The sequence below is a fragment of the Hordeum vulgare genome, chromosome 3H (assembly GCF_904849725.1).
Source record: "Hordeum vulgare subsp. vulgare chromosome 3H, MorexV3_pseudomolecules_assembly, whole genome shotgun sequence".
In the NCBI taxonomy this organism is placed as follows: domain Eukaryota; kingdom Viridiplantae; phylum Streptophyta; class Magnoliopsida; order Poales; family Poaceae; genus Hordeum; species Hordeum vulgare.
Window position 1 is genome coordinate 42068544 of NC_058520.1, and position 71866 is coordinate 42140409.

General features: G+C 45.2%; 3 protein-coding genes across 7 annotated transcripts; 2 read left to right on the forward strand and 1 right to left on the reverse strand.

The window, feature by feature from the left end:
• Nucleotides 1-5399: 5399 nt before the first annotated feature.
• On the forward strand, nt 5400-12991 carry LOC123442886 (proline-rich receptor-like protein kinase PERK9). 4 transcript variants are annotated; one of them, XM_045119058.1, is made up of 16 exons: nt 5400-5927; nt 6669-6779; nt 6847-6939; nt 7010-7603; nt 7723-7788; nt 7860-7955; nt 8046-8165; nt 8247-8450; nt 8529-8612; nt 8719-8793; nt 8879-8983; nt 9097-9468; nt 9670-9939; nt 11098-11496; nt 11589-11832; nt 11905-12991. In XM_045119058.1, the coding sequence occupies exons 1-16, from the start codon at nt 5870-5872 to the stop codon at nt 12539-12541; spliced, it is 3528 nt and encodes a 1175-aa protein (XP_044974993.1). In that variant the 5' UTR covers nt 5400-5869; the 3' UTR covers nt 12542-12991. The 4 variants fall into 4 exon arrangements, with proteins under 4 accessions (XP_044974993.1, XP_044974994.1, XP_044974995.1 ...); XM_045119059.1 differs by having other exon boundaries at nt 7863-7955; XM_045119060.1 differs by having other exon boundaries at nt 7010-7585.
• Nucleotides 12992-14136: 1145 nt separating this feature from the next.
• On the forward strand, nt 14137-17981 carry LOC123442887 (pentatricopeptide repeat-containing protein At5g16860). The gene is made up of 2 exons (XM_045119063.1): nt 14137-14579; nt 15118-17981. The coding sequence occupies exon 2, from the start codon at nt 15159-15161 to the stop codon at nt 17817-17819; it is 2661 nt and encodes an 886-aa protein (XP_044974998.1). The 5' UTR covers nt 14137-14579; nt 15118-15158; the 3' UTR covers nt 17820-17981.
• A 2957-nt stretch (nt 17982-20938) lies between these two features.
• LOC123442888 (transcription factor IIIB 60 kDa subunit-like) lies at nt 20939-34518 on the reverse strand. Of its 2 annotated transcripts, XM_045119064.1 has the most exons (20): nt 34181-34518; nt 33193-33344; nt 32939-33020; nt 32777-32852; nt 32611-32696; nt 32445-32521; nt 31378-31434; nt 31193-31305; nt 26257-26336; nt 26097-26183; nt 25874-25954; nt 24556-24693; nt 24289-24477; nt 22594-22678; nt 22419-22477; nt 22219-22299; nt 21933-22007; nt 21759-21842; nt 21586-21633; nt 20939-21394 (listed from the first exon to the last, which is right to left on the reverse strand). In XM_045119064.1, the coding sequence occupies exons 2-20, from the start codon at nt 33255-33257 to the stop codon at nt 21209-21211; spliced, it is 1749 nt and encodes a 582-aa protein (XP_044974999.1). In that variant the 5' UTR covers nt 33258-33344; nt 34181-34518; the 3' UTR covers nt 20939-21208. The 2 variants fall into 2 exon arrangements, with proteins under 2 accessions (XP_044974999.1, XP_044975000.1); XM_045119065.1 differs by lacking the exon at nt 34181-34518 and having other exon boundaries at nt 32777-32847; nt 33193-33303.
• Nucleotides 34519-71866: the final 37348 nt, after the last annotated feature.

Consider the following 71866-nt stretch of genomic DNA (forward strand, 5'->3'; position numbering starts at 1 on the left):
TGTGAATAAGGAGTTAGTCACGAGATCTTGTACTACGGAACGAGTAAAGAGACTTCCCGGTAATGAGATTGAACTAAGTATGGAGATGCCGACGATCGAATCTCAGGCAAATAACATACCGAAGGACAAAGGGAACAACATACGGGATTAACTGAATCCTTGACATAGAGGTTCAATCGATAAATATCTTCGTAGAATATGTAGGATAAAATATGGGCATCTAGTCCCGCTATTGGTTATTGACCGGAGAGTGTCTCGGTCATGTCTACATAGTTCTCAAACCCGCAGGGTTTGCGCACTTAAGGTTCGGTGACATTTCAGTATTGTTGAGTTATGTATGTTGGTGACCGAAGGTTGTTCGGAGTCCCGGATGAGATCTCGGACGCCACGAGGAGCTCCGAAATGGTCCAGAGGTAAATATTGATATATAGGAAAGTGGTATTTGGATTTCGGAAAAGTTTTACGCATTTCCGGTAGTGTACCGGGAGTGACGAATGGGTTCCTGGGGTGCACCAGGTGGGCCCACCCACCCCAAAGGGTCTCATGGGCTGTGGGAGGACGTGGACCAACCCCTAGAGGGCTGTCCGAATCCCCCGCTAAGGCCCAATGCGACTAGGAGGTGGGAAGGAAAGAAACCCAAGTGGGGAAGAGAGGAATCCTACTAGGAGTAGGATTGGAGGTGGACTCTTCCACCTCCTCCCACTTCGGCCGAACCCTTGAGGGTTTGAGGCTGCCTCCTCCCCTATATATACTAGAGGATTTGAGGGCAGCCCTAACCCTAATAAGCCACGTGATCTCTCTCTAGGTCATTTTCTCCTCTAGATTAGTTGAGGAGAGCTTGGCAAAGCCCTGCTAGATTAGTTCACCACCACCACCACGCCGTCGAGATGGATAACTCATCTACCTCTCCGCCCCTCTTGATGGATCAAGAAGGCGGAGAACGTCATCAAGTTGTATGTGTGCTGAACACGGAGGTGTCGTCTGTTCGACACTAGATCAGGAAGGATCGTGATGAGATCACGGGACGGATCATGATGAGATCGCGACACGGATCGTGATGAGATCGTGGGATGGATCGTGATTGGATCACGAAGATGTATGACTACATCAACCGCGTTATATACGCTTCCACTTAGCGATCTACAAGGGTATGTAGATGCACTCTCCCCTCTCGTAGATGGTCATCACCATGAATAGAACTTGTGTGCGTGTAGGAAATTTTTTGTTTCCATACAACGTTCCCAACCATTTCCTCCCGTATCCGTCTGCGGACAAGGGAAGGGGGGCAGTCCGCGAATACAGATGCGGGAGGACGACATCCAACGCTAGCCGCATACATTTTGACAACAACTCGAACCAATCGGTTGAAATTCGTGCAAACATGACCGAATTTCGTGCAAACATGACGAATTTCATACAAACACAGCGGGTTTCATTACATTTCAAACATTTAGAACAAAAAAGGCCCGCCCCTAAACCTATCCTACGGCGGCGCCGCCCGACGTCCAAGCCCATGTCGTCCTTCGTGCGTCATCATCATGAGCACCAGCGAGAAGACTGATGAAGTGAAGGTGCAGTCTCCTGCAAGATAGAGTAGAACATGGGAGACGGACTGACCCATATGGGACACGAGGCCCTGCCGCCTCCCATGCCCTACTCATCCTCAAGGGAGTTCGCGTCCTGTCGGTCGCTAGTGGACGTGAGGTCCACGAGGTAAATGGTGACGCCTTGGTTGTCGTTGTCCCACCGGGTCACCTAATGGTTCATCGACGGCGCGTAGGAGGCACAGATGGCGTTCTTCGCCCCCACGATCGCATGCAACTGCGCCTCCATAGAGGCCGCTTCCTGGCGAGCAACAGCTTGAGCAGGGCCTCTTGGCTCGCGTTCTCGCCGTTGATCTGACCCAACGCGAGTCGATGTTGCTCCAGCGCCCGCTCTAACGACGATGTACGCGCTAGCGCAGGCTGCCCATCTGCCATGGCGGCGTTGTAGTGCGCCCGTGCCCTGGTGTATTATGGGTGCATATGAGGCACGGAAGCCGGGGCGGTCTCATCGAAGCCCGTCTCCATCGTGGTGTTGTCCTCCTCCTCGTGGGAGACCTTGGGCGAGCTGGCCGGCAAGCCGATCTCGATCTGCGTGGCACAACGACTCTACCAAGTGGCGGCAAGGGCGACCACCTCCTATTTCATCTCTCGGGAAAGGTTGTCCCACAACGCTTCACCACATGTAGTCATGGCGGATGTGGTGCAAGGGGGGATGTGGAGCGGATGTGTTGTGCTGTGGAGATGACTGGATGTGGCCGCCCTTAAATAGCGGATTCCGACGAGGCCAGGCGTCAATGCGGGACGCCACAGTGGGTTTCTCAGCCGACGAACCTGCTTAATGACGGCATACGAATGTACATGGCATTGAATGGGCATAGTAGATATTCGTCCCGTCCCGTTGAGTCACGCATCTCCGGCATTGAACTGGCGCGGCCACAGGAGAAGCGTCGCGGGCGGTGCCCTCATACGGCGAGCCGCTTGAATGCCGACGCCCGTCAGAGGTCACATTTGTTCTTTAATAAGGAGTGGCCGCTCTACAACGACATGAATGCAGTTAACTAACGCTGTGCGGGAAGCGCGCGCAGGAGGGGGAGGTTTTGGGTGGGCCAGGGTGATTATAATCATGCGAAGTAGCGTACGGACTACAACAAACATTCAAGATGTTTGTCTCCTATTTACGAAAGAAATCGCGTCCGGACCGCTCCGCAGACCGACGAAGAATTGCGTTGAATGGTTTTTACGGTCGAAACGGTTGCGGAAGATTTACGGGTCCGTTTTGGAGATGTATGGTTTTAGAGGACCGGATAGAGGTTCTCTAACCACATTTATCTTTCCCTAATAATAAAGCAGGGACTGCTTCTGCCGTATGTCGTCATCACTTTTACACAAAAGTCCCTCCGCTTCTGAGTATTCAACCCGCAATCCTGTTTTAAGTGGATGCTTTCAGAAAACGTTTCGTTCTTACACAAAACCCCCCTGCATTTTTTTCTATTCAACCCAATATCCCTTTTTACCTGAATCGGCTATTCTCCCGCAACAGGCTCGTCGGCGACCCGTCGCCGTTCCTGTTCGGCGTCACGAAGCCCGTCGCCAAGGTAGACCTGTCGTGGAACGAGCTCGAGTTCGACATGACCGGCGTCAGTTTCCCGCACCACCTCACGTTCCTGCACCTCAGCCATAACCGGATCAATGGGAGCGTGGCCAAGTCGCTGATGGACGTGAAGCTGGAGCACTTCGACGTCAGCTACAACAACCTCCGCGACGAGATCCCGGTGGGGGGGTTCATGTCGGCACACGGGGCGGAGAGCTACGATCAGAACAGGTGCCTGTGCGGCACGCCTCTGCCCCCTGCACCACGGGCATGCTAGGTCGGTAGTCTGTAGAGATAATCGAGGTTTGTGCATGGATGAGTGGGTGTGGCCTGTGGCTGTGGCAACAGACGACACTGATGAGCGGGCAGCACACATGTTTGTGGGTTAGTTCAAGTTATCGTCGGTAAATTGCACGCTCCACAAGCTATACGGGAAATTACGGGCAAGGACTAATTACAGGCTGAGTTGGCTTAACGGGATTGAAAACAAGCAGAGTGAGGCGGGACCATCCCGGTTGAAATCAGGGGGTGGGGCGAAGAGATTTAAGGAAAGAGTCCATAATTGTGTGTAAGGGTCCGTACGTCTAGAATTATTGCTCCCAGACAGAAAACCTGTGTTCGATCCCAAGTTCTCCCGATTTTTCTCCCTTTTCTCTTGATTGCATGCAAGCGCAAGATAGAACGGCCTCGTCCAAGTGCCATCTTATCCGTTGGGCTACACAATTTCCCAATATCGACCCAGCCATTTTATTCTTAAACCTTTTGGGCAGATTCAAGTATTTTAAAAAATATTCATATATTTCTAATTCTAACTTGAAATTCAGAAAGTTATGTATGAAAAGCACTGAAAGAATGCATACATATGATATTATCTTGTATGTTACACCCTTAATCAATACTTTTCTCCATATGGGGTATTTGAAAATACCTATTCATTATACATGTCCTTACAGATTGATTGTTTTCGATGAAGATATCTAACATGGTTGCAAGCAAATTAAGCCTTGACTTGGATTACAGTTGCAAACACACATATCAACAAAACAAAACTAATTCGCTTATGCACGTGCTACCATTGAATATTAAAGTGTAATTTTGCTATTTTATGCATTATTTAGTTTCTTTATGAGCAGCACATTATTTTTAGGTATCATTAAGAAGGAACACCACAAAGACGTGAATGGATACCAGTAACTAAGTAGATATTTATGTTGTCTAATAAACTCGATACAACTGTAGTTATTTAAAAAATCATCCCGCCTTTATATATGCGCATTGTGAAAGATTTCTTATGATTTCTTGGTGTCATCGAGTGTTTGTATGGTGGTTGATTTATTTTCTCCTTTTGTAACGCACGAGCATTTTTCCTAATCTCATTTAAAGAAAATACAGAAAGAAAAGGACAAGAAACCCAGAGGAGATGGCCAGCTATATATGGAGGCTGACACGCGAGATCGCCGCAGGTTTGGCGGTCTCCGTCGGCGACGGCGACTCCACAACGCCTCGATTCCCGAAAACGAACGGGCCAGCGTACCGACGTCGCGGCAGAGCAGCAAACAGCGACAAATCTCCGTGTCAGGATTAGGATTACCCCCATCAACCATGTAGTATGAACCTCCCGTTGCAGCATACGATACAGACATGCACGTGCCGATGTGTTGTCTGCCCTGGGCACGCCCGCAGCATCCGATGCCCCGCTCCTTCAGCCAGCCAGCACGCACTCCAGCCAGCGGCCGACATCAACATGGCCCCGTGATCGACCGACACAGCGTCCGCGTCCGTGGCACCGCGCGCGCGCGCACGGGCAGGCCGGGAGAGCCCGGCGAATTTCTCCGGGGGCTCGTGCTGCTCCCATCCAAACGCAAAGCCACGGCCGGGCACCACACATTGCACTACGTACGTACGCACAGGCACAGTGGTAAAGCGACAAGAGGTGGTCAGAGCCGGTAATCCCAGACCAGGCTGGCGGATGACAAAAGCCCCACAGTGAGACAGTACCTCGCCTCGCCTGCCCTGCCCTGCCCTGCCCTGCCCGGCTAGCTGGATTAACGAGAAGAGATTGCAGCGCCAAAGATTTGCAGTTGCATCTCGTGGCGGTACCGCTGCTAGTTCGTGGTACCAGCGTCCATGGCAGCGGTACATGGTTAAACTAAACCGGGCCAAGACCACGAGATTCTCTCGGCCTCGTGCGTGGGCGACGGCACCGGCAGGAAGCAACGAATGTTTTCTTCACCCGTCTCGTCCGTCGTTGGTTCCTCGAGCCGGTCATGGCATCCGCGTCCGTTTCTTGCTACCCGGATCACCACCACTACTCCAACTTTAGTTAATTGATTCTACTGCTAGGGTGGGTTCTCTTTTTAGGCTGTGTGATTTACTTGCAGCAGCTAGCTACTTGTACAAGTACTGGTACTATACTGTACTGGTACTAGTGGTGTTTGGTGCCTCGGCCTCCTCCTGGGCAGTGGGCAGTGGGCACCTTCCCCTCTTCCTCCATTCCTCCTCCCTCCCTCCCTCCCGCACTGCCCGCCCTTCACTGCTCCCTGCCCCTCCCCACACGGGCCCGCGATTGCTCATGGCGTGCTACCCAAATGGCGGTCAGGCTCCCTCCTTTTCTGGCGCTCTAGGGGCTTCTTGCGGGTGCGGGTGCAGCGCCGCGACGGAGCCGAGGTGGCTGTGATCCCCTTGCCTCTGCGTCTGCACTTGCTACGAGCTTGTGCGTTCGGGCGACGGCGAGATGCGGCGTCCTGCCTGCGCGGTGGTGCTGCTTCTCGCTTCCCTTCTTGGATCCACAGGTGACAAGTGTTTTAGCATTGCTCCAGCGTCGCTTCTTTCTTCTCCCCCTCTCTTCAGCTTTCATGGTCTAGTTAGTTTGGGTGGGAAATTGGGGATCAAATGGCGTGTACCTGCCGAACAATGCGAATGCTTGCTTGTTTCTCCATGATTTCCCCCCTCGGCTGAGCACTTTGATGGGGAAACTTGCGGGTTCAACAAATTTCTGCGAATGCGCAGGCTGGCTAGCTGATCTGTGGCTAGGAAAATGCAGTTCACTGTTTTTTTACTCACGATTTCAGCAAACCATACGAGAGTTTTCTCAAGCTAGACGGAATTAAGAGCATGTGCTCATTACTTCTGAATTTCCATCAAGAGGGACGGCGCAATGTCGGCGTCTTGGCATTTCCCTGTCTTTGGCTGTCACCGCAACTGCGAGCCACTTTAATTGCGTCACATGTGCTTGCTGCCTCATCTAGCTGTGTTTTTTGGCCGTAATCTTGCAAGAACAATTAAGAATTTTTGGCGGCATGCGTCGGATGATGCATCACTATGTGCCATTTTCATGTTGCATACTTTCAATAATTGCTCTTGCTTTGCAACTTTTGTGCTGAAAAGACACTGGAGATTTGCCCCCGATAGCAACCTGTAGATTGCCTGATACTCCACTAAAACTCTGAGCTTAGTTATTGCACAGTTACTAGTGTACACTGCACACTTTACTTGTCCCTCGATTGAATCTGTGTTCTTCACTCACACTCTAGGTACTGATCTGGCACCTGCTCCCGGGGTTGGTAGTTCGCCTGTCGATCAAGGACAAGCCCCTAGTCCTCCTGGACCTTCCTTCGCACTAGGTCCAGTAACTCTTTCATCAGGTAGCTCTGAATTTTCAAAGATCATCAGCGACATTGATGTGCAGGACCTTACATTGACCTGTTGCAGCACCCCCTGCTTCATCAGCAAGCCCTCCCCTCCAGAAGGGGGCTGCTAGCCCCGCAGTTCCGGCTGAACCGGCTCCGGTAGCCCCCCCTAAAGGTAGCTCACATTCAGTTATATATGGCATTTCCAGTCCTGATGTGTGCATCACTAACTGGATCTTATGTAGGTTCTAATGCGCCTCCTCCGGTCGAGTCTGTGCTGCCTCCAGTCGTGTCTGTGTCTCCTCCAGCTGAGTCCGCGCCTCCTTCGGCTGTGTCTGTGTCTCCTCCAGCTGAGTCCGCGCCTCCTCCGGCTGTGTCTGTGTCTCCTCCAGCTGAGTCTGCGCCTCCTCCGGCTGTGTCTGTGTCTCCTCCGGTTGAACCTGCTCCTCCTCCGGCTGTGTCTGTGTCTCCTCCGGTTGAACCTGCTCCTCCCCCTGCTGTTACTGAGGTGGTGCCCCCGGCAGCAGCTCCTCCGCCGCAAGCTACAGCTGGAAACCCCACACCAATACTTCCTGGGTCACCTGCATTGCTACCTTCAGTTCAGGCTCCTGCGCCATCTGTGGCTGTGAAGCCTAATCTGCCACTAGCACCTCCTGCTTCACTACCTTCAGCTCAGGCTCCAACTCCATCTGTGACTGTGAAGCCTAATGTGCCACTGGTGCCTCCTCCTTCACTATCTACAGTTCAGGCTCCTACTCCATCTGTGGCTGTGAAGCCTAATGTGCCACTAGCGCCTCCGCCTTCTGTGAACAATCAACCAGGTAGACCAATTGGATCAGGTATATATTCTGCTGGTAACTATTCATAAGCTTAGGTTCCCGAATTCTTGAAAAGTTCATTACAGTTGTGCAAATGTGTGCATTCGCTCATTATTAACCCCTGCTTTCTCCCTCTCTAGGTAATGATGTCCCTCCGTATCCGCCACCTGAAGGCATTTTCCCGGCAGTCCCTCCTTCCACTTCAGGTAAATTACTTACATGGGGTAGATCAAATTTGACAAGTTGCATATGTTTTACCATTTACCGTTCTTCTTAGTAGTTCCTGCGGAACATGTGAAACCTCCGATTTCACCACCTATTATCGCACATGCACCTCAACAAGCACAAGCTCCAAATGCCGAGCATAACAGTGGTGAGCATTAAAAAAAATCTGTTGCTATTTGTTTGACAATGTTCTTACATGTCATTTGTTCTTAGATATTGAACTCCATGTTTATTGTAGGAAACACGGTACCCCCAGCAAATACTTCCCCTCCTGCAAGTGCTAAGAACCATGACATTCAACGTGCACCTCCACCAAAGGAACCTAGTACTGCACCGGTTCACAAATCACCAACTAGAGGTAATCTCAAAAAAATAAATAAATTTGGCAGCTTGTTTGTGAAAGACAATGTATCTTGACTACTGAAATTCCTGATTTCAGGGTTTGCGCCTGCAGCTAGTCCTCTGCCCCACAACACAAATATGCCTACACTCCCGAGGAATGCATCAACGGTTCCGCATGCTCAACCCCCATCGTTAGGGGTAGCTCCTAAACCAGCACCCACTAGCAGATCTCATCCTCCGACACCAAGGAAAGGAGAACGCCCATCATTTTCCCCATCTTACCCACCACCCCATGTTCAAGGTTCAGCATAATGCCTCTTGAAAAACCTAGCTATTATCTATTGTGAGTGTTAAGATTCTCAAAAGTTCAGTGTTATAGGTCCCGAGGTCTCACGAGCTCAACCTCCACAGCAGGTTGGCGCTAAAAGGCAAAATCATCATGCACCTCCACCGATGATTCAAGGTAATGGTAGTTCTTCCTTCTATAAAACATTGGTTTCATTTTCTGAAGAAAAAAAACATTGGTTTCATTTTGTACTACTAAGACTTTCATTTTTTTTCCTGTCCAGGCCATCCAAACCTCCATGTGCATCCTCCATCTCCTCCACCAGTGTCACCAAAGGACCCCTCTAATGGCAGCAAAAGTACTTTCAAGCCTTCTTGCTTTGCCTTGTTTAGTATTTGTCTCCTGATTTCAGTACAGATCTTTGAAGCTTCAGTCATTTTCAGGACCTCGTGTTTCTCCTACTCTTCCACCAATTCCTCCTGAAACAGAACCCAAAGCACCATCAACTCATCCTATTTGGACATTGCCCCCACCACCACCTAATTTAGGTACATTTATCTTTATGTATTCTCGTACTTTTGTCCTTTCAAACTTTATATACTGGATCTGTGCATATTGGGTAATACTGATGATTCTTACATAGTGAAGCGTTAATATGCAGATTGCAAATCGTTAGTGTGCCCAGAGCCTCTAACAGATCCACCCGCAGGAGCTCCATGTGCTTGTGTTCTACCAATTAAAGTTGGAATCCGTTTAAGTGTGGACCTTTATTCATTCTTTCCGTTAGTTTCGGATTTTGCTGACGAAGTGGGATCTGGGGTAAACATGGCACGGCGGCAGGTTCGTGTTATGGGCGCAAATGTGGCTGGCGATCAACCTGACAAGACAGTAGTTCTTGTGCATCTGGTACCAATGCATGTGAATTTTGATAAAGCTACTGCCTTGTCGACATTTCAAAGCTTGTGGAGCAAAAAGATTTCTCTCAAACCGTCAGTTTTCGGGGACTATGAGATTCTCTATGTTGTCTATCCAGGTATGCATTCTTTGCTTGTGTCCTTGGGCTCTCTTATTTGGTTATTTGTAGTTGGCCAATGCTACCAGCTATTTTCAGTATACTGTGGTCATTTGATTGATCTCATAAACATCAGTGGATTCAGTACGTCATGCTCATCAACTGTTCAGCATTTTGAACTTCTGCACTAAGAGTTTCACAAAAGATTTGTATTTTGTTCAGGGCTTCCTCCTTCTCCGCCTTCAGCACCAAATGCTGGTGCATTCGGTAACAGCAGAAATGCAAGGGCAATGAAGCCCCTGGGGGTTGATGTAGGAGGACCCAAAAGAAAAGTGAATGGGAGCGTAATTGCTATTGCTGTTCTATCCACTGTTATAGCATTGATTATTTGCACTGTGGCTGCATGGTTGCTGATACTCAGATTCAGGGATTCAGATGACATGGCTCAAGGATATCCACATAGTGCAATTCCAAAGATTTCCAGGTCTTCCGGTATGTGTACATGTCCTTCTAATATTTATAATCATATTATATTGTGATGTTACTTGCCTTAGCTGTTCGATTGACAGCAGAACAATAGCTGGACATTTTCAGCCAAGTGTGTCCAGTTCCAACTGGCTATTGAATTCAATGTGTCCTATAGGCAAATATTTCCAGTAATGCCCTTTGGGAGGGAATACCGTATAATTGGCATATTTTATTGTGCCGCATGAGATACAGCCTTGGCCTTTGATGCAGCATATGCTTTCTAACATCCCATATAGGAAAATTGCATCCCATAATCATATTTTCAATATTTTTGTCCTGGTCGCATACACTGATTTGTACCTATAAAATAGACATGTAAAGCCACGACGATGTTATCCTCGTATAATCCTTTCACAGACCCCACCTGATGTGGCAACTTCTAGCACTGGGTCTGTCTATAGAAAATTGAAGCTTCATTATCCCCAGCCTCGGCACCATCCTTCATGTAATGTCTACCTTATTGAACTGGAAATCATTAATGTTGCGAGGATTAAATTAGCCACTGCCTCTAAATTTGGGCACTATTCTCAAGTGTTCACTTATGGGATCATTGCTAAATTTATAACGGAGCATCTTTCTCTCAGCTCACTGAGAAAGTGTTACTTCTAAGTGGATGATTTTGAAAGTTGATTCTTGATCTAACGGTTAATTCAGTAGCTGCAAATGTTAGAAATTAGGTTTAGAGATGTGCAGCTGGTCAGTAAAACATTTCTAGACCCAAAGTTGCACAAACGTTTTTGTGCTATCGTAGACTTGATGATTTGGAACTCGGTTGACCCAGAAATAAAAATTACTCTGGCGAGTGATAAATATCAAATCTGTATATGCCAAGCATATTTTTCAGATAATAATAGGGCAGAATGGAAAATCAATTTTATTGTTTTTTCTCGAAAAGATAAAAAAAAAGGATAACCCCGGCCTCCACATCATTGTGATGCACACAGCCAACTTTTTAGTAAAAAAGATAGTCCACATTTCAAATGCTAACGCACAGCGTTTATGGTAGCATTTCAGATGAGGCGTTTTCACTTCTGACCGTCCTGTATCATTTTGTTGTTAAAGTAATATCTGTCCATTTTTACCAGCAACAAGTTTCCATCCTGAGATACCTCATGATTGCAGGGACATGTAACACACTTTTAGCTGGTCGCCGTAGTACACAATCAGGCCCATCAAGTTCACTGGGGTCAAGTATGGCAGCATACGCAGGGCAAGCAAAGACATTCAAATTTGTTGAGATAGAAAAGGCTACAAATGGCTTTGATGATTCGTTGATACTTGGGGAAGGTGGCTTCGGATGTGTGTACCAAGGGACACTTGAAGATGGAACCACAGTTGCTGTAAAGGTTCTGAAAAGATTTGATGGCCAAGGTGAACGAGAGTTCTTGGCAGAGGTTGAGATGCTGGGACGCTTGCATCACCGAAATTTGGTCAAGTTGTTGGGCATATGCGTAGAGGAGAACGCGCGGTGTCTGGTATATGAACTTATTCCAAATGGAAGCGTTGAGTCACATTTGCATGGTAAGCATGTTATTGCAGATTTAACTCCGCCAGCATATAGAAGTGTGAGCAGTTGATTGAAACTAACCACTTAATGTGTTGGCTCATTGTAGGTGCCGATCGCGAGATAGCTCCACTTGATTGGAATGCACGTATGAAAATAGCCCTGGGGGCAGGGCGGGCACTAGCATATCTACATGAAGACTCAAGCCCTTGTGTGATTCATCGTGATTTCAAGTCAAGCAACATACTGCTAGAGCATGATTTCACACCAAAAGTATCTGACTTTGGACTGGCCAGGACTGCGAGGGGGGAGGGGAACCAGCACATCTCCACTCGTGTCATGGGAACATTCGGGTACGCACTATCTCCTCCTCACCGTCTTGATATAATTTTAAACATGATATGATATCCTGTCTTTCTTCTCAGCTATGTTGCACCGGAGTACGCCATGACGGGCCATCTTCTTGTCAAGAGTGATGTATACAGCTATGGTGTCGTATTACTTGAACTTCTCACAGGTAGGAAGCCTGTGGACATGTCTCAGCCCGCGGGCCAAGAAAGCCTAGTCGCATGGGCTCGCCCGTATCTAACAAATGTGGTGAGCTTACGTCAAGCTGTTGATCCGCTTCTTGGCCCTAATGTGCCACTGGACAATGTGGCAAAGGCAGCTGCTATCGCATCAATGTGTGTACAGCCTGAGGTTGCACACAGACCGAGCATGAGCGAAGTTGTGCAGGCCTTGAAACTTGTCTGCAGCGAGGGTGATGAAGGCCTTGGTTCGGGAAGTTTCAGCCAGGAATTGGCGGCCCGCACCACAGCGGCTTACGATGTAACTGGCATGGAGGCAGAGAGGGTGCTATTATCTGAGATGTTTGGCTCAACACCTGTCTTCACTCCAGCTGCTGATTCAGGTTCTTTCCGCATGCAGTCCAGCTCTGGTCCTCTGATGACAGGCACGAACAAGAAGTTCTGGCAGAGAATGCGAAACTTGTCGAGAGGTAGTATGAGCGAGCATGGTAACTCGCCAGATTTTGAGACGCAATCACAGTGTAGCAATAGGTGAGTTTTTGTTCTTCTGTCCAGCTTCCAGCCCCGACTAGGCGGGTATTCAGATGACTGGACATAAAGAGTTTGAAGACCTAGTTTGTGTACATTACACGTGTGGAGATAAAGGCTATATATAGTTCAGGATCATCACAGTAGCAGACCGGATCATGAGTTACGACGGATCACCAGAGGCTTGTATAAGATCTGCTCAGATTTGGTTATACATTTGGTTTGATTTAACGGGTACTGCCGTACTGCTATGTGGCCATACACAGATACGCCTGCCATTCGACTTGTACTGCTTCTCTTTTTTCGGCATGTCAGTTTGAGTTAGTTTGTTTCCCCCTTTTTGTATGGTTAGCTGTTCGGTAGGATTGGCAATGTATATATAGATTTGGAGTTTCGGACACATTTGTCCATGTGCATTTGCTTCAAAGAAGATGATAGCTTCTCAGTGTTGTGATTATTTGCTGCTTCACAACTTGTTTTACTAGTCAACCTCTTTTCTGAAGAAACTATGCAGTCTAACTCTGACAGGTCTTCTTTCTCTCCTCTAGTCAGAATACATCAGTTCTTAGCTACTTATTTGTTGCTGCGGAATAACTAGCTAAGAGCTGATGTATTTTGAATAGGAAACTTGGATCTGTGCATCTACAAAATACACTAAAGCAGAATACATGAATTTAGCTCTTAAGGGCATTTTATTTTCCTGAAAAGTTTAACTTCATTTTCTAGCAGTGGATCAAAGGTTTCAGCTTGACGAGCAAGTTTCCTAACACTTTTTGTTCATTTCCCATCACGGTTTTTTCTTCTTCTCCATTTTCCCTTTCCGCGTGGTGTGAAATTGATGCCATCACATTGTGACTACTGAAGCATAATACTCCCTCCGTTTCAAAATAAGTCTCTTAACTTTATACTAGCTCTAGTATAAAATTGTACTAAGCTTGAGACACTTATTTTGGGACAGAGGAAGTATTTATTTAGTCCTTGATTAATTTTTTGAATTATTGAATTCTCAGTCCTTGATTAATAAACAGACTAATATCACAGACTGTTAGAGCTGGCAAAACTAAAGCCTTGGGGATCAAAACCTGGATCACGAAAAGATAATCAGAAGCATTCAAGAAAGATACCCTACTCCGTCCAATACTTGTCGGAGAAATGGATGTATGTAGATATATTTTAATGCTAGATCATCCATTTTCTAATAAATACTTTCGGAGGGAGAGGGTACGTTTGAAGTGAGTATGCTTACCAGGAAAAGGATCCCACGGATTTTCTTTGCGGCTGTCAAGAATCCAAGATGCACGAGCTCACTGCTTACCTGGTACTAGTACGAGTAGTTTGTAGGAGTCTGTTGGACGGGGGCAAGAGGAATTGCCGGCGGTTGAAGCGTTGCAGAGTGCGGGAGGACCAGAAGGAGGGACGGCGGCGGCCGGCCGAATCGAAGCCGGCGACGGCGAGGGCGGAGGCGAGTCCGACGAGCCGGAGCTAGGCCCAGCCCACCACGAGTTTGCCTCCGCTCATCTAAAGCCCGGCCCAACCAAAGCCCAAGGCAGCGACGCAAATGAGTGCTGCTGGATTCCGTCAGGGCCCGCTCGCTCCAGCCGTCCAGCGCGCTCCCTGCTTCTTTCTTTGCGCCCCGCCCTAGCACGGCGCCGCACCAGCCCGCGCCGCTGGCACTCCGCCTGGTCCGGCGACCAGCTCCAACCAGCGCTCGAACCTCGACCGGCGACCAGCAGAGCTTCGCGCGGCGCCGCTCGGCCGTTCCTTCTCCGAGTCGAGCCCTCGCCGCCACCGCCAGGCCAAGGGGCGCCGCTGCGGCTGCGGCTGCGCTGGAACCTCAAGTCACCCCCCCTGCCGCTGGAGAACGCAACTTGTTGATAACCGGAGCAAAAATCAATCCTTTCCTCCTCCTCCAGCCGGCAGCGACCCAGCCGTGGCCGGTGGCCAAGTGGCGCAGCGGGGCTGGGCTAGTAGGCAGGGACGGGCGATCATCAAGCACCGGAAGCGGCGGCGTGCGCGTGATTCAGCGAGTCCCTCGCCCCCTGCTGGTAATCTCGTGTTTTCCTTGCTTCTTCCTGCCCAAGCCCAACTTGTGATGTCCATGTGTCAACGTTTGAGATGGATGTGTTCTCAATCTGAATTTAACTGGAGTATCTGAACTTAAGCACTAAATTCGCAGTCCGTTCTGATTTGCATTTGATGAGTAGCTTATTCAACTCAGGCATGTACGAGTAGTATATTTTGTAAGCAATGTGGACAAGAGAAACTCGACAAATTTCATTTCAAACTGAGCTCAGATACATTGTACAGCATGAATGCTAAACCCAGGACAGTCTAGACTAACAAGCTTCTGAACGAAAGAGATAACTAGATTGCCTGTGAGCTTTGTTTTACGCACGCAAAGACATGTTCTGATCCGGACTTTGCCCCTGCTGACATTATGGTGTAGCTCTGCCACAGTAAGGCTCGAGGGCGTGCGTGTGCATTTATTTTCTTGATCTTCTTTTCTGCTCCTTGCATCAATTTGTATTAATTGAAAGACTATTTGTATGACACCTCCTTCTCATTTTTTTTTATATTGTACAGTGATGCGATGGCTGCTTTGAGGGATTAGTCTGCATACTATTATGCTTTTCTACTTGCAAAAGGTCACAAAACCAATCAGGGTACGGTTCAGCTCAGTTGCAAATGCAGCAGGCTTTTGTCGAGATGTTTCGCCTGTTCATTTCGCTGCCCTGTTAAAGGAATGCAGGTCTGTGAATGCAGTCCATCAAGTTCACCAGCAGCTAATTTCTTCGGGTCTTCTTTCTTATCCAGCATCGTTGTTGGAAGTGTCGTTTCCACCATTGCCATCTCAACCATTTTTATCACCAAGATCTTTGGGTACTGGTGTTGTAGCTGCTTATCTTGCGTGTGGCTCCACACATGATGCTCTCTCAGTGTTGGAGCATGTTGTACCGTCTCCAGCCGTCTGGTGGAATCTACTCATCCGAGAACACATCAAAGAGGGTCACCTTGACCATGCCATTGCGGTATCTTGTCGGATGCTGCGTGCTGGAACCAGACCGGACCATTTTACTCTGCCGCATATACTAAAGGCCTGTGGAGGGCTACCCTCGTACCGCTGTGGTATCACATTCCATGGACTTATATGCTGCAATGGCTTTGAGTCAAACGTCTTTATATGCAATGCATTGGTGGCGATGTATGCCCGCTGTGGTTCACTGGAGGAAGCCAGCCTGGTGTTCGAGGAAATAGCTCAGAGGGGAATTGATGATGTCATATCATGGAATTCAATTGTTGCAGCCCATGTTAAACATAATAGTCCACGGACCGCGTTGGATATGTTTTCGAAAATGGCAATGATTGTCCATGAGAAGGCTACAAATGATAGATCTGACATCATTAGCATTGTGAACATTCTTCCTGCATGTGCTTCTCTGAAGGCACTACCTCGAACTAGAGAAATTCATGGAAATGCCATTCGGCATGGTACATTTCCAGATGTTTTTGTAGGCAATGCTCTGGTTGATACTTATGCAAAATGTGGTTCAATGAAGGATGCGGTAAAGGTTTTCAGTATGATGGAAATCAAAGATGTTGTCTCTTGGAATGCAATCGTGACTGGGTACTCCCAAAGTGGGAACTTTGAGGCAGCCTTTGAGACTTTTAAGAATATGCGCAACGAAAACATCTCATTAGATGTGGTGACCTGGACTGCTGTAATTGCCGGGTATGCTCAGAGAGGATGTGGCCAAGAGGCACTCAATGTTTTCCGACAAATGCTCTTTTCTGGGTCAGAGCCAAATTCTGTCACAATCATCTCTGTGCTGTCTGCTTGTGCTTCCTTGGGAGCACATTCTCAGGGTATGGAAACACATGCCTACTCTCTGAAGAATTGTCTTTTATCTTTGGATAATCATTTTGGTGGTACTGACGATGAGGAGGATCTCATGGTGCACAATGCATTAATAGATATGTACTCAAAGTGCAGAATCTTCAAAGCTGCACGTTCTATATTTGACTCTATACCCCGAAAGGAACGTAATATAGTGACTTGGACTGTGATGATAGGTGGATATGCACAATATGGGGACTCAAATGATGCGCTTGAGCTTTTCTCACAGATGCTCTCGAAACCACACGCAGTTGCCCCAAATGCATTTACAGTTTCCTGCATTCTGATGGCCTGTGCACATCTGTCAGCCCTGCGTGTGGGTAAGCAAATCCATGCTTATGTGGTTCGTCAACATCAATATGAAGCATCTACATATTTTGTGGCAAACTGTCTTATTGACATGTACTCGAAGTGTGGTGATGTGGATACAGCTAGGTATGTATTTGATGGCATGTCACAAAGGAATGACATTTCATGGACATCAATGATGGCAGGGTATGGGATGCATGGTCGTGGCAATGAGGCCCTGGAAATATTTGACAAGATGCAAATGGCAGGCTTTGTTCCTGATGATATATCATTCCTGGTTGTTCTATATGCTTGCAGCCATTCTAGAATGATTGATCGAGGCCTGGATTACTTTGACAGCATGAGCAGAGATTACGGTGTGGCTGCCAGTGCAGAGCATTATGCTTGTGTCATTGACTTGCTGGCCCGCTCCGGGCAGATAGATAGGGCATGGAATATTGTCAAGGACATGCCAATGGAGCCTACTGCAGTAGTCTGGGTTGCATTGCTTAGTGCCTGTAGAGTACATTCAAATGTAGAACTTGCTGAATATGCTCTTAACAAGCTAGTTGAGATGAATGCAGAGAATGATGGATCTTACACTCTCATCTCCAATATATATGCTAATGCAAGGCGTTGGAAGGATGTAGCCAGAATCCGAAACCTGATGAAGAACTCAGGGATTAAGAAGAGACCTGGTTGTAGTTGGGTCCAGGGTAAGAAAGGAACTGCGTCGTTCTTTGTTGGAGATAGATCGCATTCTCTATCCCCTCAGATCTATGCTCTTCTGGAGAGATTGATTGACCGCATTAAATCTATGGGTTATGTCCCTGAGACAAATTTTGCACTCCACGATGTTGATGAGGAGGAGAAAAATAACCTTCTTGCTGAGCACAGCGAGAAGCTTGCTCTCGCATATGGCCTCCTCACAACTTCCCCTGGTTGTCCAATAAGGATCACAAAGAACCTGCGCGTTTGTGGTGATTGCCACAGTGCTTTCACGTACATCTCAAAGATTGTTGATCATGAGATCATTGTGCGGGACTCCAGTCGCTTCCATCATTTTAAGAATGGCGTGTGCTCTTGTGGTGACTATTGGTGATGGCTTCTTAGGCTGAAGCATAAACTGAAAGTGCATTCCAATTGGTTTTTGTACACAGAATGTACTGATGTACCATTCTTTGTTACTGATTAGCCGCTGAAGAGTTTAATAGTTTCTCCTCGCGATTACTATTTCTTTACTAATATTTCACAGTTCTCTTAAGAGGCATCACCTGCAGAGTGTTTATATTTTCTCACATCTTCATTTGTTATGCTGATTTCATTAGAAAAGTATAATCAAAATCTATTATTTTCTTGAAAAATATGTTTTATCTGGGTATATTTCAGAACTTTACATTTGATCATTAAAAGGTAAATCAATTATTATTGGTCGGATGCTTGATTGTCATGCCTATCAAAATCATGAAAATAAGTTAGGTACTGTGTACCATTCCATTGGTCCTAATTCTCTGTTCCAGATGGATTTTGCTCATCATTGGAGGTGGTATAGTGTTCTGCTGGAGTTCTCATGATTCTCATTAAGTAACTGTTGTCAGCTGGGAAAGAACAATGTTATGTACTCCGCATAATTTTATCATGCTGAACTGCTGATAATATGAAATCTCAGGCCGCGGCACATGTACTATAGCAAAATCCATCTCACAATACCTGCTTTGTATATTTCTTCTGGTTATTCATGTTTCTCCTTGCCTGAGCTCGGTCGTCATTGAGCGGCCCGATGTGCTCCTGTTTGGTTCTGACCTCATCAAGTTTTTGCCCTAGCGTGCTGTGATTTCGTCTGTTGTGTTTTGAGCGGAGAGGTTTCTTAACAAATCAGGAAGCTCTGATAAAAGAATCTGAAACAGAAGATTGACACCATTTCAGAAGGGTCATCCTGCATTTCATTCAGGATTTTCATTCGCTTCCGATTCGATGAGAGCATCAGCTATGACTGTTTTTTTTTCTTTTCGTAAGACCAAAAACCAGGTTCCACCATTTCAGTGACAACGGAGCAGAGAGTTTCAGCATCCGTTATTCAACAAAAGAAACATATGCAACTAGCTACCACCTACTGGTAGTCTGGTAGCTTTTTTTTTTTTTTTTGCAATTATCCGTGTTGTGAATCAAAAAGGAACCAAACAAGTTTGTAAAAAGAAAGTATCCTGAATAAAACTGGTCAAATAGTATCGCGTTGCAAAACATGGGGGCATGGTGATGAGGTGGCCTCAACTGGTTGGGAAGAAACATCTACCTTTGTTCACAACAGAGCAAACAAGAGAGAAAAAACATGTATTCAAAACTCCTTTTGGATATTCAGGAAAGCCCTTATTATTCCCAATAAGATTGTCCGATAACAGTCCAGTCCAAAGCTCATTCTGTTGCACTATAGTCCGATTAGCCGCTCAGATGGAGAAAGTTGGACATCCCATTTTCGAAAACCAAGCACTTCTTATCATACTTGCATATTATAAGCTATATGTCTCAATTATAGATTTGTACCTTTGGGAACGATAAACCTTTAGATTACCAAAGAGAGATGACTTTGGCAGGATAACATTTCAAGTGAATCCCCTGCTTATTTGGTGGGATTGTTAAGGTATTACATATGACTAGCATAGTGCCCATGCGTTGCTACGGAGGCAACAGAAAATAACTTGATCATATGTTACTATATGAACAATAAAAAGTAAACATAATTTCTGAAATAATTTTAATTGTTTTGTACTATTAATCATTAGTTATGTGCAATGGCAACCTAGGCTACGACATAATTACTCGATGCAATAATATAGACAAGATAATGATATCAATTAAGGCTTGTTGAGCTCAGTTCGTGATTTCTTGTGCTTGATTGAAAAAATGTCCAAATGCTCCTATGATGATTTGCCATGCTAGTTGCTCAATGCCCGTAGATTTTTGCTCGTTCTAACATTGCAATGCATGACCGGTTCTACCAGTAATACAAATAGTAAATGTCACATCTATGTAATTGGCCTAATAAACCCGCGTCATCTGATGACACATGGCTTGACTTTTTCCGATGAAATTTGCCGAAGTTTTTGGCATAACATAGCGGTGCGAAATATCTTTGGTTTATCACTTCCATGCAACACTATTACAGATTTACAATAGTTCCAATGTTAATTATTATGTTCTACTGATTTAGTATTCCCTTTGTCTCAAAATAAGTGCCATTGATGTAGTATAAAGTTTGTATTAATTTAGTACAAATTTTACGACACTTATTTTGAAAAAGAGGGAGTACAATACAAGGACTTTTTCTGCTAATATAATTTTTTCATACTGTTTTTTCAGAAAAGCACGTGCATATAATTATTACGTACAATCAGACGCTATTTAAATAACTAGAATGTGTAAAATGCCAAGCTAGCCACCTAACGAAAACCGGTGGCGTGAGCTCTAGGGCACCGATGGCCGTAGGTCCGAGCGGCCAGCAGTGTGGCTAACGGCCGATGTTGAAGAGGGCAGCTGCGATCATGTGGAATGGTGCACGAGCTGCTCGCTCCAGGCAGAAGTGCGTGAACTTCCTAGCTTGATATTGAACAGTTTCATTAGTTTATTTATTAATGTATTGAACAATACATATGTGTGAACAGCATCATCATTATATGTACAGTATCATTTATCAGATGGTCCCGCGTCTAAATGAGCTGTCACAGCTTTTTTTATACATGTGTGCAGGGTCTAGATAGAAAAAAATAGGATCTACATGTTAAGTTCGGATCACATCAGGCACATATTTGTGTAGATGGAGGAGGGGGTGAGTGAACTCACCACCAACTCAAATCTTTAATAGGAGAGAAAAGATTAAACTCTTCACACTTATCGGTCGACATAGTTCTCTCAATCTCTCTTTCGATTTAAGAATCCAAGAAGTGTTTTCCTAGTCATCCCTACTTATTTATTTTTGTGAACTCAGAGCCCCCGTAGTTATATTTCTTTCAGTAATATGAACACCCAATATTAACAAATTCACCAGACCACAACACTAATCTTATAAAAAGAGCCAACTCAGACCACCCATAGTTATATTTCTTTCAGCAATATGAAGTTAGCGATATACTCCCTCCGTCCCAAAATAAATGTCTTCAACTTAGTACAACTTTGTACTAGAGCTAGTACAAAGTTGAGACAATTATTTTGGGACGGAGGGAGTACTTCACTGTGCAGTGCCTCGATATATCATTAATTGGAACTTCTTTGTTCTACAAAAGTAGCCTACAAAAACCTCTTATATTTTCGTATGGGGCCCTCCGGCCCATAATATAAGACGTTTTTGCAAGCTATGTACAAATAAACACCTTCCGGTTACAAATAATACATTGTACCAATAAACCCCTTCTGGTTTTCTTTTTTTGAGGAAATAACCCCTTCTGGTTGACCAAGACTGATTATGTTGAGCTGTTTTCTCACAATTTTAGCACTACATTAGTAATCAATCCCATCGTAATCCTCATAGGCTCCAGCATCACCACCATCAGCATAGCCATCGTTATTGTAATCAGCATAGTCATAGCCACCTTCTAATGTTTCACCATCACCAGTGTCATGTGCATGTTCCCCATCAAAGCCCATGTCTCCTTTTTCATTTACTTCACTAGCTTCATCTTTAGTCTGCTCGCAGTAAGCATTTGGGTTGCAGGAAACATAACAAATTAGACCAGGAAAAAAATCAAGATGAGTAGCAATTGTAATTTCATGTAAGTGATATGCCAAGTGTAACTTGTAAAATGAATAATCAATTAACCTCGCAGAACTAAAGAAAACCATAAATTCAGTAACATGAACACATAAAACATACATACATTATACAATCCACCAACTGCTTCGACGTTGATTTTTGATCCAAGTCCCTGCAAGAAACAATGTTACATATTAAACGCCACTTTGTTTGCATGCTTAGTTTAACATGTATTACAATGTTCACAGCACAAAAAAAAAATTTTGGGCGGCTATGGCTGAACAAAATGTTCAGCACCTTCCGTTTTAACATATTGTATGTTGCTTCCGCTGGTGTTTCAGCAGGTGTTGAGTTCTTCATGTCTTCGTTACGTCTCCGTTTCTACATGAAAAATGCATGGGCAATCATGAACCCAGTCGAAAATGTTAAACATACACAGGAGGTTTGTGTAACACTAGTAAGATTTCATACCTTCTGCTGTCCCTCTCCCACGCCCACACCTCTAGCTGCCAATTCAGCTGCTAAAGCTTCCTTTGCGGCTTGTTCCTGTCAAATAAAGCAGCAGACAGTTACACTTAGGGGGCGTTCGGACTCGCTCCGCGACTCCGCGCTGGAGCGGAGTGGCATCCAGTGTTAAATCACGGAGCTGCTAAAAGCCCGCTCCACGCGCTACGCTCCGCGGAGAGCCACCGAACAGGCGCTTACACTCCTTGTGAGAATAAGAACCGCCTAATGTTGCTGGAGTTACAATACCTACCTCAAGGTATTCTTTGTTCATTTCCTCCCAAATTATCTTTTTGTACTGTGTCTCTTCCTCATTGTGAAGATACCCGTCAACCTACCAAATTAATGGAGAAATTAGATATCAAAAATAACATATTTGGCCATCTTTCAGGCTCAAAGATCGCAACAAATCAGTCTGAAAAGTGTGCTGAACAGATGGATGGATAAAGGTACCTCCACATCATCAATATCAGAAAAACTTTCTGGATCAGCATCAGCTTTACCATTTTCACCTAAGGATGCCAAATAGCATTCAGAAGTTGATCAGCAACAATCAACTTGACAATATGAACCCAAAAGTGGCCTGGTACTGAACTGAAATTACTATTGCATGCTACAATTAACAAACCTCCCACTTCAGGATCTTTTGAAGCTACATAATCCTTTCCAATTTCCCCAGAACCAATAGTTGCAGATTTATCACCAACTGAATCCTGTTTCAAACAACGCAAACTGAATTTCCAAAAACAAGTACACATAGGGCACACAACACACATAGTGGATAATAAAAGAAAGAGCTACCGCAGATGCAATGAAGAGGTAACGTACATGGCATAGGCATACATCATAATGCAATAAAACTATAGTTCAGCAATGCAACTACATTTTGCAGTTCAAATATTCCATCAGAAGATATCACAGCATGATTGGTAGTCTGGTACCGTGCCCGACAGAATTAACGAGTATATTTTTGTCTTTCACGTCCTTCAAGTGCAACAGATGAGGCATCATGTAACTTTGTTGAAAAAATAAGAGAAGCTAAATTGGCACCACATGTCGGAAAACTTGTCAGAAAACAGTGTTGTTGCAAACTTGTGATACCAGATGCAAGGAAAAAACTGAGACTAATTTAACACCTCGCTGTGGACACCCAATCTGAAATGAGAAGTGTAGTATAAAAACTAGAATAATAAAATAAAGATGGAACTTGGAAGTTTTAAGAACCTTGGAAAACCATGCAGCAATGTTGCAAAATTGTTATAAAATAGATAGTATAACAATTTCATATGTAGTTAAGCATTACAGCTACACAATAGAAGTATTGGATAAATGGAATCAGTCCATTTTAAACCCCTGAATTATCACAGAAGTATAATTTTCACCCACAACTATACAACTGACTAACACAATCAACTTCAAAACCAATACAAATAACCTGTGTCCTAAAACTACCCTGGTTGCATAGTTGTTTTGCCATGTAGCAGCCACAAACCGATGTCAGCCTGATCCCAACAGCAGCAGCAGTTCTTAGATATGATCCTCACTGGGATAGTGGGAGCTCAGGGCTGCAGCGGGCATAGCTCCCTCTTGACTGGCAACATGGGTGACAAAAATGGTGGGGACAAAGCCACTACCAAAGTTTCTTATTTCCTCTGATTCGATATAAAACTACTGGCTACTTCTAGGCCGCATGTCATGTGTCTGTTCGGATAAGTAGACTATTTGCCCCTATCTTGTGAGCTTTATGTGGCAACCTTCCCCGGTTGGAATAAGGGCCCGGATGCAGCCTACTAGTGATGCATGCATGCATGAGCACATTTGGGAGAATAGTCCTACATTGCTTAGAGAACTAGAGTAACACTAACATGTAAGCCAAGGGTTCCAAGGCAAGCCATGGGTTAACCATTTTGCATGAGTTGAGTGATGAGGATATCATAATTGAGTTCGGAAAAATGGAAATGGTTAGTTGTCTCTAGTGTGTGGCCAGCCCAAATGGGGTTAGGTCTAAGCCAAACTAGTACCCAGGCTGTTTGGCAGGCAGAGTGGGCCAAAGAAGAAGCAGGGGAACAAGGAGAGGTCAACGCCACTACAGATCTTCCTCATCTTGCAAGAATCCAGTGTCAGTAAAGTTTTCTTCCACCCCACTAAGAAATAGCAACATCTTCTTCTCACCTAAAGTCCATCTCCCAAAGGACGGGCAGCCTCATCAGTGACGTCCCAGATGAGTAAAGGCAGAGAAGGTGCACTGTAGTAGCGCCTCTTGATTTGTTGAGTAGATAAGGTATGAAGCACGAGTTTGAGTAAGTTGAGGACAGATTATTACCTCTGTAGTGCTCATGATGTTATATTCAGCATCAGAATTCTGTATCTCACAAATTGACTCTCCTAACATTCCCTCCTTAATAGCAGCAGCTTCCTCAGCCTTCTTAGCAGCTTCCAGTCTTTGTTTTTCAGCTCGTTGGAAAGCTGGAGGGTCAGCACCACCCTCCAGTCCACCCGACAGTTTAGTAAACTGAACAATCAAGTCGTGTGTCAATGGTGAATGGAGTATCAAAACCAATGCATTATAAACATAGTAAATGTGTATTACTTTGTTGTAGCACTTCTCACAAAGTCCATGAGCAAAATGCTCAGCAGCTTTATCCTTGTGCTTGCAGAGGACTTCTCCAGGTATGGGTGAAAATATTGAAACAGGCTCTTCATCAGCCTTTGCCAAAAAATCTTCAATCTAGCAAAGGGGCATGAAGAAGTGCTTATGAATATGTTGTATGTAAAAAAAAGTGAGCAGTTCTTGTCCCAATCCTCAGGGGCCATTTTCATTTACAGTATAGCATACACAAATCATTTATCTTGGCATGATATCCAAGGTCAAGACAGATAATGATACATCTGTAGTAGATGTGGCAAGAGAAGGTAGCAACATGAAATGGCATGCCCCAATGCTCTAACAGATACTCCCTCCGTTTCAAAACATAACGTGTGCTGATATTTTGAAAAGTCAAACTTATCTATGTTTGGAGAAATTCATTGAGAAAAATATATCAATAACTCATCGCAAAAAAAGAGAGAAAAATATTGATACCTAGAATACCAAATCACTATCATTAGATTCATCGTCAAACAAATTTTCATAGTTTATCTATTTGGTATTGTAGATTTTGATATAGTTTTCTACAATCTTGGTCAAACAGAGAGATGTTTGACTTTTGGAAAACTAATGCACCTTATATTTTGGAACAGAGGGAGTAAAAATATTATCACCTATAATTTGCTGTCCGAAAGGCTAAAAAGTAAAGATGATATGCTTTAGTGATATCACACACAGTCCAATTCTTGCCCCACTCACTGCTGGATGATAATTACTCAGTATGCTTCAGAATGGACAGCTTAAGAACGACTTCCACAAGATGGTGATAATCAAACAATTTGCACCGACTGTTCGCTGACCATTCTAGTGTAGCAACATCAAATAAGAATTTTGCTAAATTTCACTTTTCAGTTGCCTAATTTTTGTTAATTTTCAGTTGCCTAATTTTTGTTAATTTTCAGTTGCCTAAAATTGCAATGCGCAAATAATATGCACTTCCTATGAACATTTAATGCAATTTTTAGTTCTATTTGTTTCAGTGTTTTTTAGGGGTTAGCCTAAGTTTACTTGTTTTTCCTGTAAAGGTTAGAAATTTGTATCCAGCTTAGATATGTTTTTATCTTTGTATTCTATGGATCATGGTTTTATAGAAGTGAGGGGAGCGACCTAAGTGGATTGATCTTTGCCAAAGGGTTTGGACTTGGGAGAAGTGACTAAAATCTAGTACTCCCTCTGTAAAGGAATATAAGATTCTGTAAAGTGAAGTCATCGAATGAATACACAGCCTCATTAGTCAACTTCAAGAAAAGCATATACATACCGTTAAGCTGCCAGAATCTGTATTTTCAAACTCTATCAAGCGCTTAGTTAGTGTTGCCTCACATACATGCACAACCGCAACCTGACAAACATAAATCCATATTCAATCCTACATTGTGCATCAAAGGTGCTGGATTTACACAATAAATGCAGATTAACAAAAAGGAAGCCATTTAGAACACAATTCCCAAATAAGTAAATCTGTCCTGAGCATCCGAGCTTACAATATTTGACTTGGTATAATTATAGCCATGTGAAAGTGCAGCAATATATAATGCTGCACCACATAATCCACTTGGCTTCCTCCCAGTCTGCAACACGTAACAAACTATTACAATCTTACAAAGGAACCTTAAACAAAACTAAAAGGGAGAAGATGCTAGCCTGCATCCAGTCTCGTTTCATGCTAGCTACGATGCGTAAAGCTGTGTCTGAGACAGCATTGTCCCTTTTCCCAAGTAAACCTGCAGACAAACCCAGTAAATTAGAACAAATAAAAGCATGGTTAATTTTCTTCCCAAGAAGTGCAGTTGTCCGCCTAATCGTGCTTACAAGCAAAAACACACATGTAGGCAAGGAAAAGCTCATTCAAGAACCAAATTAGCTCGCATGTGACCAACTTTTGATTACACATAACTTCATAGCCTCTGTAGCCTATTAACATTAAATCTACATATACAGCCGAGGACAGATATTCTCTGTCGTTAGCATGTCACTACCTCTTATTTTTCGAGAAAACGCAAAAAGCCTTTGCATTTCATTGTATTGAAAAGATGGGATGGGGGGGGGGGGGGGGGGGGTTACATCCTCCTAAGAGGCTAGTACAGCATCGTTACATGAGGATTAGTGAACATCCCAAGATGTGGGCAAGACTACCCTGAGCCCTTTGGCCCCGGCTCTTGCCCAACACCTGGTCTCATCCTTGATCCTGTCCATGAGCTCATCGAGCGATGGTGCAACATGGTCAAAAAAACACACGTTCCTATGCTTCCATATCATCCAGGGCACCAGAAGCGCGGCCGACATCAACGCCTTGCGAAGCGAAGGTGGCATGGCATCCCTCACCCTCAGCCACCAGTCCTGGAGCGAGGCGTCGTGTTCTGGCGACGGGGCCGGCAGGCGCAACCAAGATAGGGTCTCGTGCCAGGCCTGCCTCGCGAAGGGGCATGTGAGCAGCAAATGCCAGATGGTTTCCGGCTCCTTCGCATAGTAGGCAACGGGGGTGGTGATGAAGGCCGCGGCGAGCGAGCCGCTCTGCAGTCCAGCAACGGTCCAGGTTAGCGAGCCAGTGGAAGAACTTCACTTTCGGCGGTGCCCAACCCTTCCAAATGAGCTTCCAGGAGCGGCATGCCATCGATCTGTGGAAGGTGGCCCGGTAGCAGGACCTCGCCGAGTAAACGCCATTGGTCGTCCATTTCCAAACGAGCTTGTCCGGCTCGGTGGACAGTATTGTGTGCGTCACAAGCTGCCATGTCCGCAGGTACTGCCCAATCTCTTGCAGGCCTACAACTCCGCGGATGTCGCGGGCCCAAGTGTTGCCGGCAATGCCCTCCGCCACCGTCCGCGCTCTCCTTCTGTTTTTGGGGATGCATAGGTAGAGCCGGGGCACGAGCTCGCGGATGGACTGACCGTGGAGCCAGCGGTCTTCCCAGAAAAGGGTTGTCAGACCATCCCCAACCACCATGGAAGTGGAGGCGTAGAAGAGGCCTCGCTCCTCGGGTGTGAACTGCAGGTCGAGGCCTTGCCAGGCACGGTCGGTGTCCGTCCTCGATAGCCAAAGCCATCGGAGTCTGAGGGCGAGCCCCGTGCGCTCAAGGTCTCGGACGCCCAGCCCATCAAACGCGATCGGCCGGCAGACCATGCGCCAGTTCACGTGACAGTGTCCTCCATGGGCGACCTCACGGCCAGCCCAAAGAAAACCACGCTGGATCTTCTCGAGTTGCTTCACAGTTTTCTTCGGGGGCGCCAGGGCAAGCATCTGATGTATGGGGATCGCACTGAGCACCGACTTAACAAGCGCCAGTCGCCCGGCCTTGTTCATGAGCCATGCTTTCCACGACGGGAGGCGCCCAGCCACGGCGTCGACAAGTGGCTGCATCTGTGCCGCTGAGGGCCGGCGGGTGGTGAGCGGGATGCCCAAGTAAGTGATGGGCAGGTCCGTCGCCTGGCATCCGAGAACCTCGAACAGGGGGGCGCCTAACTCGCCTCCATGCAGTGTCGTGGCAGAACTTTTGCCGTAGTTGACCTGCAGGGCCGATGTTGTCCTGAAGATACCCAGGATGCTCTTCACGGCAAGAACCTCGTCCATCTCGGCGTGGCAGAACAACATCACATCGTCGGCGTATAGGGAAATGGCCGGGATGTTGCGGCGTGGATGAAGCCGCCGAAGGATGCCGGTCTGGAGTGCCCGGTGCATGAGGTGGGCAAGCGTGTCAACCGCCAGGACGAATAGCTGCGGGGATGTGGAGTCGCCTTGGCGCAGCCCGCGACGGTGCCATATCGGGGGCCCGGGCACTCCATTGAGCAAGACACGGGTATTGGCCGAAGATAGGAGAATGGCCAGCCATTCCCTAAACCTGTCCCCAAACCCATATTGGCGCAGAACCTCAAAGAGGAACGGCCATGATATGGAGTCAAAGGCCCGCGTGAGGTCGAGCTTGAGCATGATGCGCGGCGCGCCCAGGTGATGGAGCATCCTTAGGGATTGCCGGACGAGGACGAAGTTGTCGTGAAGCGTGCGTCCGACAATGAAGGCGTTCTGGTTGCGGCTCACCAGGCTGTCGAGCTTAGGAGCGATGCGCAACGACAGGACCTTCGCGAAGATCTTGGCCACGATGTGGATCAGGCAGATCGGCCGGTAGTCGCCGAGCTTGTGGGCGTCCGCGCGCTTTGGCAGCAGGGTTAGCAGGGCTTGGTTGAGCTTGTTGAACCCTCGCCCGCGCAACGTGTATAGCAGCTCAAAGACGTCAATGATGTCTTGCCTGATAATGCTCCAGCAGGCACGCAGGAATTCGGCGGTGAACCCGTCCGGACCTGGTGCCTTGTGCGCGGGCATGCGTCTGACCGCTGCCCAAATCTCGTCGGGGCTGAAAGGCGCCTCCAGGCAGTCCAGGTCGCCGGGCGTGATGAACTGCTCGAGGTCGAGCGTGTGAGCCCGGTCAGCGGCGGTGCCCAGCAGCCCGTCGAAGTGTGCGAATGCCGCATGAGCCATCTCCTCGTGATCACAAAGCACATGCTTGTCGACGAGCAGGCTGTGCACCCGGTTCTTCTGCCGGCGATACGTACATTGCATGTGGAAGAAGCTCGTATTCGCGTCACCATCCGCGAGGAAAGAGATGGGGGCGCGCTGCCGGGCAATGGTGCGCTCAAGCGAGGCCATGCCAAGGTACGCCATCTTAAGTTGTTTGCGCATCCATTCTTCCGGCGGGGTGAGCTGGCGGCTCTCAAGCGCATGGTCGAAGCGGGAGATCAGCTCGCGAGAGATGGCTAGCTTGTCCCGGATGTTGCCCGTGGACTTGGCACTCCAACTAGTGAGGGTACGGGCCGTGGCTTGCAGGCGCCTAACCAGCCGCTGGAAGGGATCCGGATCGTGCACCGAGCTCCAGGTCGTGGCGACTGTGTCGTGGAAGCCATCGAGACGTAGCCACTACCTCTTATTTTGTGTAGTATTTTCTCTTCGCACATAAGACGCAATAAATATCTTCTTTTCATGCAATGGCAATACGGTACAACTAAACAATTAACTACAACTGATCAGTAAGCCGTGCAGTATTAAGTAGCAAAAGTCTAGTTTTGCCCCTCAACTAATCATGAAGAATCTTTTGGCCCCTTTTAAGCCTCGGTACCATTTATCCCTTACCCTAAAGCACCCTGGCTATGGTCTAACATGGCACTCATGGGATCCTTGTAAGCCTAATCCCATGTTTCAGTGACAAAACATTTCCTCTTACATAAATCATCATTTCCCACAGATCTCTTGCTATCACCATCTAAACAGAGGTGCCACTGGCCCCGTCGGCCTTCCACTAGACCCCATGTCATGAGTTTTTCAGTATTATGGTGGATAGCGGTCCAATGACCGGGACCGAGGTTCATCCGTACGCTGCAGGCATGGATCAAACTAGCAAGGGTTGTGCAGCCATGGCGCTAGAGATGAGAGGGAGAGAACGTCGGATGTGGATTAGATCTTTAGTGGTTTATTCACATTCCTTGGTACATGGCAATTATGTCCCTTATCTATAGTAGACTCAACCTGACACCTAAGAATACAATGAATAAAATCTCATCTTCCCTAACAGACCACATATTTGTCTTCCTAACTAAGACGATCTCTTTCCGCACTAAATATATATCCGTACTAACCAAATAACATGCTGGTTTTATCTCCCTTCTCTCTTTTATCTGCTACTGCAGAGCCAGCGTCTAATTGTTGTTCCCTCATTGGATATACAGTAGATACCCCGCTCCTGTAGCCACCTACTCCCACATGCCTCCATGTCACTGTGAAAGTTGCGGCCACAGTGCTGCTAGGAGCTTAGATGGATCATAGAATGACAACTAGGAAATTCAGGTAAGGAACTCCCCAAGTCCAAGAAACTCTCAATTGAGGCATTTCCAACGAACCGCTGAACTGGAATCAAGACACAGGGTGATGCCTCGTTCATACGAAATCGAAGTGATTTTGCAACAAAAGAACTTAACTTTTCTGCATCAATTAGGCTCGCATACAAATCCAAACCCCCAAAGCAGGGGCAGATTTCGATGGCAGGAGAGTCACTGCGCCCATTTATACAAAGCCAGCCATATCGAGAGGGTGCAGCAGAAGCAACGGTAATCTAGTGATCAGGAGATTTGAGTCGGACTATTAGTGAAAGGAAGGAAGAAGCAAGGGCAACAGTTCCAGCAAGTTTATTGTGCCTAGAAGAAGAGTTGGAAGATGAATGAGATCCCGGAGGAAAGCTCAAAGGAGAAACATATCTTTAAAATTAAGGATTGAAGTATGATTCAGAATCCAGGAACGATATAATTTAGTCTAAGATACTAAAAAGAAATAGGACAGTTACAATAAAAGCGGGAACTCGTTTTTAGACTTTTTGATACGATTTGTCAATTACTCGCGCGATTATGTTGTTTGGATTCATGCAAAAATGGAACCAACAAAAACCAGACCAGTATTGGGGCAGTTAGCGGAAACATGGAGAGGCAGGCAGGCTTGAGAAAGACGAAAAAATGAATTCATGTGTAGAACAAGAGTGTAAATCTATGGAACAAAAAAAATCTCAACTAAACAGAGGTACATAGGAATATATGATTAACTTACGTTCTGTAAAACGATGGATGAAAAGGCTGGGGTCTATGAGTTTCTGAACAATTGGATGTTCTGCAAGTAGCAAAACTTGGCAAAGTTGCAGAAAAACAGCACCTAGGACATAACTGAAAAAAAAATGTAGATGAGCCTTTTTACTACAGATTACAAGATAAATGGCAAGATAATGGTTCACTTACACGCTAATCTTCAAATAGTCCGAGAAATCGATAAGAAGATAAGCCTTTTTACTTTGCCTGACAAGAGAAGTAATTAAACATGGATGTAAGTACTGACCATATAGTTTGCTGAAACCAAGTGACAACCATTGAGTTAAAGAGAACAGACTTCGGTGAACCACAAAGAACATAAAAGGGAAACAAGATATTTTCAGCACAGCAATAAATCATGACGTGTGGTGATAGTGCTTGTTGCACATATAATAAGTCCATTTATACACCCACAGATTATACCTAGTCTAGTAAGTAGTAATATCAGTTTCATGTGGACGATGTAGATGCCCTTTTTTATACATAGATGGATGATCAAGTTGATTTTTTATTACTAGCACGGATTTTAGGATAGTTATTTCCATTTGCAGGAAGTATTAAGAATAATAAACAAACAAAAACTAACATCACTGGGCTACTCAGAAGAGCTCTGAACCAGAGAATTTAGGAAACAGTCTTGATAGTAGACCATTGCTTACAATATAGAAGATGTATATCTGAGGGGCATGGGTTCAACGTGCATGTCTATAGAAGAAGTTTGATTGTCTCATAGGTTCATACAGCTTAGGCGCTTGTCTCTTGGTTCTGTCGCTTATTGTTTTACAAACTCACCAGGACAGAAGTTTATCCAGATCAAGCATCTAATTTTTATTATTTTTTTGAGAAAAATCAAGCATCTAATTTTCTAGTAAGAAACCAGAGATATAGAATGAAAGTAAAACATAATGTACCAACACTGTATTGCGATTTTTGAAAACCATATAGTAAAGACGGTTTTGCAGTTTTTTGAGAGGCAATTAGGAGCAATCAATGACTAATAAACTAAGGAAGATTCCTAACCCCACCCAAAATGGAGGAGGACATGGTCATATATGAACAAGGAATAGGCAAAATGGATAGAAAGGCTTACAATAAAGCAACAAGAGACTAATTGTTAATTACTCCCTCCGTCCCATAATGTAAGACGTTTTTTGACACTACGCTAGTGTTAAAAAACATCTTACATTATGAGACGGAGGGAGTAGATGATAGCGTACCGGCAGGCAATGTAAAGGCAAGCTGCTGCAACATGAGTTGTTCGACGGCCCCTTGTAAAATTATGGTCCACAGCTAGCTACACTTCAACAAAAAGAAATATCATTTTCATAATTTACCATACTATTTCAGAGAAGATAGTTACTGAGTGATAACAAAAATCCATACTGTATAAAATTTATGAGCCATATCAATGATAGTATCTCCACCACCAACATGTAAGCTGGTGACAATCTGCCAAATCTCGTCTCTCCCTACGGAAATAAATCACAGGCTTAATTCACGAAGTGGGAAGAACAATCAATAAAACAAAGGAGTGCCCTAAAAGCCATACCTTTCATTAAAGTCCTTTCGTGGGATAGTGAACTCCCACTCTCGATGCTGCTCAGTATGTTTCCAGCCAGCCTGCTCTGTACACATCCAAGAAAGTCAACCTGACAAACTACACAGATAAATTAAGGAAGTGAATAATGAGAAGCACAATAATAAGACCAACCGCTCCGGAACTGTCCTTGAAAAAAGTAGGCTCATCGGTGAAAATCTCCTGATCAATAACCTTTCCACACGTCCCACAACATCTGACCATCAAACATGACAAGACACATGAACAACCGCTGAAGCTGCTTAATAGAAATTTATTAAGCAAGAAAGTAACATGCTGATCAACAAAACAATGTACACAAACAATTATACGGCTTGATTTCACATGCAATGAGAATAACAAAGAAAGAATAGGAAAGGGGGTCTCACATATATCCTTTGTCGGGATCCTTTATGAATGGGCAATAATCAGCACAGTGAGAACAGTAAACCATTGGTGAACAGAAGTAGTAGACCTAGGAGAATGATCCAACTCCAATTAGCCTTCAAATAAGAGGATTGCAAGGAATGTGATCTTCAACCTTCAAAAGTAAAAAGAGCAATCTATTCAGATTGTGAAGTAAATACAAGTAAAGGAATAGCAGACTTCGATTTGGATTATTTTTCTACCCAGTTCCAATCTAACAACGCATTTTATAGTTGGAGCATTACAACTAGCATGTGAGAGGTGACCTGCTTCCTAACCGTGTGTGCACTTACTCTGGAGGTCAAACACGGGGGCAGGACAGGCTGCATTCAGTCCAATAAAATATCAAAACATTCAAGCACTACTTTTGATTTCTAGGATTAAATATTCAGTGCACGGGAAGACTAAAATTCAACACGTTGAATTTTAACTTCCAATTCAAAATCGATCATGAAGTTACAACAATGAAACTAAACTAAGCTTTCAACTCAGAAAAAAAAGTGTTGAGATCTTTGAAAGCACATAGTTAGCCGCTGGCAACAGCGTCCTGACCAATGCTCCGCGTGAATTCCCAAGCCCCAACGCAGTAGTATAGCAGCATTTCTTACGACAGCGTCGAGCAGCTTTCTTGGCTTGTCCCCCACAAGTCGTGGTGGCTCAGGAGCAATGTCCCCAGAGCAAGAGCAGACTCGTTAACTCAAAATGTGGATGCATCAGCAGAATTAGAGGACACATCTATGGTTGACAGCATGATGCAAGGCATTTGAATTCAATAATGTAGTGCTAGTTGCATTCTAAGACATACCACTAAATTTTAACCCTCTCTAATTCCAAGATCGGTAGGCCCAGTCCAGTTAGCGAAAAGCAAAAGAACCAACCAAACTGTATTTTTTACACACAACCCCATCCAATCTTAGAGTGGCCAAGAAGTAAGAATGAGAGAAGCCTTACACGCCTCGGTGTGGAAGCTGCGTGGCGGCGCAGCGGGTAAAGGGCGGCGTCAGGGGCCTGGGCGGCGGCGCTGCTTCAGTGGAGGGGGGGCGTCTAGGGTTGGGATCGGCGGCGGCACAACTCCAGGGAAGTGGGGCGTCGGGGACGAGAGGTTAGGCAGAGGTGGGAGGCGGGAGGCGGAGAGGAGGGCCGGGCGGCAGCACGGAGGTGTGGGGAGAGGAAGAAGCGGCCGCCTGGCCGGGGAAAGGGAGGGGGGCACGGAGTGGTAGAACGGCGAGGGCCGAGGGTTCATCGAGGTTTCTACCAGAGCTCAGCTTTGGTTTCGGGAAATCCTATGTGGCGAACGTTCGCTGGGGGTGGGATCCCAGGGAACGCCACCAGAGCCGTTAGATCCAGATCAGACGGTGGTAGTTTTACAAAAGGAATGTACCCGTAATATAAACGAACTACCAAGACAGTTTTGCAAAATTCCACCCTCAGCCACACAAAATGCCTCCCCCAGCGTTCACAAATGCCATCATTGTCGGCGGCCGATCAGCTGGTGGTCCTTGGTTTTTGCTTTTTTGAATCATCTTTCGCTAGAAAAAGACTCGTGCGTTGCAACGGAAAAAATAATGTAATATATTTATGTAGTCTAATAAGCATGATTCAAGACCATTCATAGGTCCACGTCCTCTATTTCAACACAGCGACATGTCAGCGTTGTCGCTTATGCTCCTTCCATTCGTGTCTGGCGAGATCATGAATATTGCACAAAGATCCTCTGTCCTTGGTTAATATAGTAGAAAGACCATGAGGGTTGCACAAAGATCTTCTATCGTAAGTTAATATACTAGGAAAAAATGAGAAGTTCGTACAATACAAACACTTCAAATCCAACTCCTTGTTCGATGGTGTAAAAAAGACAAAAACTGGCCCCTCTTGAAAACTTAAGCATAACATGAACCCAGTTTATTTCAAAAAATGGTCCATTTCACGATGCCCAAGCCTGAATCGCCATGTCATGCAGCACATTGCCCTCGTCAACGGCATCATGCGTCAGAGTTGACCGTACTACGTCAGATCGGACTACGATGTATGATGCTCCGGTCTAGGGCGCCATGCTTAGTAGGACGAGGCCTTGCTTAGGCCATCTCTAACGGCGATCCGCAAATTCCTTGTGGCATACGTTCGTGGACACGGGACAGTCTACACGCACTAGTGTCGGAGGCCGGAGGCCGGCATCCAATGATGTATGCATACATTGAACAACAATTTGAATTAACTAAATAAAATTTGTGCAAACTTTTATACGAAGTTCAGATATAATTTACATATACAAATGATTTTTCGACCATTTTACTAAAAACTATTAAACAAACTAAAACGTTGGCATGACCACCTCGTATGCGTGACCGTCATGTCTTGTTGCACTAATGTCGTCGTACGTGTTGTCGTCATCATCGTCCCTCCACTGGCAGACGGATGTCGGAGAGACGCGATAATCGACGGTTGCATGTCGCTCGGATGAGCCGCTCCGCCTCCTGTTGCGTGATACGAAGGGACTGGCGACTACTGACTATGCCGACAGAGTCCTGGTGATGGTCTTGCCTTACCGGCGTTGGGGAGCAATCACTGAGTGACCACTACTCGCCGATCTTCGCGAGCTCGCCGTCAAGGTGGAGGTGTCGCCTCGCGACTGTCTCCGTGGGGGCGACTGAGCGACCGAGCACCCACGCGACAGTGAGGTCAAGGTTGTTGCGGACCCACTCCGTCCACGTGTGTCTTGGCAAACGCAGAGTGGCGACCGGCATTGGGCCGGTCATACCTTGCTTGTTGCCTCGCTGCACGTTCCGCCTTGGATACTACGACTCGTGAGACGGAGGCACCGTCGTAATTGCTTCCACCGAAGTAGTGGAGGATGAGGCCACACACCTTCGCAGTTGCGGGGGCAGCTCCTCCTTTACCAGGCGCCGATGGCGTCGTGGTGGCAACGAGGGTCTGTCGATCCACATGTAGCGGTTGTGCGGCGGGGGGATGCTCGCTCGTCCTTCATGCGACGGAGGCGCTCGGGTGCGTCGTCTCCTCTTTCACGTGGTTGTCGATGTGGAGGACAAGGTTGCGAAGAACATCGACTCGTGAGTCGCTTGAGATGAGACGCCTTCATTGACTTTGGAAAGCCATTCCCAAATCCGCTTTATAGTGGACAAAACACTCACACGGTCATATTGTCCTTTGATTAGATGACCAGAAATGATGTTCTTGGCGGTTGAGTCCAGTTGAGCAAACCTCTTCATATCAGCAACAGTTACACCTTCGCTCACTTTGGGAACACCAGCCATGACGACATACGAGAGGTAATTGTCAATGGCTTCGAGATGCATGCGCTTCTTGTTTTTCTAGTAGGGGTAGTTTGTGCCATCAAAGACAAGGCACGCAACGGAGACCCTGATCATCCCTGTAGTCGGCATAACTAAAAATCTATGTGGTTAAACCAAATCACACAAAACAAGGAAGCATCTTGCTCTCATACCAATTGGAAGTGCTAGTTATAGACTAGAGGGGGTTAATATGTGATTTTTATAAAAAGCTTCAAAATAGTAAATGTCTTTGAAGTGAGCGGAAGCGACTTAGGATCAGTCAGATGAAGACATTCAGGCAAGCATGCATAGTCATCACGGAAACAGTGATGTATCGAAGATAAAACTTAAGTATTATGAAGGCAAATAGTAATGAGATGAATGTCTTTGGTGAATGTCTTCGCACAAGAACAAGCAAGCAATGACAGCTTGACGAAGACACGTGATTTGTTGTACCTGTTCCAGTTGTTGTGACAACTATGCGTTTGGTTGGAAAGGCTGAGATTTAACTGTGAAGACCTCGTCTTCACCTTATTCCCCTTGAGTCAAGGTCACTTAGACCTCTCCCAATCACTCTGGTAAGTCTTCAAGATAGACTCCTGAAACCTTCACAAACTTGATCACCCAACAATCCACAATGACTCTTGGATGTTTTAGACCATGACGCATGACCATTTGGAAGATCGAAATTTTCAAGTGTAATAAGTATTCGGTTCTCTCAAAACAGAATGACTTCGGTGATGCTCAAACACTCTCGCTCTAGGTGTTTGGGTTTATCCTTGCGGGATAGCTCTCTCTCAATGTCTTCGAGGTGGGTTGCTCCAAAATGAAAAATGTTGTATAATAACTCTGAGCAGCCACCAACTTATGATGGAGGGGGTGGGATATTTATAGCCAACAAGCAACCCGACATGATATGACCGAAATGACCCTGGGTCAATGGCTAACCGACACGTGTCACAACGGTGAGATTTCAAACACACGCGACAACATTATTTGGGCTACAAGAAAAGCTAACTCAACCAACTTTTGAAGAGACTTCCTCTCATTGTCTTCACTGGAAGGCATAGGTGTTTTGAGTTGAGCATCACGCCAGACTCTGACTTCGATCACTTAGACCCCACTTAACAGTATGGTGTTTCATGCGTATGTTCTCGTGCACCACATTAGTTTCAACCGTCTTCAATATCTTCAGACATTTTTAGGGGTTGTCTTTGATGGTTAAACCGAATCTCTAGGGACTTCTAGCTGTGTTATTCTGTGAACTCTCACAAACACATTAGTCCCTCAACCACGTTTGTCTTCGGTACTCCAAAACCAACAAGGGCTGGCACTAGATGCACTTACAATGTCCCCCTTTTTGGTGACTGATGACAAACTGGTTGAAGTTTTCAATGGGGATAAAATATCTGAAGATAAAGACTTGGAGATCATGATTACAAGATACAGAGAGCTCCCCCTGTAGATGTGCTTCTGAATATTTTGCTTTGAATGCAAAAAACACATGGCATGTTTTAATTGTGGAGATCTCCCCCTACATCTTGCAATCCAATCATATTGCATTTAATAGATGTTGTGGAGATAACATAATGCATAATGAAAAATGGATGTCTAGAGAATGACTTTGAGCTCTTAAGATAGAACTTAAAACATAGCTCCTAAGTATGAGAAAACAACGAATGTGGAGGCGTCCGTCTGGACTAATGACCCGTTTGAAGACTGACAATCCAATGCTTCTCTCCTTTGTCACGGAATGGCCAAAAAGGCTGAGACATTGAAGCCATACACATCACCGGCATGAGTTGAAGACGATGGCACGACATGATCGACGTCGGTGTTGGGCGATGCGGAAGGGCCTGACACAGTGTCGACGCGCGTAGCTGGTGTAGGTGGAGAGGTGACATCTTTGGCTTCATCATCTGTTAAATTGGCGTGTACAGTTTGGGACAAAGACAAATAGTCACTATCTTCAAGAGATGGCATCTTACACCACTTCTGTGTTTTAGGTGGAGGAGTGCATAATTTGAACTTCCTTGAGAAGCCATCATCGAAAAGATGATCTTGAGAGGCCATGAGTGTCAGTGTCTTCCATGTACGCTTGCATGTTTCATGGGCCACGAAGGCATTCTTTGTGGAGAGGTTGCGACTGCGATTGACATCTGACATGAGGTTTTGCATCAGACTCTTTGTCCATTCATGGTGCCTATCATGCTTGTAATGAAGAGAGACAAGAAGCTCTATATCTATCATGACTCGAACCCTGCTAGGCTGAGGATGTTGAGGCATAGTGCTAGCAGTGGCTTCGGTAGCAGCGGCACTTGGTTGTGGCTGTCGAAACGCACCAATTAGTATGCCCTGGGCTGGATCATTTGGAATGTGAAGTCCTTCAATATTTGCAGTGTCGCTCATGCCTTCCCCAATTGGGTTCTTGCCATTGGAGAGATAGATGTCCTCTTGAACGACTTCCACCTCGAGAAGAAAAGCAATGTGGTTGCGAGCAGTGGTAGGTATCGAGTGTTGAATCTTCTCTTGATGAAACGCACCATCCAGGGAGCATATACCTTAGGTTCAAAAAGATCCATGTGTGATGTTGCAAGCTGGCGCAAAAAGAAGTCTTGAAGATTGAATCTTATGCCATGGGAAACATTATAGACAATTGTCTTCATAGCGCCAATTAGCTTGCTTGATTTTGAATGTACCTTGATAGGCCATAAGTATAGCAAAGAATATGATAGATAGTCTTCGGCAAATAGTGGATGTATTCAACAAAGAATTTAGTGGGACATGAAGCATCAGGAACCATTGGCTTCAGTAGCGTGAACATCTTAGTCAAGTTATGTTTCGGAACATGGAATATTCTATTGGTGACTTCAACATAGGCAACAGATTGAGGATGGAACTCTTCTCATGACGCAACAAGTGGTGTGGTTGCAAGAGTTCACTAGTAGGGGCCTTGATGTGTTCATCCTTGACCATTAATTCCAAAACCCATGTCTTCAGGTCACTGCTAAAGCCTGAGATGTGGAGTGTTGCATAGAATTGAAGTATGGGTTCTTTGTTCTAGTCTTCATTGTCGACGACAAAGGGAAGCAATCCAACATCACGAAGACAATCTAGTGCTTGATCAAATCAAGGCAGACCACTCGTGGCTTCAGCGTAGCATACCCAAGCTTAGATGGTTGAAACTTATTGTAATATTTACTTGGGGTGCCTTGGGCATCCCCAAGCTTGATATTTTGTATATCGTTCAATCATCTCATATCCCGGTTTCACCTAAGGCTCAAAAACTTCATCCACACAAAACTTGGAAAGAACTCATGAGATAGGTTAGTACACATAAGAATAAATCTACACTTCATGTAATGCCAACACAAGTTGCATAATAATTTTAAAACATTAGGTATTGTATAATACCATTTCCATAATGTATATCTACCAATATAAGCCATGAAAACTCTATGATAAGTAGATAACAAAACAATGACAGTAATCTAACCAAACAGAACAGTTTGTACAAATTCATTTAAACACTGTACTTATGTATCTCACAAATTTTTGAAAATTTAGGACAAGCTAAAAAATTTGTATGGGAGTATTGTATAAGAAATTCAGAAACTTTCCATGTTCCAATAAGATCTCATAATTCAAATACTAAAAAATTCAGAAACTCTCCACGTTCCAATAAAATCTCATAATGTAAGACAAGCTAAAAAGTTTTTGTTTTTATACAACACACCTAACACATGAAATTCAAGCATTCTAAAGGCAATTCTTGGAACTTCTTATTGAGAAACAAGATTATAAGTAACAGCAAGAAAATACTAACAAAATAAAATGACACTCCAAGAAAAAATATATTATGTGACGAATAAAAATATAGCTCCAAGTAAGATATACCGATAGTGTTGAAGACGAAAGAGGGGATGCCTTCCGGGGCATCCCAAGCTTAGACGCTTGAGTCTTCCTTGAATATTACCTTGGGGATGACTTGGACAACCCCAAGATTAGGGTACTGATGCTCCTTATTCTCCTCATATCGGTATCTCACCCAAAACTTCAAAACTTCAATCAGACAAAACTTAAGAGAAACCTCGTGAGATCCATTAGTATAATAGGAAAATCATAAACTTTAGGTACTGTTATAAATTGATTCACATTTAATTATTGCATAAGGTTCTGTAATTTAGCTTATCCATGGCTTATACCCCCTGATACAATCCATAGCATCATTAAAACAAGCAGATTATGCAAGCAAAAAACAGAATCTATCTAAAACAGAACAATCTATAATGATGAGCACAAACACTATACTTATGTAAATCAAAAAAATTATGAAACATCAGGACGATCTGTGTAATTTTTATATTAATAGTGTGCAAAAAATTGTATCAAAAAGACCTTCTGGTAAAATCACAGAAATTATGCGTTCGACGTCAAAGTTTCTGTTTTTGCACCGTATCAATTCTACTCATCGTCCAAATTATCCCAAAGGCTTTACTTGGCATATTATTGGAATAAAAGTCAGAAAACATGATTACTACAATAGCTTATGTTGGGGAACGTTGCATGGGAAAGAAAAAAATTCCTACGCACACGCAATACCTATCCATGGTGATGATCATCTATGAGAGGGGAGAGTGAACCTACATACCCTTGTAGATCGCTAAGAGGAAGCGTATATCATGCAGTTGATGTAGTGGAACATCTTCGCGATTCAAATTGTAGCCCGTCCAGCAATCTCATCATGATTTGTCCCGCGATACCATCACGATCCATCCCGATCTAGTGTCGAACGAACGGACCTCCGCGTTCAGCACACGTACAACTCAATGATGATCCCCGCCTTCTTGATCCAGCGAGAAGGGCGGAGAGGTAGATGAGTTCTCCGGCAGCGCAACGGCGTGACGACGATGGTGGTGGAGCTAATCCAGCAGGGCTTCGCCTAAGCACCGTTGAAAACTAGAGAGAGGGCAACACGTGGCTGATTATTGTTGTGTCTCAAAGCCATCAAAAGCTCTAGTGTATATAGGAGGAGCGGAGGGAGGCCGCCGGCCATAGGGCTGCCCCTTTGGGTCGGCCGAAGTGGGAGGAGAGGAGTCCTCCTCCTCCAATCCTACTCCTAGTAGGATTCCCCTTCCACTTGGAAACCTTTTCCACCTTTTGTATTTTCCCCTTATTTTCCACACCACCTGCATGGGCCCGTAGAGGTGGCTTCGACCAGCCCACCTGGGGCTGGTTTGCCTCCTCTCTTGGCCCATGAAGACCTAGGGTCATCACACCCCTCCCGGTGGTCCCCAGTCTCGATTCACGCCAACCCAATAGACACCTTCAGAGATACCTGTAGCGCACCTTTATAGTCACCCAGTTTACGCTGAGACGTTTGATACACACAAGGTATTCCTCCGGTGTCCGGGAGTTGCATGATCTCATGGTCATAGGAACATGGTACATTGACATGCAGAAAATAGTAGCAATAAACTGACACGATCATATGCTACGTTCATAGTTTCGGTCTTGTCCCACATCATTCTCCTAATGATGTGATCCCGTCATCAAGTGACAACACTTCTCTATGGCCAGGAAACCTTGACCATCTTTGATCAGCGAGCCAGTCAACTAGAGGCTCACTAGGGCCAGTGTGTTGTCTATGTATTCACACATGTATTTGAGTTTCCAATCAATACAATTCTAGCATGGATAATAAACGATTATCATGAATAAGGAAATATAATAATAACCAATTTATTATTGCCTCTAGGGCATATTTCCAACAGTCTCCCACTTGCACTATGGTCAATAATCTAGTTCACATCACTATGTGATTGTAATGAATCTAACACCCATATAGTTCTCGGGTTCGATCATGTCTTGCTTGTGAGAGAGTTTTTTAGTCAACGGGTCTGAACCTTTCAGATCCGTGTGTACTTTACAAATCTCTATGTCATCCTATAGATGTTGCTACCACGCACCATTTGGAACTATTCCAAATGACTGGTCCACTATACGAATCCGGTTTACTACTCAGAGTCATCTGAATTAGTGTCAAAGCTTGCATCGACGTAACCCTTTACGACAAACTCTTTTATCACCTCCACAACCGAGAAAAAAAATCCTTAGTCTATTAGTTACTAAGGATAACTTTGACCGCTGTCCAGTGATCCATTCTTGGATCACTCTTGTACCCCTTGACTGACTCATGGCAAGGCACTCTTCAGGTGCGGTACACAATGTGGCATACTTTAGAGCCTACGGCTAATGCATAGGGGACGACCTTCGTCCTTTCTCTTTCTTCTGTCGTGGTTGAGCTTTGAGTCTTACTCAAATTCACACCTTACAACACAACTAAGAACTCCTTCTTTGCTGATCTATTTCGAACTTCTTCAAAAACTTGTCAAGGCATGCATTTAATTAAAAGTTCTATTAAACATTTTGATCTATCTCTATAGATCTTGATGCTCAATGTTCAAGTAGCTCTATCTATTGGAAATATGCCCTAGAGGCAATAATAAAATAGTTATTATTATATTTCCTATTTCAAGATAATCGTTTATTATACATGCTATAATTGTATTGAATGAAAACATGAATGCATGTGTGGATATATAGACAAAACTATGTCCCTAGCAAGCCTCTAGTTGACTAGCCAGTTGATCAAGGATGGTTAAGGTTTTCTGACCATATACAAGTGTTGTCACTTGATGACTGGATCACATCATTGGGAGAATGATGTGATGGACAAGACCCAAACTATAAACATAGCATGTGATCGTGTCATTTTGTTGCTATTGTTTTCTGCGTGTCAAGTATTCATTCCTATGACCATGAGATCATGTAACTCATTCACACCGGACGAATACCTTGTGTGTATCAAACGTTGCAACGTCACTGGGTGACTATAAAGGTGCTCTACAGGTATCTCCGAAGGTGTCCATTGAGTTAGCATGGATCGAGACTGGGATTTGTCACTCCGTGTGACAGAGAGGTATCTCGGGGCCCACTCGATAATACAACATCACATATAAGCCTTGCAAGCAATGTGACTAAAGTATTAGTCACGGGATCTTGTATTACGGAACGAGTAAAGAGACTTGCCGGTAACGAGATTGAAATAGGTATAGGGATACCGACGATCAAATCTCGGGCAAGTAACATACCAAGGACAAAGGGAATGGTATACGGGATTATATGAATCCTTGGCACAGAGGTTCAACTGACAAGATCTTCATAGAATATGTAGGATCCAATATGGACATCGAGGTCCCACTATTGGATATTGACCGGGGAGCGTCTCACGTCATGTCCGCATAGTTCTCGAAACCGCAGGGTCTGCACACTTAAGGTTTGGTGACGTCGGTATAGTTGAGTTATAGGTGCCGGTGACTGAAGTTTTGTTTGGAGTCCCGGATGAGATCACGGACGTCATGAGGGTTTTCGGAATGGTCTGGAAACAAAGATTGATATATAGGATTGTTTCATTTGGCTTCCGGAAATATTTCGGGCATTGTCGGCAGTGTACCGGGGTGACGAATGGGTTCGGGGTTTTTACCGGGAGGGGTCACCCACCCAGGAGAGAACCTGTTAGGCCCATGTGTGGCGCACCAGCCCTTGGTGGGCTGGTGAGTCCAGCCCAATAGGGCTATTTCGGCCAAGAGAAAAAATCAAAGGAGAAAAAAAAGAAGGAGGTGGGAAGGAAGTAAGGGACTCCTCCCTCCAAACCGACTTGGAGGAGGATCCCTCCTCCTCTCGGCCGACGCCCTAGGGGCAAGCCCCACCCCTTGCCTCCTCCTATGTATACTCGAGGTTTAGGGCTTTTTGAGACACAACTTTGCCACGTGCAACCCTAAACCTCTACTTCATAGTTCTTCCTCTAGATCAGATTTCTGCGGAGCTCGGGCGGAGCCCTGCAGGAATAGATCATCACCATCACCGGCGCGCCGTCACGCTGCCGGAGAACTCATCTACTTCGCCGTCTCTCTTGTTGGATCAAGAAGGCGGAGATCGTCATCGAGCTGTACATGTGCTGAACGCAGAGGTGACGTCCGTCCGGTGCTAGATCGGGACGGATCGTGGGACGACGATGATTTGAATCACGAAGGTGTTCCACTACATTAACCGCGTTTCTTAACGCTTCATGATTGGCGATCTACAAGGGTATGTGGATCCGATCTCCCTCTCGTAGATGAACATCACCATGACAGGTCTTCGTGTGCGTAGGAATTTTTTTGTTTCCCATGCAACGTTCCCCAACAGTGGCATCATGAGCTAGGTTCATGCGTAGATGTAATCTCGAGTAGAACACAAAAGTTTTTGTTGGCGTTGATGTTCGATTTGTTGCCCTCCTTAGTCTTTTCTCGATTCGGCGATATTGTTGGATTGAACGGCCCGGACCAACCTTACTCGTACACTTACGAGAGACCGGTTTCATCGACTAACATGCAACTTGTTGCATAAAGATGACTGGCGGGTGTCTGTTTCTTCAACTTTAGTTGAATCGTATTTGACTGAGGCGGTCCTTGGAGAGAGGTTAGATAGCAATTTGCACATCACCGTTGTGGTTTTGCGTAAATAAGATGCGATCATACTAGATACCCATAGCAGCCACGTAAAGCATGCAACAACAAATTAGAGGACGTCTAACTTGTTTTTGCAGGGTATGCATGTGATGTGATATGGCCAAAGACATGATGTGATATATTGGATGTATGAGATGATCATGTTGTAATAGTTAAATATCGACTTGCACGTTGATGCTACGGCAACCGGCAGGAGCCATAGGATCGTATTCAAACTAACGTTTGTGCTTGCAGATGCGTTTACTATATTGTTAGGTTGTAGCTTTAGTAGTGATAGCATAGATAGCACGACAACCTAGATGGCGGCACGATGATGAAGATCATGGCGTGGCGCCGGTGATGATGAAGATCATGCCGGTGCTTTGATGATGTAGATCAAGAAGCACAAGATCATGTCCATATCATGTCACTTATGAATTGCATGTGATGTTAATCCTTTTATGCACCTTATCTTGCTTAGAACGATGGTAGCATTATAAGGTGATCCCTCACTAAAATTTCAAGATAAAATTGTGTTCTCCCCGACTGTGCACCGTTGCGACAGTTCGTCATTTCGAGACACCACGTGATGATCGGGTGTGATAGACTCAACGTTCACATACAACTGGTGCAAAATAGTTGCACACGCGGAACACTTGGGTTAAACTTGACGAGCCTAGCATGTATAGACATGGCCTTGGAACACAAGAGACCGAAAGGTCGAGCATGAATCGTATGGTTGATATGATTAACATAGATATGTTTACCACTGAAACTGCACTCAACTCACGTGAAGATCGGACTTGAGTTAGTGAATTTTGGATCATGCGACACTCAAATAACTAGAGGGATGTCTATTTGAGTGGGAGTTTGTTAGTAATATGATTAGCTGAACTCTAATTGTCTTGAACATAGTCTAAGTAAAGTTTGCAATATTTTATGTTGTAGATCAATGGCTCACGCAGTAGCAACCCTGAATTTCAATACGTTCCTAGAGAAAGCTAAGCTGAAAGATGATGGTAGCAACTTTGTAGACTGGGCTCGTAATCTGAGGCTTATCCTACAAGCTGGGAAAACAAATTATGTCCTTGATATAGCGCTAGGAGATGAACCACCCGCTACGTCTGAACAAGATGTTTTGAATGCTTGGCAAGCATGTAAAGAGGACTACTCAGTAGTTCAATGTGCAGTCTTGTATGGCTTAGAACCGGGACTTCAACGATGCTTTGAACGTCATGGAGCATATGAGATGTTCCAGGAGTTGAACTTTATCTTTCAGAAGAATGCCCAGATCGAGAGGTATGAGACCTCCGATAAATTCTATGCTTGCAAAATGGAGGAGAATTCGTCTGTCAGTGCACATGTGCTCAAAATGTCTGGGTACTCAAACCGTCTAGCTGAGCTGGGGATTGAACTCCCGCAAGAGGCTATCACTGACAGAATTCTTCAATCACCGCCACCTAGCTACAAGAGCTTTGTGTTGAACTACAATATGCAAGGGATGAATAAGTCACCCAGCGAGTTATTTGCGATGCTGAAAGTCACGGAGTCAGAACTCCGGAAAGAACATCAAGTGTTGATGGTCAATAAGACCACTGGTTTCAAGAAAAGCGGCAAAGGCAGGAAGGGTAACCCCAAGAAGAGCAGCAAAACTGTTGCCCCTTCGACAAAGAAACCCAAGGCTGGACCTCAGCCGAAAACTAAAGTGCTATTATTTCAAGGGGATGGGCCACTGGAAGCGCAACTGGCCCAAGTATTTGGATGATAAGAAGGCGGCCAACGCCAAACAAGGTATATGTGATATACATGTTATTGATGTATACTTAACCAACTTCCGTAGTAGTGCGTGGATATTTGATACCGGTTCTATTGCTCACATTTGCAACTCGAAGCAGGAACTGCGAAATAAACGAAGGCTCGCGAAGGATGAAGTGACGATGCGCGTGGGAAATGGTTCCAAGGTTGATGCAATCACCGTCGGCACGGTCTCACTTCAGTTACCATCGGGATTAGTTATGAACTTAAATAATTGTTATTTAGTGTCTGTGTTAAGCATGAACATTATACCTGGATCTTGTTTATTGCGAGACGGTTATGTCACACCCAAGATGCGACCCTATCCTCAATTTGGCACGAAGGCCTCGTCAGGGATAGAAGCGCATCTCGTCGTGTCGCAAGAATGGATATCGTTACAAGTACATGTACTGAAAAGATGAGATATATACATAGAATTGGCTTACACTCGCCACAAGCTACATCAGAGTCATAAAAGTACATTACATAATCATCAAGAGTAAGAGCACGGTCCGACTACGGACGAAAACAAACGACAAAAGAAGAACGACGTCCATCCTTGCTATCCCAGGCTGCCGGCCTGGAACCCATCCTCGATCGATGAAGAAGAAGAAGAAGAAGCAACTCCAAATGAACAATCAACGCGCTCGCGTCAAGTAACCTTTACCTGTACCTGCAACTGGTGTTGTAGTAATCTGTGAGCCACAGGGGACTCAGCAATCTCATTTCCAAAGGTATCAAGACTAGCAAGGCTTAATGGGTGAGGTATGTGTTGGAAATATGCCCTAGAGGCAATGATAAATTAGTTATTATTATATTTCTTAGTTCATGATAATCGTTTATTATCCATGCTATAATTGTATTGATTGGAAACACAATACTTGTGTGGATACATAGACAAAACACTGTCCCTAGTAAGCCTCTAGTTGACTAGCTCGTTGATCAAAGATGGTCAAGGTTTCCTGGCCATGGGCAAGTGTTGTCACTTGATAACGGGATCACATCATTAGGAGAATCATGTGATGGACTAGACCCAAACTAATAGACGTAGCATGTTGATCGTGTCATTTTGTTGCTACTGTTTTCTGCGTGTCAAGTATTTATTCCTATGACCATGAGATCATATAACTCACTGACATCGGAGGAATGCTTTGTGTGTATCAAACGTCGCAACGTAACTGGGTGACTATAAAGATGCTCTACAGGTATCTCCGAAGGTGTTAGTTGAGTTAGTATGGATCAAGACTGGGATTTGTCACTCCGTGTGACGGAGAGGTATCTCGGGGCCCACTCGGTAATACAACATCACACACAAGCCTTGCAAGCAATGTAACTTATTGTAAGTTGCGGGATCTTGTATTACGGAACGAGTAAAGAGACTTGCCGGTAAACGAGATTGAAATAGGTATGCGGATACTGACGATCGAATCTCGGGCAAGTAATATATCGAAGGACAAAGGGAATGACATACGGGATTATATGAATCCTTGGCACTGAGGTTCAAACGATAAGATCTTCGTAGAATATGTAGGATCCAATATGGGCATCCAGGTCCCGCTATTGGATATTGACCGAGGAGTCTCTCGGGTCATGTCTACATAGTTCTCGAACCCGCAGGGTCTGCACACTTAAGGTTCGATGTTGTTTTATGCGTATTTGAGTTATATGGTTGGTTACCGAATGTTGTTCGGAGTCCCGGATGAGATCACGGACGTCACGAGGGTTTCCGGAATGGTCCGGAAACGAAGATTGATATATAGGATGACCTCATTTGATTACCGGAAGGTTTTCGGAGTTACCGGGAATGTACCGGGAATGACGAATGGGTTCCGGGAGTTCACCGGGGGGGGGGGCAACCCACCCCGGGGAAGCCCATAGGCCTTGAGGGTGGCGCACCAGCCCTTAGTGGGCTGGTGGGGCAGCCCAAAAGGGCCCTATGCGCCTAGGAAAGAAAATCAAAGAGAAAAGAAAAAAAAAGAGGAGGTGGGAAGGGAAGGAAGGACTCCCACCCACCAAACCAAGTCCAACTCAGTTTGGGGGGGGAGCCTTCCCCCTTGGACTCGGCCGACCCCCTTGGGGCTCCTTGAGCCCCAAGGAAAGGTCCCCTCCCTCCCACCTATATATACGGAGGTTTTGGGGCTGATTTGAGACGACTTTTCCACGGCAGCCCGACCACATACCTCCACGATTTTTCCTTTAGATCGCGTTTCTGCGGAGCTCGGGCGGAGCCCTGCTGAGACAAGGTCATCACCAACCTCCGGAGCGCCGTCACGCTGCCGGAGAACTCTTCTACCTCTCCGTCTCTCTTGCTGGATCAAGAAGGCCGAGATCATCGTCGAGCTGTACGTGTGCTGAACGCGGAGGTGCCGTCCGTTCGGTACTAGATCGTGGGACTGATCGCGGGATTGTTCGCGGGGCAGATCGAGGGACGTGAGGACGTTCCACTACATCAACCGCGTTCACTAACGCTTCTGCTGTACGGTCTACAAGGGTACGTAGATCACTCATCCCCTCTCGTAGATGGACATCACCATCATAGGTCTTCGTGCGCGTAGGAAAAGTTTTGTTTCCCATGCGACGTTCCCCAACAGTGGCATCATGAGCTAGGTTCATGCGTAGATGTCTTCTCGAGTAAAACAAAAAAGTTTTTGTGGGCGGTGATGTGCGTTTTGCTGCCCTCCTTAGTCTTTTCTTGATTCCGCGGTATTGTTGGATCGAAGCGGCTCGGACCGACATTACTCGTACGCTTACGAGAGACTGGTTTCATCGCTACGAGTAACTCCGTTGCTCAAAGATGACTGGCGGGTGTCAGTTTCTCCAACTTTAGTTGAATCAGAATTGACCGAGGAGGTCCTTGGATGAGGTTAAATAGCAATTCATATATCTCCGTTGTGGTGTTTACGTAAGTAAGATGCGATCCTACTAGATACCCATGGTCACCACGTAAAACATGCAACAACAAAATTAGAGGACGTCTAACTTGTTTTTGCAGGGTATGCTTGTGATGTGATATGGCCAACGATGTGATGTGATATATTGGATGTATGAGATGATCATGTTGTAATAGATAATATCGACTTGCACGTCGATGGTACGGCAACCGGCAGGAGCCATAGGGTTGTCTTTAAACTAACGTTTGTGCTTGCAGATGCGTTTACTATATTGCTAGGACGTAGCTTTAGTAGTAATAGCATGAGTAGCACGACAACCCCGATGGCGACACGTTGATGGAGATCATGATGATGGAGATCATGGTGTGACGCCGGTGACAAGAAGATCGTGTTGGTGCTTTGGTGATGGAGATCAAGAAGCACATGATGATGGCCATATCATGTCACTTATGAATTGCATGTGATGTTAATCCTTTTATGCACCTTATTTTGCTTAGAACGACGGTAGCATTATGAGGTGATCTCTCACTAAAATTTGAAGACGAAATTGTGTTCTCCCCGACTGTGCACCATTGCGACAGTTCTTCGTTTCGAGACACCACGTGATGATTGGGTGTGATAGACTCAACATTCACATACAACGGGTGCAAAACAGTTGCGCACGCGGAACACTCGGGTTAAGCTTGACGAGCCTAGCATGTGCATACATGGCCTCGGAACACATGAGACCGAAAGGTCGAGCATGAATCGTATAGTTGATATGATTAGCATAGAGATGCTTACCACTGAAACTATTCTCGACTCACGTGATGATCGGACTTGAGATAGCGGATTTGGATCATGTACCACTCAAATGACTAGAGAGATGTACTTTTTTGAGTGGGAGTTCTTAAGTAATATGATTAATTGAACTAATTGTCATGAACATAGTCTAATGGTCTTTGCGAATTACGATGTAGCTTGCGCTAAAGCTCTACTGTTTTTATATGTTCCTAGAGAAAATTTAGTTGAAAATTGATAGTAGCAAACTTTGCAGACTGAGTCTGTAAAACCGAGAATTGTCCTCGTTGCTACGCAGAAGGCTTATGTCCTTAATGCACCACTCGGTGTGCTGCACCTCGAGCGTCGTCTGTGGATGCTATGAACTTCCGACATACATGTTTCTGATGACTACACGATAGTTCAGTGCAAAATACTTAATGGCTTAGAAGCAAGGCGCCGATAACGTTGTAAAACGTCACGGAACATAAGTGATGTTCTAATGAGATGAAATTGTGATTTCATGCTTGTGCCCTTGTTAAGAGGTACGAGACCTCCAACAAGATTCTTTGTCCACAAAGTAAAGGAGAAAAGCTCAATCGTTGAGCGTGTGCTCAGATTGTCTGAGTACGACAATCACTTGAATCAAGTGGGAGTTAATCTTCCAGATGAGATAGTGATGGTTCTCCAAAGTCACTGCCACCAAGCTGTGAGAGCTTCGTGATGAACTATAACATATCAAGGATAGATACAATGATCCTTGAGCGATTCGCGATGTTTGACACTGCGAAAGTAGAAATCAAGAAGGAGCGTCAATAGTTGATGGTTTGTAAAACCACTAAGTTTCAAGAAAGGCAAGGGCTAGAAGGGATACTTCGTGAAACGGCAAAACAGTTGCTGCACTAATGAAGAGACCCAAGATTAAACCCAAACCCGAGACTAAGTGCTTTTGCAATGAGGGGAACAGTCACTGAGGCGGAGCAACTCTAGATACTTGTTAGATAAGAAGGCTGGCAAAAGTCGAAAGAAGTGTATTTGATATACATGATGTTGATGTGTACTTTACTAGTACTCCTAGTAGCATGAGGGTATTGGATACCGGTTCGGTTGCTAAGTGATTAGTAACACGAAATGAAAGCTACGGCATAAACGGAGACTAGCTAAAGGCGAGGTGACGATACGTGTTGGAAGTGTTTCCAAGGTTGATATGATCAAACGTCGCACGCTCCCTCTACCATCGGGATTGGTGTTAAACCTAAATAATTGTTATTTGGTGCTTGTGTTAAGCATGGACATGATTGGATCGTGTTTATTGCAATACGATTATTCATTTAAGGAGAATAATGGTTACTCTATTTTCTTGAATATTCACCTTCAATGGTTTATTGAATCTCGATCGTAATGTTACACATGTTCATGATATTGGTGCCAAAAGATACGAGTTAATGATGATAGTACCACTTACTTGTGGCACTGCCGCTTGAGTCATGTTAGTATAAATTGCATGAAGAGGCTCCATGCTGATGGATCTTTGTACTCACCTGATTTCGAATCACTAGTGACATGCAAATCATACCACATGAGCAAGGCCTTGTTTTCATTGAGATGAAATAAGATAGTAACTTGTTGGAAGTGATGCATTTTGATGTATGCAGTCCAATGGGTGCTGAGGCACGTAGTGGATATCATTATGTTCTTACTTCACTGACGATTTGAGTAGATACAGGAGTATTTACTTAATGAATCACAAGTCTGAAATGTTGAAAAGTTCAATTCCGTTTCAGAGTGAAGTTCGTCGTAACAAGAGGATAAACTGTCTACGATATGATCATGGAAATGAATATCTGAGTTACGAGTTTTGGTACGCAGTTAAGACAATGTGGAAATTGTTTCGCAGTTCATGCCACCTGGAACATCATAGTGTGATGATGTGTCTGAACGTCATAGCCACGCACTATTTGGTATGGTGCATACTATGATGTCTCTTATCGAATTACCACTATCGTTTATGGGTTATGCATTAGAGACAACCGCACTCACTTTAAATAGGGCACCGCGTATTTCCGTTGAGATGACACAGTATAGACTGGGGTTTAGAGAAATCTAAACTGTCGTTTCTTGAAAGTTTGGAGCTTCGACACTTATGTGAAAAAGTTTCAGTCTGACAAGCTCGAACCCAAAGCGGATAAATGCATCTTCATAGGATATCCAAAACAGTTGGGTACATCTCCTATCTCAGATCCGAAAGCAAAGTGTTTGTTTCTAGAAACGGATCCTTTCTCGAGGAAAGGTTTCTCTCGAAAGAATTGAGTGGGAGGGTAGTAGAACTTGATGAGGTTATTGAACCATCACTTCAACCAGTGTGTAGCAGGGCGCAGGAAGTTGTTCCTGTGGCGCCTACACCAATTGAAGTGGAAGCTGATGATGGTGATCATCAAGCATCGGATCAAGTTACTACAAGCCTCGTAGGTTGACAAGGTCGGATACTACTACAGAGTGGTACGGTAACCCTGTCTTGGAGGTCATGTTGTTGAGCAACAGTGAACCTACGAGTTATGGAGAAAGCGATGGTGGGCCCAGATTCCGACAAATGGCTGGAAGCCATGAAATCCGAGAGAGGATCCATGAATGAAAACAAAGTGTAGACTTTGAAAGAACTACTTGATGGTCATAAGACTATTGAGTAAGGATGGATCTTTAAAAGAAGACAGACGATGATGGTGATAAGTCACTATTAAGAAAATCTCGACTTGTCGCAAAGATGTTTTCGACAAGATCAAACAGTTGACTATGATGAGACTTTCTCACTCGTAGCGATGCTAAAGGTCTGTTAGAATTATGTTAGTTGTTGATGCATTATTTATGAAATATTGCACGTAGGATGTCAAAACATTGTTTTCTCGACGGTTTCCTTGAGCAAACATTGTATGTGATACAACCAGAAGGTTTTGTCGATCCTAAAGATACTAGCAAGGATGCAAGCTCCAGTGATCCTTCAATGGACTGGTGCAAGCATCTCGGAGTTGGAATATACACTTTGATGAGATGATCAAAGATTTTGGGTTTGTACAAGGTTTATGAGAAACTTGTATTTCCAAAGAAGTGAGTGGGAGCACTATAGAATTTCTGATAAGTATATGTGGTTGACATATCTTGGATCAGAAGTAATGTAGAATTTCTGTAAAGCATACAAGGTTGTTTGAAAGGAGTTTTCAAAGGAATACCTGGATTGCGCTGCTTGAACGTTGAGCATCAAAGATCTATGGAGATAGATCAAAAGCGCTTAATGGAAGTTTCAATAAGATGCATGCCTTGACAAGTTTTGAAAGAGTTCAAAATAAGATCAGCAAAGAAGGAGTTCTTGGTTGCGTTGTGAGGTGTGAATTTGAGTAAAGACTCAAAACCCGACCCCGGCAGAATAAAGAAAATAGACGAAGGTCGTCTTCTATGCCTTAGCCGTAGAATCTGAAGTATGCCATGCTGTGTACCGCACCTGATGTGTGCCTTGACTCAAAGTCTGTTGAGAGGTACAGAGAGTGATCCATGATTGAATCACTAGCAGCGGTCTAAATTTTTCCTTAGTAACTAATGGACTAAGGAATTTTTCTCGATTATGGAGGTGGTTAAAGAGTTCGTCATAAAGGGTTACGTCGATGCAAGCTTTGACACTAATCCGAATAACTATGAGTAGTGAAACGGATTCGTATAGTAGAGTAGATATTTGGAGAATTTCCGAAAAGCACGTAGTAGCAACATCTATAAGATGACATAAAGATTTGTAAAGAACACACGAATCTGAAAGTTTCAGAACCGTTGACTAAAACCTCTCTCACGAGCAAGACGTGATCAGACCCCATAACTATATGGGTGTTGGATTCGTTGGAATCACATGGTGATGTGAACTAGATTATTGACTCTAGTGCAAGTGGGAGACTGTTGGAAATATGCCCTAGAGGCAATGATAAATTAGTTATTATTATATTTCTTAGTTCATGATAATCGTTTATTATCCATGCTATAATTGTATTGATTGGAAACACAATACTTGTGTGGATACATAGACAAAACACTGTCCCTAGTAAGCCTCTAGTTGACTAGCTCGTTGATCAAAGATGGTCAAGGTTTCCTGGCCATGGGCAAGTGTTGTCACTTGATAACGGGATCACATCATTAGGAGAATCATGTGATGGACTAGACCCAAACTAATAGACGTAGCATGTTGATCGTGTCATTTTGTTGCTACTGTTTTCTGCGTGTCAAGTATTTATTCCTATGACCATGAGATCATATAACTCACTGACATCGGAGGAATGCTTTGTGTGTATCAAACGTCGCAACGTAACTGGGTGACTATAAAGATGCTCTACAGGTATCTCCGAAGGTGTTAGTTGAGTTAGTATGGATCAAGACTGGGATTTGTCACTCCGTGTGACGGAGAGGTATCTCGGGGCCCACTCGGTAATACAACATCACACACAAGCCTTGCAAGCAATGTAACTTATTGTAAGTTGCGGGATCTTGTATTACGGAACGAGTAAAGAGACTTGCCGGTAAACGAGATTGAAATAGGTATGCGGATACTGACGATCGAATCTCGGGCAAGTAATATACTGAAGGACAAAGGGAATGACATACGGGATTATATGAATCCTTGGCACTGAGGTTCAAACGATAAGATCTTCGTAGAATATGTAGGATCCAATATGGGCATCCAGGTCCCGCTATTGGATATTGACCGAGGAGTCTCTCGGGTCATGTCTTCATAGTTCTCGAACCCGTAGGGTCTGCACACTTAAGGTTCGACGTTGTTTTATGCGTATTTGAGTTATATGGTTGGTTACTGAATGTTGTTCAGAGTCCCGGATGAGATCTAGGACGTCACGAGGGTTTCCGGAATGGTCCGGAAACGAAGATTGATATATAGGATGACCTCATTTGATTACCGGAAGGTTTTCGGAGTTACCGGGAATGTACCGGAATGACGAATGGGTTCCGGGAGTTCACCGGGGGGGGGGGGGGCAACCCACCCCGGGGAAGCCCATAGGCCTTGAGGGTGGCGCACCAGCCCTTAGTGGGCTGGTGGGGCAGCCCAAAAGGGCCCTATGCGCCTAGGAAAGAAAATCAAAGAGAAAAGAAAAAAAAGAGGAGGTGGGAAGGGAAGGAAGGACTCCCACCCACCAAACCAAGTCCAACTCGGTTTGGGGGGGGGGGGGAGCCTTCCCCCTTGGACTCGGCCGACCCCCTTGGGGCTCCTTGAGCCCCAAGGCAAGGTCCCCTCCCTCCCACCTATATATATGGAGGTTTTGGGGCTGATTTGAGACGACTTTTCCACGGCAGCCCGACCACATACCTCCACGGTTTTTCCTCTAGATCGCGTTTTTGCGGAGCTCGGGCGGAGCCCTGCTGAGACAAGGTCATCACCAACCTCCGGAGCGCCGTCACGCTGCCGGAGAACTCTTCTACCTCTCCGTCTCTCTCGCTGGATCAAGAAGGCCGAGATCATCGTCGAGCTGTACGTGTGCTGAACGCGGAGGTGCCGTCCGTTCGGTACTAAATCGTGGGACTGATCGCGGGATTGTTCCCGGGCCGGATCAAGGGACGTGAGGACGTTCCACTACATCAACCGCGTTCACTAACGCTTCTGCTGTACGGTCTACAAGGGCACGTAGATCACTCATCCCCTCTCGTAGATGGACATCACCATGATAGGTCTTCGTGCGCGTAGGAAATTTTTTGTTTCCCATGCGACGTTCCCCAACAGTATGGTTATGTGGTGAGTTTGCAGCAGCGGCTAGCATATATTTGGTGGCTAAACTTATGCGTACAAGAAATAAGAGGGGGAAGATCTACGCATAACGGGCGTGACTACTGATGATCAAATGAATGATCCTGAACACCTACCTACGTCAGACATAACACCACCGTGTCCTCGGTCCGAGTAAGAACTCACGAAAGAGACAGTCACGGTTACGCACACAGTTGGCATATTTTAATTAAGTTAAATTCAAGTTATCTAGAACCAGTGTTAAACAAAGTTTCCACGTTGCCACATAACCGCGGGCACGGTTTTATGAAAAGATTTAACCCTGCAAGGGTGCTCCAACTAGTCCATCACAAATTACCACAAGCCGCATAGAAATCCTCAATCACGAAGCTCGCGATCTCGTCGGATTCCCTAGTGGAAAACCTCAACTCTGAGATTACCCAAAGCATCACCGGAATCCCGATGCACAAGCTATTTCGTCAAAGGTAAAACTAATCCAGCAAGGCCGCCCGACGTGTCGACGATCCCGATAGGAGTCGCGTACCTCGTTCTCAGGACACGACGGATGGGTCACACTAGGAGATACCAAACCTCAGGTTTCCCCACGGTGGCCCCGTAGTCTGCCAATTTGGACCAACACTCATGCGGAGCACTGGCCCCGGGGGGGGGGGGGGTGATTAAATTATCCTCGGGGTCCGGAAAGTCCCTATGCAATTTTACTAGGTTATTAGGCAAATGTAGTACCAAAGTTGGGCCTTGCCAGACCAGATTTAATCTAAAACGAATTATCAAGGGGTCCTCATAACAACCCTGATCGTGTTAGGAGCGCTCATTTATGGAACATAACACCGGTAGCCGAAACTAAGGGGGCAAAGGTGGAACAAAACACCAGGCTAGAAAGGCCGAGCCTTCCACCTTTTACCAAGTATATAGGTCTGTTAAATTAAATAACATTTAATATGGTGATATAACAAGGAGCCCATGCTATCACATGGAAGCAACTGCACCTGCAACTAGCAACGCTAACACAGGGTTAAGCAAGCAGTAACATAGCCAATCACTGGTTTGCTAGGTTGAACAGGTTGAAGGTTTACATGGTATTGTTGAGAGGCTGATATTTAACATGTGGTAGGCAATGAGACTTAATCGATAGAAGCGATAAAACTAGCATGTCAATGATAGTAATGGTATCTGGGGAAATGGTCATCTTTCCTGAGATCCCGCTTGGAAGAAGAATGCCTCCGTGAAGCAGACGAACTGACGTAGTCGAACGAGTCCTCACAATCCGGCACGCTTGCGGAACTCTATCGAGACGAAGCAAACCGGAAACAAGAATCAACACACGAGATTCACCACACGATGCACACACACATATGATGCATGAACAGGCTGAATACAAGCAAGACACGGCATGACAATTCACACAATCAAACACTACACATTAAGTGAAGTTCAATATGCAACGTATTGCATATTGACGAAACTCCACATACGGATTATTTAGTTCTATCTCAATTAGGTACACGTCAATATTAAATGTGGTTAAACATGGCAAGAGGTGAAGCGCAATTAATCTACCTATTTAGGCATTTTAAATGAGGCCGGAAATGACATATAGCACCTCCGAAACGACCTCACATGTTAATTTACAATTCTGTCCAGATCTGAACTAACACATTTAATTGGTTGTTAAACAACAAAAAAAATAGTTTCACGTGATTCTACGTGTCATTTCAAGCAATCTACACATAAAGAACATCTCCGCATGGCCGGATCCAGGCACCTGCGGCGGCGGATTGAACTTCGGCGAGCCCGACCGTCTCTGGCGCTCTAGGACCTGCTGGAGAGGACAGGAAGAAGAGGTGAGGCCGAGGCATGGAAGGAGAGGGAGAGGAAAGAGAGGGAAAAAGGGGAGGGAGCTTCGGCCTTGGTCCGGCTTGGCCCTCCGGCGAGGTGCTCCGGCGGCGGACAGTGGCCGACGGGAGGTGCGAGGCTCGGCGGCGGCGGCTGCTTGCGCGAGGAGAGGGGAGGCGAACTCTCGGGTGCGCTGGGGCTGGCTCGGGCCCGGTTCGGCTCGAAGCGGGCCAGCTTCGGGCCTCGGTAGGCTACAACGGCTGAGGGAGGAGAGAGGAGGTGGGGCTGCGCTAGGGTTTGGTGCAGATTTCGAGGAGAGATGGAGAGAGGATGTCTAAATTAAGAGGGGTCTATATATAGACAAATGGGGGGGCTAGGTTACCCGGAATCGCGTTCCGGATCCAACCGTGCGGTCGGATTCGGACGATTCCGCACGCGGGAATGGGTACATGGCCGTGTAGGGTGGTTTACCGGAGACGAGAGGGAGAACGGGCGGCGCGGCAACGCAATTTAAAACACCGAGACACGTCCGACGGTAGACCGAATACGGTGCCGCTACGCTCGACCGTTCGGGTACCAGACGGTGTCTGATCGCGACGAAATTGGACAGGCGGCCTAGATATATTAAAATAAGACCGCACGTCAAATATCAACCCGATCAGAGAAAGTTTTACGCACACTTTTAAAACAGGGTTTCGAACGATGCCGCGGGCCCGTGCGAGTGCGGTCGGGCTCAGAACGGACAACGACGAGAACTGGCAACTAACAACGGATGCAAGTTTTGAAAACGGGCGGCAACGGGATGCCGATGCAATGCTGATGATGTGCATGATGCGACGATGATGCGACAAAAGAAAAATAGACACACGACAAAAACGGAATAGAAGGGGAATCTTCTGGAACGTCGGCATCGGGCTGTCACAACTCTCCTACACTACAAGAGGATCTCGGCCCGAGATCCAAGAATAAAAGGGGGAGAGAATGAGAAAAGCAAAAGGTAAAACTTAGTCGCTTCTTTGACAAATGAGTGAAACCAACGATCCTTGAAGGTTGCAAAAAGTTGAGGAATGGAATGAGAAAGAACAAGAATTCACGGAAAATTTCGGCAGCACTTCGGTAGGAAAATGGGACAAAAAATTCGATAAGATGGTAGAATTAGACAAAATTCACAACAAACAAGTAAATAGAACAAGGGAACATCATGATCTTGGTAGAACAACATGATTGACCCAAAAGAGCAACAACACAATGCCTCCGGAACAATAGAATAGGAACTAGCTCATACGGAAGAAGAGAATGAAGACAAGAATGACAACTACTAACTCAAATGAACTTGGAAAGCATCCTTTCAAGAAGAATTGAAGGGAGTTGTTGGAAAAACAACAACGAAAAGAACAAGATAGTAGTGGGCTTATGGAAATCTTTCAAACAAATGAAGTGACAACCAGCCACTAACAGAAACAAGGATTGATTGGGGGAAACAAGATATGAACAATTTCTTACACCAAGAGGATACAATGAGAACTTGTATTAATGACAAGCACCATAATAGCAACAATCCATAGGAAAAGCTTTAGGTGAAATCCAAACCAAGATAGCTCAATGAATAAGTCATGGGTTGAAAATATCTCATGATGATAGAATTGGTGGGTTTAATTATCTCATTCCTGAAAGGATATCTCTTCGAGGCTCCTACACTAACAAGAATGTTATAATACCACCTCAAAGGATAAAGGAAGAACAATTGCACACACAAATGCAAGAGAAATGATACTTGAGGTTCTCCAACAAGAATCTTGAAGAACACTTGAGAAAGAATTGATATCATGAGCTGCTCTGAAATAAGAATTTAAATCACTATGAACAAGAATAAGAATTATGTTATGCTTATCCTTCATCAAGTTTAATTGATGACAAGCAATGGATTTAGCATACCACTTATTCTTCTTGAAAGAAACTTGAAGAGAGAGATAGATAAGCACCACTTGAAGCATAAACGTAGGAAGCACCGGTAAGAATTCACAATTAAATGGGAACACCACGAATTAATGAGATACATGAGAATGAAGAGATCATGAGCCACCTGAGAGAAACTAGAACAAGGCACCGGATAAACGAGAGACGAACGAAGAGGCAACAATGGAGAAGAATTGAGGATGATAGCTGAAAGCTGAGAACGAAGAATCTTCTAAAATGATGGCCTTCGGAGGAACGAGAATGAAAACAACTCAGAAAAGCACCGGATAGCAAGAAAGGGATTACTCACGATAGAAACAATTGAGAGGATAACACGAAGCTGAGATGACAATCTTCACAAGAATGGAGCAAGATTTGAGAGAAACACTCCTTCGAATTTGCAAGCTGAGAATGATGACGAGAACAACACCACCAAGAATTAATGAGACACTCCGGGATAAAGAATATGCAAGGTTGAGCCAAATGAGAATTAATTCAACTAGATCTTGAAGAAGTAATATGACTGATGGGATTCATACTTACGTCATAGTTGAAATAATTAGAGATCTCCGAGAAAAGATTAAAGAGCCAGGAAAGATCCTTGGAATGAACCTGTGGGTTATGGGCCCACTCAAAGAAACCACCGTTAGAAAAGATTGATATAACACCAGTACAAATGAAGACTAGATGAGGTTAGCACCTCGAAATAATTAAAAGAATTGAAAACACGAAACTACTGAGGTAACTTCAACGCTCCCGATAGAAAAAGAGGAATTAGTAACAAGATAGGCTGAAAGAATTTCGAACATAGGAAAGAATTACAAGGATGAATGGATAAGATGACACGGATAATTAAATTGGATTGGCCGGAAAAGATAACAAGATTGAATAAAGATGAACACTAAGCTCCTGATAATCTTCACAACGAATCACCGGGTAAGAGAGAAAAGAACAGATAGCGGAAGCACAATGAAAAGAAAACTCTTGGATGAAAATTGAATCACTGAAGAAAAGGGCGGGAGGGCGGGGAAAAGCAAAGACAACTTGGGACAGATGAGACAAACTCCGGTAAGAATTGAGAGAATGATCAGCAACAATTGGAGAGGATTGAGTTCACTGAAGAGAGGCACACCGGTTGAAAAGAATTGATACAATGACTCCGGTTTAAAAGGAATTGACATGATAATTGATAGAGCAAAAGAATTAGCATTCACATAAAAATATGAGAACACCTCTTAGGAAAGATCTCAAATCACCACTTGACATCGAAGCAACACAAATTTGTTGGAAGATCGTCCTATAAGCAACTACTTGAATTCCCACCTATGAATTCCCGAAATATCTGGTCATGCAATCTGGTACACGGATACAAGGAGTAATAACCACACAACTCCTATACTAACCCGTCACCTGTATCACATCCGTCAACACACAACTAGAATCTCGGACCTTCATCTACAACAGACCCTCGTGATCTCAACGATACAAAGTATGGCAGTACTCCCGAACAATCTGCATCAGTATTGGGGACATCGGGGTTATCTCGCCACTACTAGTATTGAAGCAATTACGAACATCCTTCGTTCTGAGATACTAAGAAATCTGAATGATAATGATGTGCTCAAGAATCCCCTGGAGCTCAACTCCCCTGAAACTTAAAGCAGATAGGAGGCACCAAGACAGAACTCCGTCACATTGGCATCATATAGATCCCAAGAATATCCGCGTGATCCTAAGAAAAATTTTGAGTGAGAAGAGGAGTAGAGTAAATTATTACGTCAAGATTCCTCACCAGAGCATAGAAGAGGAGAAAAAAGAATCCTACTCTCCGATATATAACTAGACTCAAAGTAGTTTTTCACTAGACTCGACTCGACCAAGTTCGATCAATCAAGGGGGCTCCTAGGTCGGTACTGCTCTGATACCAACTTGTCACACCCAAGATGCGACCATATCCTCAATTTGGCACGAAGGCCTTGTCAGGGATAGAAGCGCATCTCGTCGTGTCGCAAGAATGGATATCGTTACAAGTACATGTACTGAAAAGATGAGATATATACATAGAATTGGCTTACAATCGTCACAAGCTACATCAGAGTCACACCAGTACATTACATAATCATCAAGAGTAAGAGCAGGGTCCGACTACGGACGAAAACAAACGATAAAAGAATAACGACGTCCATCCTTGCTATCCCAGGCTGCCGGCCTGAAACCCATCCTAGATCGATGAAGAAGAAGAAGAAGCAACTCCAAATGAACAATCAACGCGCTCGCGTCAAGTAACCTTTACCTGTACCTGCAACTGGTGTTGTAGTAATCTGTGAGCCACAGGGGACTCAGCAATCTCATTTCCAAAGGTATCAAGACTAGCAAAGCTTAATGGGTGAGGTATGGTTATGTGGTGAGTTTGCAGCAGGGGCTAGCATATATTTGGTGGCTAAACTTACGAGTACAAGAAATAAGAGGGGGAAGATCTACGCATAACGGACGTGACTACTGATGATCAAATGAATGATCCTGAACACCTACCTACGTCAGACATAACCCCACCGTGTCCTCGATCGGAGTAAGAACTCACGAAAGAGACAGTCACGGTTACGCACACAGTTGGCATATTTTAATTAAGTTAACTTCAAGTTATCTAGAACGAGTGTTAAACAAAGTTTCCACGTTGCCACATAACCGTGGGCACGGTTTTCCGAAAAGATTTAACCCTGCAGGGGTGCTCCAACTAGTCCATCACAAATTACCACAAGCCGCATAGAAATCCTCAATCATGAAGCTCGCGATCTCGTCGGATTCCCTAGTGGAAAACCTCAACTCTGAGATTACCCAAAGCATCACCGGAATCCCGATGCACAAGATATTTCGTCAAAGGTAAAACTAATCCAGCAAGGCCGCCCGACGTGTCGACGATCCCGATAGGAGTCGCGTACCTCGTTCTCAGGACACGACGGATGGGTCACACTAGGAGATACCAAACCTCAGGTTGCCCCGCGGTGGCCCCGTAGTCTGCCAATTTGGACCAACACTCATGCAGAGCACTGGCCCGGGGGGTTGATTAAATTATCCTCGGGGTCCGGAAAGTGTTGGAATTATGCCCTAGAGGCAATAATAAATGTATAGTTATTATTATAATTCCTGTATCAAGATAATAGTTTATTATCCATGCTATAATTGTATTGAATGAAGACTCATTTACATGTGTGGGTACATAGACAAAACACCGTCCCTAGCATGCCTCTAGTTGGCTAGCCAGTTGATCGATGATAGTCAGTGTCTTCTGATTATGAACAAGGTGTTGTTGCTTGATAACTGGATCACGTCATTGGGAGAATCGCGTGATGGACTAGACCCAAACTAATAGACGTAGCATGTTGATCGTGTCATTTTGTTGCTACTGTTTTCTGCGTGTCAAGTATTTATTCCTATGACCATGAGATCATATAACTCACTGACACCGGAGGAATGCTTTGTGTGTATCAAACGTCGCAACGTAACTGGGTGACTATAAATATACTCTACAGGTATCTCCGAAGGTGTTAGTTGAGTTAGTATGGATCAAGACTGGGATTTGTCACTCCGTGTGACGGAGAGGTATCTCGGGGCCCACTCGGTAATACAACATCACACACAAGCCTTGCAAGCAATGTAACTTAGTGTAAGTTGCGGGATCTTGTATTACGCAACGAGTAAAGAGACTTGCCGGTAAACGAGATTGAAATAGGTATGCGGATACTGACGATCGAATCTCGGGCAAGTAACATACCGAAGGACAAAGGGAATGACATACGGGATTATACGAATCCTTGGCACTGAGGTTCAAACGATAAGATCTTCGTAGAATATGTAGGATCCAATATGGGCATCCAGGTCCCGCTGTTGGATATTGACCGAGGAGTCTCTCGGGTCATGTCTACATAGTTCTCGAACCCGCAGGGTCTGCACACTTAAGGTTCGACGTTGTTTTATGCGTATTTGAGTTATATGGTTGGTTACCGAATGTTGTTCGGAGTCCCGGATGAGATCACGGACGTCACGAGGGTTTCCGGAATAGTCCGGAAACCAAGATTGATATATAGGATGACCTCATTTGATTACCGGAAGGTTTTCGGAGTTACCGGGAATGTACCGGGAATGACGAATGGGTTCCGGAAGTTCACCGGAGGGGGGCAACCCACTCCGGGGAAGCCCATAGGCATTTGGGGGGGTCACACAAGCCCTTAGTGGGCTGGTGGGACAGCCCACCAATCCCCTATGCGCCAAGAGAGAAAAAATCAAAGGAAAGAAAAAAAAGGAAGAAGTGGGAAGGGGGAAGGACTCCCTCCCACCAAACCAAGTAGGACTCGGTTTGGGGAGGGGGGGGGGGAGAGTCCTCCCCCCTGGCTCGGCCAACCCCTTGGGGATCCCTTGGACCCCAAGGCAAGGTCCCCCTCCCTCCTCCTATATATATGGGGCTTTTAGGGCAGATTTGAGACGACTTTCTCACGGCTGCCCGACCACATACCTCCATAGTTTTTCCTCTAGATCGTGTTTCTGCGGAGCTCGGGCGGAGCCCTGCTGAGACGAGATCATCACCAACCTCCGGAGCGCCGTCACGCTGCCGGAGAACTCTTCTACCTCTCCGTCTCTCTTGCTGGATCAAGAAGGCCGAGATCATCGTCGAGCTGTACGTGTGCTGAACGCGGAGGTGCCGTCCGTTCGGTACTAGATCGTGGGACTGATCGCGGGATTGTTCACGGGGCGGATCGAGGGACGTGAGGACGTTCCACTACATCAACCGCGTTCTCTAAACGCTTCTGCTGTGCAATCTACAAGGGTACGTAGATCACTCATCCCCTCTCGTAGATGGACATCACCATGATAGGTCTTCGTGCGCGTAGGAAATTTTTTGTTTCCCATGCGACGTTCCCCATCAGTGGCATCATGAGCTAGGTTCATGCGTAGATGTCTTCTCGAGTAGAACACAAAAGGTTTTGTGGGCGGTGATGTGCGTTTTGCTGCCCTCCTTAGTCTTTTCTTGATTCCGCGGTATTGTTGGATTGAAGCGGCTTGGACCGACATTACTCGTACGCTTACGAGAGACTGGTTTCATCGTTACGAGTAACCCCCTTTGCTCAAAGATAACTGGCAAGTGACGGTTTCTCCAACTTTAGTTGAATCGGATTTGACCGAGGAGGTCCTTGGATGAGGTTAAATAGCAACTCATATATCTCCGTTGTGGTGTTTGCGTAAGTAAGATGCGATCCTACTAGATACCCTTGGTCACCACGTAAAACATGCAACAACAAAATTAGAGGACGTCTAACTTGTTTTTGCAGGGTATGATTGTGATGTGATATGGCCAACGATGTGATGTGATATATTGGATGTATGAGATGATCATGTTGTAATAGAAATATCGACTTGCATGTCGATGGTACGACAACCGGCAGGAGCCATAGGGTTGTCTTTATACTAACGTTTGTGCTTGCAGATGCGTTTACTATTTTGCTAGGATGTAGCTTTAGTAGTAATAGCATAAGTAGCACGACAACCCCGATGGCAACACGTTGATGGATGATCATGGTGTGGCGCCGGTGACAAGAAGATCGTGCCGGTGCTTTGGTGATGGAGATCAAGAAGCACGTGATGATGGCCATATCATGTCACTTATGAATTGCATGTGATGTTAATCCTTTTCATGCACCTTATTTTGCTTAGAACGACGGTAGCATTATGAGGTGATCTCTCACTAAAATTTCAAGACGAAATTGTGTTCTCCCCGACTATGCACCATTGCTACAGTTCGTCGTTTCGAGACACCACGTGATGATCGGGTGTGATAGACTCAACGTTCACATACAACGGGTGCAAAACAGTTGCGCACGCGGAACACTCGGGTTAAGCTTGACGAGCCTAGCATGTGCAGACATGGCCTCGGAACACATGAGACCGAAAGGTCGATCATGAATCATATAGTTGATATGATTAGCATAGGGATGCTTACCACTGAAACTATACTCAACTCACGTGATGATCGGACTTGGGATAGTGTAAGTGGATCATGAACCACTCAAATGACTAGAGAGATGTACTTTTTGAGTGGGAGTTTAGCATATAATTTGATTAAGTTGAACTCTAATTATCTTGAACATAGTCTAAGTCCACTTTGAATATATTTGTGTTGTAGATCATGGCTCACGCAAGTGTCATCCTGAATTTTAATACGTTCCTAGAGAAAGCTAAGTTGAAAGATGATGGAAGCAACTTTGTAGACTGGGCTCGTAATCTTAAGCTAATCTTACAAGCTGGAAAGAAGGATTATGTCCTTAATGCTGCGCTAGGAGATGAACCACCCGCTACGGCTGATCAGGATGTTAAGAACGCTTGGTTAGCGCGTAAGGAGGACTACTCAATAGTTCAATGTGCAGTCTTGTATGGCTTAGAACCGGGACTTCAACGTCGCTTTGAGCGTCATGGAGCATTTGAGATGTTCCAGGAGTTGAAGTTCATCTTTCAGAAGAACGCCCGGATCGAGAGGTATGAGACCTCCGATAAATTCTATGCTTGCAAGATGGAGGAAAACTCGTCTGTCAGTGAACATGTGCTCAAAATGTCTGGGTACTCAAACCGTCTAGCTGAACTGGGGATTGAACTCCCGCAAGAAGCTATCACTGACAGAATCCTTCAATCACTGCCGCCAAGCTATAAAGGCTTTGTGTTGAACTACAACATGCAAGGGATGAACAAGTCTCCCGGCGAGTTGTTTGCGATGCTGAAAGTCGCAGAGTCTGAACTCCGTAAAGAGCATCAAGTGTTGATGGTGAGCAAGACCACTAGTTTCAAGAGAAACGGCAAAGGCAAGAAGGGCAATTCCAAGAAGAGCGGCAAGCCTGTTGCCAATCCGCCGAAGAAGCCCAAGGCTGGACCTAAGCCTGAAACAGAGTGCTTCTATTGCAAGGGTATGGGTCACTGGAAGCGCAATTGCCCCAAGTATCTGGCAGATAAGAAGGCGGGCAAAGAAAAATCAGGTATATTTGATATACATGTTATTGATGTGTACTTAACCGGCTCTCGTAGTAGTGCCTGGGTATTCGATACCGGTTCTGTTGCTCACATTTGCAACTCGAAGCAGGAACTGCGGAATAGACGAAGGCTGGCGAAAGACGAAGTGACGATGCGCGTAGGAAACGGTTCCAAGGTTGATGCAATCGCCGTCGGCACAGTGTCACTTCTACTACCATCGGGATTAGTGATGAACTTAAATCATTGTTATTTAGTGCCTGCGTTGAGCATGAACATTATATCTGGATCTTGTTTAATGCGAGACGGTTACTCTTTTAAGTCTGAGAATAATGGTTGTTCTATTTCTATGAGTAACATCTTTTATGGTCATGCACCGAATGTGAGAGGATTGTTCATATTGAATCTTGATAGAGATACGCATATACATAACATTGAGACCAAAAGAGTTAGAGTAAACAATGATAGCGCCATATTTTTGTGGCACTGCCGCTTGGGTCATATTGGTGTAAAGCGCATGAAGAAACTTCATGCTGATGTACTTTTGGAGTCACTTGACTTTGATTCACTTGACACGTGCGAACCATGCCTCATGGGCAAGATGACTAAGACTCCGTTCTCCGGAACGTGCAAGTGACTTGTTGGAAATCATACATACCGATGTGTGTGGTCCAATGAGCGTGGAGGCACGGGGCGGATATCGTTATTTTCTCACCTTCACTGACGATTTAAGTAGATATGGTTATGTCTACTTGATGAAGCACAAGTCTGAAACATTTGAAAAGTTCAAGCAATTTCAGAGTGAAGTGGAAAATCATCGTAACAAGAAGATCAAGTTCCTACGGTCTGATCGTGGGGGTGAATATCTGAGTTTCGAGTTTGGTACTCACTTAAGACAATGTGGAATTGTTTCGAGTTAACACCGCCTGGAACACCACAGCGTAATGGTGTGTCCGAACGTCGTAATCATACTTTGTTAGAAATGGTACGATCTATGATGTCTCTTACTGATTTGCCGTTACCGTTTTGGGGTTATGCATTAGAAACAGCTGCATTCACTTTAAATAGGGCACCATCGAAATCCGTTGAGACGACACCATACGAACTGTGGTATGGCAAAAGGCCAAAGTTGTCGTTTCTTAAAGTTTGGGGATGTGATGCTTATGTCAAAAAGCTTCAGCCTGAAAAGCTGGAACCCAAAGCGGAAAAGTGCGTCTTCTTAGGTTACCCAAAAGAGACAGTTGGGTACACCTTCTATCTCAAATCCGAAGGCAAAGTGTTTGTTGCTAAGAACGGAACTTTTCTCGAGAAGGAGTTTCTCTCGAGAGAATTGAGTGGGAGGAAGATAGAACTTGACGAGGTTGTCGAACCTCTCATCCCTCTGGATGGTGGCGCAGGGCAAGGGGAAACCTCTGTCATTGCGACGCCGGTTGAGGAGGAAGTTAATGATGATGATCATGAAACTCCAGTTCAAGTTTTTGTTGAACCACGCAGGTCGACGAGATCACGCGCTGCTCCAGAGTGGTACGGTAATCCCGTCTTATCAATCATGTTGTTAGACAACAATGAACCTGCAAATTATGAAGAAGCAATGGTGGGCCCAGATTCCAACAAATGGCTAGAAGCCATGAAATCCGAGATAGGATCCATGTATGAGAACAAAGTGTGGACTTTGGAGATACTGCCTGAGGGCCGCAAGGCTATTCAGAACAAATGGATCTTTAAGAAGAAGACGGACGCTGACGGTAATTTGACCGTTTATAAAGCTCGACTTGTGGCAAAGGGTTTTTCACAAGTTCCAGGAATTGACTACGATGAGACTTTCTCTCCCGTAGCGATGCTTAAGTCCGTCAGAATCATGTTAGCAATAGCTGCATTTTTCGATTATGAAATCTGGCAGATGGATGTCAAAACAGCATTCCTTAACGGTTTCCTTAAGGAAGAGTTGTATATGATGCAACCCGAAGGTTTTGTCGATCCTAAAAATGCTGACAAGGTGTGCGAGCTCCAGCGATCCATTTATGGACTGGTGCAAGCATCTCGGAGTTGGAACAAACGCTTTGATGAGGTGATCAAAGCATTTGGGTTTATACAAGTGGTTGGAGAATCTTGTATTTACAAGAAAGTGAGTGGGAGCTCTGTGGCGTTTCTAATATTATATGTGGATGACATATTACTGATTGGAAACAATGTAGAGCTTTTGGAGAGCATAAAAGGTTACTTGAATAAAAGTTTCTCTATGAAGGACCTAGGAGAAGCTGCTTACATACTAGGCATTAAGATCTATAGGGATAGATCAAAACGCCTGATAGGACTTTCACAAAGCACGTACCTTGATAAAGTTTTGAAGAGGTTCAAAATGGAACAGTCCAAGAAAGGGTTCTTGCCAGTGTTACAAGGTACGAGATTGAGTAAGACTCAGTGCCCAGCAACTGATGAAGATAGAGAGCATATGCACTCCGTCCCCTATGCTTCAGCCATAGGCTCTATCATGTATGCAATGCTGTGCACTAGACCGGATGTTAGCCTGGCCATAAGTATGGCAGGTAGGTTCCAGAGTAATCCAGGAGTGGATCACTGGACGGCGGTCAAGAATATCCTGAAGTACCTGAAAAGGACTAAGGAGATGTTTCTCGTGTATGGAGGTGACGAAGAGCTCGCCGTAAAAGGTTACGTCGATGCAAGCTTTGATACATATCCGGACGACTCTAAGTCGCAAACCGGATACGTATTTATTCTTAATGGGGGTGAAGTAAGCTGGTGCAGTTCCAAGCAAAGCATCGTAGCAGATTCTACATGTGAAGCGGAGTACATGGCTGCCTCGGAGGCGGCTAAGGAGGGTGTCTGGATGAAGCAGTTCATGACGGATATTGGAGTGGTGCCAAGCGCACTGAATCCAATAACCTTGTTCTGTGACAACACTGGTGCCATTGCCTTAGCAAAGGAACCAAGGTTTCACAAGAAGACCAGACACATCAAACGACGCTTCAACCTCATCCGCGACTACGTCGAGGAGGAGGACGTAAATATATGCAAGGTGCACACGGATCTGAATGTAGCAGACCCGCTGACTAAACCTCTTCCACGGCCAAAACATGATCGACACCAGAACTGTATGGGTGTTAGATTTATTACAATGTAATTCACATGGTGATGTGAGGGCTATATTATTGACTCTAGTGCAAGTGGGAGACTGTTGGAATTATGCCCTAGAGGCAATAATAAATGTATAGTTATTATTATAATTCCTGTATCAAGATAATAGTTTATTATCCATGCTATAATTGTATTGAATGAAGACTCATTTACATGTGTGGGTACATAGACAAAACACCGTCCCTAGCATGCCTCTAGTTGGCTAGCCAGTTGATCGATGATAGTCAGTGTCTTCTGATTATGAACAAGGTGTTGTTGCTTGATAACTGGATCACGTCATTGGGAGAATCGCGTGATGGACTAGACCCAAACTAATAGACGTAGCATGTTGATCGTGTCATTTTGTTGCTACTGTTTTCGGCGTGTCAAGTATTTATTCCTATGACCATGAGACCATATAACTCACTGACACCGGAGGAATGCTTTGTGTGTATCAAACGTCGCAACGTAACTGGGTGACTATAAAGATACTCTACAGGTATCTCCGAAGGTGTTAGTTGAGTTAGTATGGATCAAGACTGGGATTTGTCACTCCGTGTGACGGAGAGGTATCTCGGGGCCCACTCGGTAATACAACATCACACACAAGCCTTGCAAGCAATGTAACTTAGTGTAAGTTGCGGGATCTTGTATTACGCAACGAGTAAAGAGACTTGCCGGTAAACGAGATTGAAATAGGTATGCGGATACTGACGATCGAATCTCGGGCAAGTAACATACCGAAGGACAAAGGGAATGACATACGGGATTATACGAATCCTTGGCACTGAGGTTCAGACGATAAGATCTTCGTAGAATATGTAGGATCCAATATGGGCATCCAGGTCCCGCTGTTGGATATTGACCGAGGAGTCTCTCGGGTCATGTCTACATAGTTCTCGAACCCGCAGGGTCTGCACACTTAAGGTTCGACGTTGTTTTATGCGTATTTGAGTTATATGGTTGGTTACCGAATGTTGTTCGGAGTCCCGGATGAGATCACGGACGTCACGAGGGTTTCCGGAATAGTCCGGAAACGAAGATTGATATATAGGATGACCTCATTTGATTACCGGAAGGTTTTCGGAGTTACCGGGAATGACGAATGGGTTCCGGAAGTTCACCGGAGGGGGGCAACCCACTCCGGGGAAGCCCATAGGCATTTGGGGGGGTCACATCAGCCCTTAGTGGGCTGGTGGGACAGCCCACCAATCCCCTATGCACCAAGAGAGAAAAAATCAAAGGAAAGAAAAAAAAGGAAGAAGTGGGAAGGGGGAAGGACTCCCTCCCACCAAACCAAGTAGGACTCGGTTTGGGGGGGGGGGAGAGTCCTCCCCCCTGGCTCGGCCGACCCCTTGGGGATCCCTTGGACCCCAAGGCAAGGTCCCCCTCCCTCCTCCTATATATATGGGGCTTTTAGGGCAGATTTGAGACGACTTTCTCACGGCTGCCCGACCACATACCTCCATAGTTTTTCCTCTAGATCGTGTTTCTGCGGAGCTCGGGCGGAGCCCTGCTGAGACGAGATCATCACCAACCTCCGGAGCGCCGTCACGCTGCCGGAGAACTCTTCTACCTCTCCGTCTCTCTTGCTGGATCAAGAAGGCCGAGATCATCGTCGAGCTGTACGTGTG

Coding starts and splice junctions, on each gene's coding strand:
- LOC123442886 (XM_045119058.1), top strand. CDS start 5,870: ATGCGGCGTCCTGCCTGCGCGGTGGTGCTGCTTCTCGCTTCCCTTCTT. Junction 6,940..7,009: donor TCCGGTAGCCCCCCCTAAAG/GTAGCTCACATT, acceptor GATCTTATGTAG/GTTCTAATGCGCCTCCTCCG. Junction 7,604..7,722: donor AGGTAGACCAATTGGATCAG/GTATATATTCTG, acceptor CTCCCTCTCTAG/GTAATGATGTCCCTCCGTAT.
- LOC123442887 (XM_045119063.1), top strand. CDS start 15,159: ATGCTTTTCTACTTGCAAAAGGTCACAAAACCAATCAGGGTACGGTTC.
- LOC123442888 (XM_045119064.1), bottom strand. CDS start 33,257: ATGGTTTACTGTTCTCACTGTGCTGATTATTGCCCATTCATAAAGGAT. Junction 22,679..24,288: donor ACATCATGAGCACTACAGAG/GTAATAATCTGT, acceptor TGTTTGAAACAG/GATTCAGTTGGTGATAAATC. Junction 21,843..21,932: donor TGGGAGAGGGACAGCAGAAG/GTATGAAATCTT, acceptor TTTTTCATGTAG/AAACGGAGACGTAACGAAGA.